Here is a 72,089-nt window from a genome sequence, read left to right on the forward strand (position 1 = left end):
ATTCTATACGCTTCATTTGTCACCCCACCCTGGGTCTGATTGTGCGTGCTTTCGCCACGCGGAAGTCACTTTGATGCCTCACACACCATTGTCAATAACCTGAACGAAGTTCAAAGGTTTTTGCTCCAACTAACTCTTGCAACTCGTGATTTTATATCAGTTTGAGTATACCTATTATATTTGACAGTAACTAAACTTGTGCGAAATGGTTGAATGGAGGATAACACGTGTTATCTGTATCGCATTGATGCATACTTTTCTTTATTTATTCTCACAGATCTTATTCATATGAATTTACTTATCATCTTGAGATACGTAACACCCGCTGGCGACGAAGGAAATCATCATCATTAATTTAAGAGCCCAGCTCTTGTCGGTGCAGCTCCTTCCATTTACACCTATCTAGCGCCAACTCCTTCCTTCCTTGACGAAGGAAATATCGATTCGAAATTGTTTTTATTACTCATACAACTGTTATACCGTAAAACTTAAAGCATTTCTTCTTTCTTTTCAGATACCACCTCTAAACATGCCATTACCATTCAGCTCAAGACATTTCACTCAGAAGTCAGTTAACAACTCAAGCTCGAACCAGCCCGTGACGGTCCAAGCCATGTGACGCTTGTGAACTATCCCCAAGACTTTAATGACGTAATGTATAAGTGTGTATAAGTGGACTAAGGTTAGGACGATGCATTTATCGAGTGAAGTGAGTTCCACGACCAATGGACTGGGCCATGAGGCACCTTCGTCGAGCTATGGGAGTTCGCTGCCGAGTCAGCCACTGACGGCTGAGTTGCTTGCGGAAAGGACCTTGGAAGGTCTGCTAGCTGATCATCCTGGAGAGCTGGTGAAGACTGGTTGTCCTCATGTGGTAAGTCACGACACATTATAGCTTTTTCTGCACGTTAGACCAATTTACTAGTAGCAAACAGTTAAAAGTTTCAGTATACTGGTCAAGTATTTTCTGTTGAATATGGTGAACGAAAGATCTTTATTTATAAAAATGAAAATAAGAACAGATCAAGAGCATAAGCTGAAAAAGTATTGTTTTAAGCATCCATTCCCTAAATCATAATCTTATTTCTAATACCTATATAATTATTATTTCTTTCTAGGTGTGCACAGTACTACCTCCCCACTGGCGGTCAAACAAGACCCTACCAGTGGCGTTCAAGGTGGTGGCATTAGGAGAAGTGGGAGACGGCACCTTGGTAACCGTCAGAGCTGGTAACGACGAGAACTGTTCTGCAGAGCTGAGGAATTGCACCGCCGTCATGAAGAACCAGGTCGCCAAGTTTAATGATCTTCGATTCGTTGGAAGAAGTGGAAGAGGTGAGTTCCTGAAAATATTTTGGATCCCTTTATGTTGGGTGTGGAAGATTTTTTTTATATATTATGATACCTACGATAACAACCTCGAATCTGTCAATTGTTGGCCGTTAGTAAAAAGTTACATTGGAAAAAGAATCAGCGTTTTGTGGTAGAGCAGTAAGATTGATTGTGGTTCAGTTTTGTGTTCAAAGTTAAATTTTGTAATTATTGTCATATGTCTTGTAGGCAGACTTACGCGTACTTGCCATCTTCTCGGCTAAAGATCATTACTCTCAATAAGTTTTGCACAATTTTCACCACCTGAAATCTTCCGCAGATTATTCCGCGTTATTAATTTAAGAGGTTATCTTCCTCTGAACATACCCACCTAACCTATTTAAAGATTTATGGCATAGATTTTCGTAGCAGGGCCTTTACAGATCAATTACCCCCATTGACTTAATATTCCAACAAAGCGAAGACCTGTTGAAATATTCAGAAGGCAAGGCGCCCCGGGCTTTGTTTTTGAGTGCTCACTCAGGGGAGAGGGGGATTTTTTATGAGTAGATGTCTGCATTATCGTAAACATTCATATATGCTCGCAGTTTTATAGCTAGAAAGATGAAAATTTTAAAATAATAAAGTTTTTTCTTTATTTCTGACGGCATACCTATACACTATGCAATTATGTAGTAACTGTCCCTGTTGTAGATTAAGAGAAACTCAAAATAACAAATCTAAATCTTATTTCATTTATATTGTCTGATATGCGTATACAGCTGTAGACTCACTGAAAAATCCGTATAAAAAGTAGCTGTATTTATATTTCAACCTTGAAAAGCGCGTAGGTCCTAAAACACCCATAAAAAATCTTTCTCTTTACACACAAGTTAAGTATTTCTTAAATCTTCTTTACCAATACATCATATACTTGAATTGTATGTTGTAGTACTTTTATGTGCCGCCAGTGTAATTGCGCGGTCAACCGCCTCTGCGTTGTCGCGCCGTCTACACTTGTGGTGTTTCAGACAAACGACTAGTGGCCGATTACTTGCGTGAATAGCGTCTTGGATTATAATATTTGCATATAGACTTTTTATAGAAGCTTTAGTATTGTTCGGTATCATTGATCCTCTTGTTCGGATTCTTGGTATGTAATAAACCTATGGTTGAGAAAAAGACTGTCGGAACATGTTTGGAGGGCTATTTATTAAGTGATATTGGGAAAACTTTTGCTGTTATTTTACATTTCACAAACGCTATATGTTTTCCTTTATTTATTTTTAAATAATTTGGGAAAATGATGAGGAAAATTAACTGCTCTGTTGTCATATTGTCAATCATCAGATGGCGATTGGCAATCTGTTCTTTTGGAAATCACCTGGGGGATTATGGGCAAAACGACAACAAAGATTTATTTTTTCCTCAGAAAAGCCCAAGTTATTGAGGTCTTTGGGATAAGTATCAAGTTTTCTGTGGGATAATCTTAATCGTTTGCGCACTTCTAGCACTTCTTTTGCGGATCTCTTTACAACTAAACTGATACTTTGGTGTTTAACCCTTATTAGCGCACGCAACTTCGAGCTTCGGTGGGAATATACCTACGTGTACGGGGTCCTACATGTCCTGCGTTAAACGATTAACTAATCTTTATTGTTGTGTAGTCTTGTGAATATGAGGTTCTCGGTTAAACCTTTTTTCAGAAAGAGAAAATGGAATTTATTCTATATAGCCATACAGAAGTCGGAAAATCTTATTTCTAGAGTTTTTATAAAACCAAATAAGCTTTACATAAACTCTGGCACACGTATAACTTTAAAATCCTATTACATATTGCGAAATCCAGTTACTTCCAGCATAATGCAAACTAGGATTAACGTAAACAGTTGAGATCGATGTAAATGAACAACGGAGCGGAAACAAACTTAAAGTTAGGGTCGCAAACAGGAGCATACGAACTGTAAACTTGCTTCGCGTCTCATATTCAAATAGTGCAGGGGAGCTAACGAACGCGGAGGATGGGGTCGCTTCCATCTAAGAAATAAACGAAATATCACTGAATATGTCATGCATGTCACAGCTTGCCGTGTCGATGTCGGATAAACAAGCGAACACGGGATAAACTGTTTGTTTTGTATAATGTCTTATTAGATATCATACTTGTTTACGTTGGGAAAACACTGTCATGTTGCAAAGTTATGTATGATACGGAGGTTATACGTGTTTGGTACTGATTGACTTTATCAGATTAATAATTCAGTATAGATTTGAGATGTTAGAAGATAAGCTTAGGATAGGATCTCCAATTGAAATTATCCTAGAATAGACATTGTAGACACAACAGCGCAGAACAGAGTCAAAGTTAATTGTTCGAAAGTTGATAGACACATTGAAAATTAAAGTAGATTTAGCCCCTGTTGTACAAATATAACCCTCATTAAAAATTCCTTAAACAAACAAAAGCTTTCGGCTAGCGTGTACACGAAAAAAACCAATATAGCCCAGAGCGGCGGGAAAGTGGAAAAGAAGTTAAGAGGTGTCTATTTGTCACGTTCCTTCCTGAATAACGCTCTGCTTTCCAATTAAGGGTAAGCGTTCTCTTTGTTTATCTTAAATTGCGAGAAAATCTCACTCAAATTATCGGGTAAAAAAGACAAAGGGGGGATCGCTGCGGAACATAACTTTTGCTTCGTTCCGGGATAAAAAGTTGCGTATCTAACACGGAGGGAAGGGCGCGGGGAATTTTTAATAAGCGAAAAATTTAATGAGGGCCCCCAACCACTTTTTTGCCACGGTTTGCCGTGTCAGCTAGCCGGGTAGCGAATAGCCTTATTCGTATCGGACAAGAATTATTAATAAGTTGTAAGAGCTTTTTCTTTGTTACCAATTATGTTAAAGCTTGCGTAATATCCAATTACTTGTAGCGGAATATGATAATACGAGGTAAAATAATTCATTTTTTTATTTTCTGTAACCGTAGTAAAACTAGCTATAAGTAATGCATTCTTTTAAGATTCATTAGGTTTATCCTTCAAAAGATTTACTCATACCTTACTTTGGGATTTTAGTACCCAAAACATCTAAGCAGCGAGATTAAAAGAATCGACTGCACAATTTCCATTGATGGCTGATTTAAATTTAAACTTACCTTATTATACCCCCGAGTGGTGTAGTAAGAGGGCAATTTACCGCGCGACTAGTCAAGGAGCGACATCTGCTAATCGATTGATTGACCCCCACCTTGCTAGGCACGATAAAAAATACGACCCAGCCTCATTTGTCCCCGACCTTCTAACGTACTTTAATTGATCATTTTATATTGCAAGCTGTAAGATTTTATGAGAATGTAAAAAACTTTTTAGACCATTTTTCGTAGTTTGGATTTTTTACGTAGACCTAGCAGTCATTATTGGAATATAAAATACTTATTTGTAATTTATTTAGGACAGTCTATTGTTACCCTATTTGAACGAAAAAGTAATTATGAGATATCCAAAAAAGAATCTAAAATAAACGTCATAAAAGATTTTAGTAGTTAGCCATTAAAGTACTAGTTATTGCATTGTGGTTATGTTTTGACATTTTTCCATATTATTTGGGACAGAATAGTGCTCGTAGCAATTTTTCCGCTTTCAAATCAAAAATAACAATCCTTTGTCTCCATTCTAGACCGAAGTTACCTTTTGCTTTGTTCGACAAAAACTAAACAAACCTACATAGGCATTCCTAATCTTTGAGCTGAAACAAAGGTCCACTGTGCAGTTAACCAAACAGTGTCGGTAGAACACAATGGGCTCTCTCGGCCTCAGTCGCGCCCTATCTGCACCTTGTTTCCCCCCAGGAAAATTATTTTTGTATAGAGAGCGGCGAAAAAGATCCCGGCCTCACCTTTCCTTATTAACTCGAGAACCCCCTTTGATGCACTGCCCCTTTACGAACTAATGATTTCAATTTCACCCTGTTATTTTGAAAACCTCCCGCTATATGTTATGGGATGATTGAGGATGTAAATTAGCGTTTCAAGGGTATGTTATTTGAATAGAAGGATCTTTAATATTCTAAATGGGGATTTAGGGTAAGTGTGGTTTTGTAAGGAGGTCCTATGTTTTTCTCTGTATGGAATTTATTTATGTGTAGTTTTTGTTGACCGCTTGCAAAAATGGTTTACCTTGTAAACTAATTGTTGCATCTAAATGAGCGTGTAGCCTATTGATATAACCGTTAAAAGTAACGCTAACTGCCGTCAGAGCTTAAGATGAACATCCATTTGAATTTATATTAATTTAAAAAAGTAATATTGAGTGGGTGCAAAAAATCATAAGCGAAATTGAGACAGGCGCGCAACAGGGATGCGAAATACGCTTTTCTTCAGGTCAAAGTGGGACGGCACAAGTTTCTTTTAATTTTGGTCCGTCTTTTTGGAGTTGTTCTCTTTCCGTTTTTAATTATTGAACCACTCATTCCTAATTATTGTTATTAGCGTTGGGGAGAGTGGTGAAAATTGAGGGTCTCGTCTCGCAATATTGACCGCTTGGCTCGTTCGCTAGGTGCTTCCTGGGGGACTGTTTTTAATTGTGCACGCTTTTGACTTTTCCTCTTGTTCTTTTGAGACGCCTCAATAAACTTGGATTTTACGGTGTCTCGCTTGTATTAGTTATTTTATTTGTTGGGGAAGAAGTTTTATATTACGTTCGCTACACGGGTATAAAATCTACCTACCGGTGTGTGTTTACGCGATGCAGATAGTTATAGCTATTACACGTGTATGCGAGGAGTCAATTCGCTAATGTCCCTAATATGTATGGGTCGGCTTTAGGTATTTTATACCCAAATTGCCAAAGTAAGCCGAAAATCCCCAGTAAGCCATGAAACCGAGATCAAAGGAGCTCTCTGCCATTACCATTGTGGCTCATTTTTTATTTAGCTGGCGAACGGAGAACTCTTATCTTAACGTTCCTCCCGCCTACTTTATGACGTTATAAAGCTGATTTTTAATCCGACGTGAACGGGAAATTGCCGAATTTGAATTTCGAACCGAATTTAAATTTTGAATATATTTTAACTGCTATCACTTTTACGGGCGTATTTTCGGCTAGTTATTTATGAGATTCAATAATTTTAGATCTAATCTATATGGTCAGCTATAACAAACCTAGAGGTATTTGAAATGATTTTTAAGCAATCTTTATTAATTAAAGATTGAACACCTTATACCTTATCCAGACAAACCGGATGCTCGTTCCTTGGCATCTTTTTACATCGTCCACATAAAAATGCAGCATTGATTCAATAGATGGCGCAGTGAGTACAAAAATTGCAACGCCTGTAGGTACAGATATTTAATTACCAATTCTTTTTTTACTTTTTTGTAATTCGGGTATTGAGATATATTCTGTAAATTATTAAATATGCCTAGTTATTTAATCTAAGGACATAAAAAAGTCCCAGTAAAATCCGTCAAAAAAAATCACTATCACCCCTTTCAAATGGTTTCAATAACTGGAACTAAACACGATACTTTTATGAAGAAGCTGTGCCCCCTCTCGGGATCAATACACAGTTTATAAAGTGTGTAGCACGTGCAAGTGCAATATGTTAGCACGCCGCCGCCGGGGGTGGCCAGAAAGGCTTTTTATGAATAACTAAATGATTTATGGACTTAGAAAAATGGATTTATTTTTGCTTTCTCGAGGTTGCTGTTGTGTGTTGAGTTTTTCATGTTGGAATCTGTGTAGTGTAGATGCTTGTAAACTTGATGATTAAGTAGTGTTTGTAAAATCAATGAGAAAAAAGTAATTTTATAAAATAATGGAGACTAATTACCATCGTATGTATTCTATAACAAAACCCAATATGTTTCAAGTAAAATAATAAGAAAATAGTCTTAAAGATAGGTAGCATATTGTCTTGCTTCGCAGAAAATATAAGCTTCAACTGCGTAAGTACGCAATTATTTACCCTTCGTTATTCAGTTAGCAATAACTTGATATTCTATGAATACTAACTGATGTACTGCCATAGAAAATTGCGCGTCTCATGCAGATTCCGTGCCTCCACTCCATCCATATTACATAAGTAGTAGGAATGGGTAATTCGTATCTCCGTCCCGGAGACAATAAAACTTTTCTTTTCTGCGTGTATTTGCGCAAAAACAATTTCTTGGTCTCTCTCTTAAGTTCATGCCGAGTTTATGCGGGTTTTATGAAAATAAGCGGGTGGCCGCTCATTTCGGGTTCAGGGGGGTGCGGTGGAGTCTGAGCCGCGGGGGGAGGGTGTTTATGTCGTTTTCATGGCTCGGAGGACCACCGCCGCGGCTTTTGGCTTCAAGCCAGACGCTGGGAATACTAGTCTCTCTTTTGTTTCGCACGTAATGTTATCTCGGTACGTTTCTTTTATTCAGAATATAGGACGTGGCACATTACAGCAGCACCGCAACAGCACGGCTCCACACCAGCATTTAAGTTGTCATTCAATTTAGAGCATTAAATCGTGTATATTATAATATATTTTGTAATGTCAATACGAAAAAGCCAACGGCGAGCAGTCAGCGTGCTTGCCGCTTCCACACAACTCGGCTCGCCGCCCGCGTGCTGCAAGCGAGCGGACCTCACGCGTACAGCGCGCCGACGGCGTGCTAATTGCGCGCCGACTCCGAGCCGGCAGCGAAACAACGTCATTACGTATTGTTCAATCATAACATCAATCATAATCGTCTTAAAATAATATTGAGTTTGCGGTGACAGCAAGCTTACACCTCGCGGCCGGCGCGCGGCCGGCGCGCCGACGGCGAGCGGACGGCGCGCCGACGGCGAGCGGACGGCGCGTGGTTGGCGCGCTGTCCGCTCGCCGTAGTCTTAATTCGAGGCGACGCCGTGCTGCAGCCGTGCTGTTGCCGTGCTGCTATAATGTGCCACAAGCTTATCATTTGGGATCTAAATATGAAATCTTTCGTTGTTTGTGGAAATACTGCTGGCTTCGTGTTGTCTGTTGAGCTTCCACTTTTATGCAAGAAGATAAAATATACAAATTACATAATTTTACCTAAAAAACCTTGATGTCTACTTGATGTCTTTGAGTCTGACACTGTCAAACACAAAACAAAGGACTTACTTAATTGTTTGTTTGCCACTTTGTTACGACATATCCAGCATAAATCATCCCACAATTCGTTCCGAAAAACACAACGGGCATTTTGTGGCACATACAATTATTCAATTAGCACCTATGATCATTCATTATAGCGAGGGTGTAGAATGTCAACCGATGAACTTTACCAGAATTACCATTCGGTATGTGTGTCGATACTTCCGTGATTGTTCAAACGCTTGACGCCGTGTTTGTGGTCGCTCTGCGGTGGATATGTTACGATGGCATTTCAACTACACCATTCCTCGATTTTCGTCCCTATATAGCACACTAATACGCGATTGTTAAGTATACATTGCTTTCATTACCCGCGGCGTACATAGCCGAATGGTACGTTAGCGGGAATGGTCGTCGTTTAGGATATTGCATCGTTACATGACGTCATTGTCGCGACTCCCAGCACTTATTAAGTGATAGGATGGACTAGTACTGCGTTAACATTATGCTTAAACACTTTGTAGGGTAAGTTGTGTGAGGTGTATTTTTTAAAGCGAGCACAATAGGTACTTACAACACTGCATTTTAACCAAAATCTACCTCTTTAGTCACTACCATTAACACTAATAATATATTAGCAATACTAGCATATAATGTAAGTTTATTTCAAATACATTCAATACATAAAGTAAGGAGATACAGACCAAACAGCCTCTTCGTAAAAATAACGAGCATAGGTTTATCATGCTTACCCAATGGTAGTTTTAAACTATAATTGTAGATATTAACATGTACCTATAAAAATTGACGATGATAGATATTTGATACATTTCCATACTCCCCCACAACCTTACTCCAAAACAAAACAAATGCCAGCCATACACAAACACAGAAATATTCAAACATCTTAGTAAATTCTTGTAATCCCCGCGTTCGTGACGGCACGCCGACTACGATTGCACGGCCGTCGGGTTACACAAATCAACCGCTGCCGCCGCTCCCGCCGACGGCAACCGAACGGGTGACGACTTCGCCGCGAATACTTTATACATTCCACGGTTGCTGCTAGATGGTTTTTGAACGTGATCGTGGCCTCTGTTTTTGTAGTCGGTAATGGTTCTCGCGACGGGTTGGAAGATTAGGTGCAAGAATATAAAAACACTATTAGATTTTTATTTTGGTTCCAGGTCAGCTTTTCTAAGTGTTAGGTAGGTAGGTAGTTTTTCAGAGTGTTTCGGACGCTGAAATCTGAAATCGCCAATCCTCCTTGAGCAAGCTTGGTGATTAACGCTCGTTCCTGCTCTGCATAAGAAGAGGCCTGTGCCCTGTAATGGAACAAGAACAACCTTTTGGATTCACGTGAATTTTCTGTTAGCTATAAAGATGACACAAGGATAATTTCTGCTAATGTTTTTGCTATGTTTATATTGATTAGTGTGGCGTGGTTATTAAACGATTAGGATATAGCAAACAAAACTCAATTTTCATAACAGTTCTTCATATCGCACCCTTAGAATGAAAGTGACCGAATCCAAAAAATGCAATTTGTGGGAAATGAGCAAAATCGTCATCAAAAAAATATATTACTTAATACATCTTAATATATCTCTTCCGTTTTTAATGGCTTACTATTGATTTTTACCAGATTTGTGGATTAGCCTTTTGAGATCACAATGACAATGCAAATTTATGTTTATAGTATTTTTTTATATATATTTTAACATAAAATATAAAGTAGTTTCAAATTAAGTCACTTTATTTCAAAATTATGTTTTCCATTCTATGTTTTTTTAAGAATTAAGTCTGTTTATGACACATATTGGTAATAATTCCGTAGACACAATAAATAATAAGACACTGTCATACTGAAAGTTATTTGGACATAGGGTATTAAATTAAAATGCAATGTTATAAAAATCTGAATGTATTTATTTATTTCAGTCTTAATAACATTTATTCAAGTAACTGATTCGTTATCAGTAATTGAGAAAACAAAATCTACGGGACCTTTGCTTGTGTTTGTGAATAAAATAACAGAATGTATCCAAATGAGCAGGCAATGTCTATTAACCTCCTGCTTCTATTGTGGAGCCTTATGTTGGCTATAAGTAGAACAGAGGATCAAATTCCTACTTAAGTCTGCACAAAATAACAAATCACTTCTGCAATGAAACCTTTAGTGGCAGAAAAGTGATAAATATATCTTTTAAACAGTTCCGTTAAAAAGTCTACAATTAGCGTCTTTATGCAGTTCTAACGCGTACATCAGCGGCAATAGAAACTTTTTAGCAGCTTTAACCTTTAACATAATTGTTTGAACTCTCTTTTAAAGATGTAGGCTGCAAATGGGTTGTAGAATGATCTCTTGTAAAACCCAGAGTGACATTTGGTTCAGTTTCTGCTGCCTTTAGTGATATTTACAGCTATGAGCAGCTATGAGCAGCTACGGAAGCAATAATAGAACTTAAAGATACTTTCGGAACCCCTAAAGCACTCCTGTACAGCTAACAGTTGCCAAATAGGCTGCTATTTCCACTAGTGTGCTAGTTGAGATGGTTCTACTAGTTGGTTAGACCACTGCGTAGTGACAGACGCGGCGTGGAACACTGTTAGAGACGCTAGTGTGCTCTATGACGTGTCTTGGTCGGACCATTTGCCTCTAATTATAAAGTGTGATCTTAAGTTATTAAGGCCAAAAGTTGCACTTCCAAAATGTAACAAAGTAACATGGGGTGACAGAGCTTTGCAGCAGACTGAGTTATATAGCAATTATTGTAATGATCTCTTGAAAAATGTAAACTTTCCCTTAGAATTTACTGAATGTAGTAAAACTAGATGTAGAATTAAGGAACATTTTCCATAGTTTTGACTGCAGTAATGGTATAAATAAGTATAACTCTGTAACTTATTGTAAATGGTGTGCACACCTGTAAGTGACATATTCACACAGTAAATACTTACGTAAGAAATTTTGTAACTATACTTGTTTTTGTGTATATGTTGTTGGTTTGCCTTAATAAATAAAATAAAATAAAAATAAATAAAACATGAAACTATTTTAGACAATATTTATGCGGAAATTGTGCGTATACTCTATGAAGGTGCAATCGCAAGTAACTGTAAGAACGGATTACAGCGCAAAAAGAGTTACATAACGGGCTGGAATAAGCATGTGAAGGACGCACACAGACAGGCTCGGATTTTCAAACCTGGACGTTGTTTGGTAGACCGAAAAATGGTGATTTATATGAAAAACTGCTGGAAAGTAGAAAGGTTTTTAAAAGTAAATTGAAATGGTGCCAAAATAATAAGGACCAAATAAAAATGGACATCATTGCAAGTCATCATGACGCAAAGAATTTTGGTAGTTTTTGGAAAGCCACGAACAGGTTGAATCAAAGGTCGGGTCTGCCTGTGAGTATTGATGGCCTTAGTGATCCTGGTGATATCGCCAACCTATTTAGTAGAACCTTTAGGGTTGGGTCTCCGCTGGGTACGTCGTCTGGTGGGCTTGAGGTGGTGGGGGGGTCTGAAGACATGCCTATTAGGTTTACGGCCAGGGAGGTAGCTACTGTCATACGCAACTTAAAGAGAGGCAAGTCGCTGGGTCATGACAGCCTAAGTATAGAGCATTTGCTGCATGCTGGTAAGCACTTACCGCGAGTGCTGGCAATTATTTTTAGCTTGTGCCTGAGTCACTCGTATCTTCCAGCGGATTTACTTAAAACTATTGTTGTGCCTATTGTTAAGAATAAAACTGGAGATGCGAGTGAAAAGAGCAACTAGAGGCCTATATCCCTGGCTACCATCATTGCAAAGGTGTTGGACAGTCTGATTGACCAGCAGCTGGATAAGTACTTAATACTTAACGATGCCCAGTTTGGTTTTAAGCCAATCTTATCCACGGAAACAGCTATACTATGCCTCAAACAGACTGTTCAATACTATACAAGTAGGAAAAGACCTGTATATGCATGTTTTCTGGACCTCTCCAAGGCTTTCGACCTCGTATCTTAAGACTGCCTATGGAGAAAATTGTGGTGAAAATGGAGAAAATATCAAGAACTTCCCAAGCGATATCATTAGGATGCTAAAGTATTGGTATAAAAACCAATACAATTATGTTAAGTGGGCGGGTGTCCTGTCGGATGCATACGGGTTGGAGTGCGGTAAAACGGTGTAGGAAAAAAGCCACATCAGGTTAATAAAATCTTATCATAACGTGTTGGAAAAGTTTAAGGTGAGCATCGATCAATAAATTGTAGAAATTCACAGATCTGAATACACTGATGTGTGGCTCTGTGTACCTAAATATCTTAACATACCACACAACTTTAATATTATAGGGGCATATTCCAAAAAAGTTACAACTTAAACTTTTTAATTTTAGTAATAAACAGGTTCAATACTAAGAATAACAAAAATAATGAATATGCCTTTAGTCATAGACAGACCTATTATTATAAGTGTCGTTTGTCTTTTATAATTATTTTTTACTAAATAGACCTAATCCTTAAAAGGTCACTGAATACTACCGACATATTTTGTTTTATAAAGACGTATTAATCAAAATGTCACTTTATGGAAAAAAATATTGTGTAACTTACCGTGGCAGTATTCGCAATAAACGGACACTTTTTGAGATTCGCCGATGTTTTACATGTTCACTCGCAAGCGCATCTGACGTAATACTAGTTCTGGCTCTTTCACACAATATGCGTAAACGAATAGCGGAACGAGTGAAAGAGACCGAAATAAGCGTAGTCTCTGTTATAGTTAGAAATAGGTCTCTTTTTATTTACAGGGTTGTAGATTATGCTTTTTAAGGTCAGTTTATTGTAAAAACGATTATTACAGGAATTTTGAATTAAGTCACTTTCATTCTAAGGGTGCGATATCTTCTTATTTTTTTTCTTATTAACATTACCACTTTCTTTCTGCAGGTAAATCGTTTACCCTAACGATAATGCTGGCAACGTCCCCCCCTCAAGTGGCGACGTACCAGAAAGCCATCAAGGTGACGGTGGACGGTCCTCGGGAGCCGAGGTCCAAGACCAGGCACCATGGCTTCCATCCCTTCCACTTCGGACCACGATTCCCGCCTGACCCTCTGATGGGGTCGCTACCTTTTAAGTTATCAGGTAAACTACACAAGTTATACATATAAGTTGGTTTCTGATTTTCAAAGGTATTCTCGAAATAAGACTGCTGTAACGTCCGTATGTGAATTTGTTACACAGAAGCTTGTGAAAGCATATTTTAGATAGTCTGGTTGTTTACTATTCGGTGATGATAAATGTACACATTCAAATCTTTGAATTAATTTATCTGTCTGAAAGTATGTCTCTATGACAGCAAGACGGCGCTATGCTATATTGAACTAGCGCGTGTTTTAGACATTATAATCATAAAACAGTCGCTCGCTTATTGCTATCCATTATGACGCGTCTTCAAAGTTGAGTTCTGACCTATCCCCTGTCTCATAGCGATGTTTCTATCCGAAAGATATTAAATTGTCAGCCGGGACCGTTGTCACTCCTCGTCGGCGCCTCAAAAGGGGATTTAATTCGGTCGAGAAGTTTTGCGTGACAATTAATTATCAATTTGGGGGCCTCAGTTTGACACCTGCGAGCTACAAGAGCTGTGTTTTAATATTCTAGAAACATTAACAATTTTGAAGTTTCTTAAGTTTGTTAGTGACGAGTTGGGAGATAATTTTCTGGTAATTGTGAAAGGACTTTGTCTCCTTCACTATTTTGGAATACGGAAGACTTTAGGAGAGATCTGTAGAATAGATAACGGTTTCAATAAGTACTTTTTCAATTGCAAAATTGTAACTACAGAAAGAAATTTCACATCTACATAGGTACAACAGTTAATACTGGCGAAAAATTGAAAATATTACATCCGAATTTCTAGCAGAGTGGAAGCGCGGCAGGTGAATGAGATTTCCCCAATATTGTGAGACGCGTCGCGACGCCCCGCTTAGCAGGGTGTCGCCGTCGCTAGGCACCGCGCCCTTGCCTTCACTTGCACCTAATAAACACCGTTGTAATTGTGTGCCACATTATTAAGAACTGCCAGAACAATTAGTTTCAATATTTTCCTACTTTTTTGTTGACATCAGATTTGGATAATCGTCATTAGAATTATAGATCCAAAACGTGGACTACTTTCAGTCTATCCAATTATTCGAAACCAAAATGATTACGGAATCCATTCTGTTCATTGTAGCTGTAGGTACTTCAAAGCGGAAAACACATTAACAAACTTATTTATATACTTCAAAAAGTCTGGCATTCCATCTTACATTTCTGTCAGCGCAACAAAAGATTATCGCGTATCTTACATTACCGTCACAAGTCACCTTAACTCAGTAGTAGGCGGCGTACTACGCTCTCTAGTACGCAAGTGTCGCAAACCTCGTTACGTCGGGTGTCAAAGGGCTGTAACTCAATTACACAGCACGTAGGTACGACACGGCGCGTGCCAAGACGCCCGAATTAATTCATGCTAATTTACTTACGATTTTATATCGGATCTCTAATGAGGGATCGGCGTTTGATTCGTTACGTGTTACTCTTAGAGAGTTGACTGGACGTGATGACTTTTTACGGTCTTTAAAAAACTTTTATATATTTTATTAATGACACAATATTGCCGCCATAAATTATGTGGGTTAGTCATAGTCTTATCAGAAGCTAATAAAGATTTCTTACTGACTATCTCCATTGTATTCTAGACCCGCGGTTATTCTTTCCAAGAATTCCTTAGTCAGCCTATGATCTTGACTCTTATTACTGTAACATAACCTACCTGCGCATTTTCAAATATGTATGTGCCTAACATATTTTAACGTAGAAGGCGAGCGAGCTTAATGTCTTTAATTCCTACTTTGACTTAGGTATCTCAGAATAGGTAACTTAAGGATAAAGAGCACTAGTCTCTCCAGATTCTCATTAAGCCGCGCACACACACATTACAAGATTACTTCAACAGCGGCTTCTTTCATCGGAGGTCGTCGACTTTGTTTCTCTTTAGAAACAATTTAGCGCACTTCAATATGTAAATTCCAGGCTTCGCGGCTGTTCTGACGAGCGGAGGCAAGACTCTACTGCCCTCTTAGCGGCACCAATAACCCTTGTGAAATCATGATAAATTATCTACACTCACGTTCGCGCTTGCCTCTTATAGACGCAAAATTGCAACAGAAATATTGAAATATGGAAGCGACAGTGGAGCTCGGTTTCCGCGCTGTTTTATAGTTACATGCTATGCTTTTGTATAGGTTATGCTGCATGTTTTCCTGAATTACGTAAAGATTAGAATTGTGGAAATTTTGATTTATAAATTAGTTTTGTGGATCCGTAATTATCCAAAAATATAGTTTACTGTATAAATAGTGTTGTGGAAACTATTTAACTCACAATTTAATTCCATACCAAACAGCATATTGAATTCCAAAAACTTGAATCGGGATAACTTTAATGTGTGTCTAAATATACTGCATACAACAGTCGAAGCGTAACAGGAAAAGTCGGTCGACATTCCTAATTGGTCCAGACATCCAGTTGCGATCCATTTTCGTACATCTGTGTATCTCACGTCGCCGTGTGAGCGCCACTTAAAGTCGCAGCCTTCGCATTATTAATGAGGGAGTCTTAGAGAAAATTAAATATAGCATTAGGCCCGGAAGCCCGGGATTGTGAGGGCCGGGGGAAGAAACGGGGGCCACATAACCCTTCAGTGCTCGCGACAATGCGGGTGCATAATTACGCATTTGTAAATTTTAAATGTCCCACCCACCTCATACAGCCTTTTGTATGACGTGATTCGCGCTTTCACTGTACATTTTAAACGGTTTCAAATGGATTCGTATGATGATTACTCGCGCGCGATTAACTCTAAATGTGACGTCATTTTTATTGACATGACGTATTGCTCAGTATTTAATGGCGGCGTGGTTGTTATGAATTAAGGATGAATTTAATGAAGATGACTGATGTGTACGAATGCAGTGTGCTGTTACTATAGAAGGTTAAAAGTTACAAAACTGAACTTTGACTCTGCACACAAAATAGGGTCAAAGCTACAGAAGAATAGTTAATTAATCGTATCTATCAGATAACCCAAGCAACCTTTAACCGTTTACTCCCTTGTCACAGCTACTTTTCTACACCGAAAGGTTAATTAAGCAAAACAAAAAGGGGTTAAACAAAATCAATAGACGCAAATTCATTAAACGCTAAGCAGATTGAAATCCAACATGGCAGCCAAGATGGCGTCGGCGGGTTAAGGCGCGTTGACAAAGCGGCGTCGTTAGTTCACGAGCCCTCTTATTAACCTTATGATGTACGGAGGGCATCCGTCTTGCTAACTCCCGGCTGTGACGTCAGCCCTTAGCACTAACTAGAAGCTTATGGTGTCATAAGTTACGATGTGGAGCAACCTGCTCCAAGACAGAGTTATGCATCACTGGCACCGGTTCCTACCAACGCTGGAACTAATTCCTTAACATTTCAATTATACAAAAATACGAGGTAACTTTATTCTAAAACATGAAGATGACAGAGTCTAGCATGAAAGATGGTTATTGTAAGCCAAAATACAACACAAATAAAAAAAAATCGGCATGTAGAATAATTGTTGTAGAATAAATATAATAAGTAACTTATCACTCAACAATAATTTTACAGGTAAATAACCTACAATTTTAAATTAATATTATTCCCAACCCCAAAACACCTCGAATAGAGATGAATATCCTTTGAAGTCTTGAGACTTTAATAGACATACGTTGCTCGTCATCTTATGAAGCAAAGTAGTGAAACTTTTGGGCAGACACGTGACAGAGAAACGTTCGCGAAAATTAATTTAAGTTGTTTGTTTCAGAGAGAAATAATGAAATATCAACACACCGTAGGTTCTGCATCATACCCTAATCTCTCTAAGCAATAAATGCTACACATAAGTATCTTCTTGAAACTATAAGCTCACAAAGGCGATATTGCCCACATTGAGAAAGTCATTTAAATAGAAGTTGTTACAACACAAAACAAAAGGGAAGTCACTCAACTAAGTGTTCTATAAATGATGTTCGAAGAAATGTAAAATAATTACTAGAAAGTGCTTCCAACCCTTTCTCTAATCACCGAGGGTCTCAAAGAGTCGTTAAAAAATTCCGCCCTAATCCCGGCACATTGGAATCACACTAAAAACGTAAATACTTTTATCCGTGTAATCCCGGTCGTCTTCGCGGATTAGCGCTGTAGTATTGGGTGGAGGCAGGAAAAATGCAAGACGCAATCTAGCAAATGGCATTAAAATGTTTGGGTTCAACCCTCTCGCGGCGCGGCGCGATTTTTCAAAGTCGAAGAAAAAACCCCTTCGTCCGGGGCAATGTAGCGGAGTGGCACGACTTCAGATGCGGCCAATCCACTAGTAGCGTGCGCTCGCAATCTTGATATTTTGTGTTTTTCTACTAGTACGATAAATTGTGAACGTGCTTTGTCTAAATGTTTTATTACACTCGTATTAATAAAAAAGTGAATCGGTAAATGTGTTCTAAACGCAAAAGTTGGATATGACTGAATGTATTAGTCCGGCAGGAAGTTAGTAAGGACCATGGAGATAGCAAACCTTAATTTGCCATAATCACATCAACATATGTTGTTCTAAAGATTAGGTACATATCTATACATATAATAAAATGATAGGAAACTCAAAACCGTACATTGCATATTTTTTTTAAAGAATACTTTGGGGGTGACCCATAATCGAATCTGAACCCAAATATGTAGTTTTTAGAATTTTTGTCTGTATGTCTGTTTGTCTGTATGTTTGTCCCGGATAAACTCAAAAGTACTGCATGGATTTAAATCAAATTTTGCATGAATATTACCTGGGGGCCGGTTCAACACATAGGCTATATAAAATTCTATATTGCCCACGCAGACGAAGTCGCGGGCAACAGCTAGTTATTTAATAATAGTAAAATAGAATGATAGTCATCATAGAATTTATTGTATTGCAGGATCAAGACTTGTTAAACGCGCTAAAGAACAAATACGCATCGTGCACACAACAAGGAATTCCAAATTTTTTAACGAATGCAAATCGTCTAGGACTGCCCTTTCTTTTGAATCTTTCAACAGAGAATACATAATGAAACAATGCCGGGCCATTTTTCATGTCGCGGAAAAGCGTTTTATTTTAACGTAGGTAGCAAGTTATTTGGCTGCGGTAAATCAATATGTGAGCTGTGACCAATTTGATTACAATATTGTTTTCAGAATAATTCACAAAGGATATGAAAATACGTACGAAGTTATTGAACTTTTATGAATAACGATAAAATGAATATTTACGCATTGCAGTGTAGTAAGCACCATAATGTATAGAAAAGCTTTTACTCAACAATGGCAGGTCTATTCCGCAAGCTTTCTTTTAGTCTGTGAAGAATAATCCGAGTTCGCGAGCCAGCGAGTAATCTTGAGCTTCAATGTTATTTTTTGCTCTAGGAGAGCGATGCGGATATTGTCTGAGCTACGGATGCTCTTAGTTGGAAGAAAGCTTTGAATACCGAGTGCCCGGCTACTCGCCTTGCGTCCACTTACTGCACTTATTAAATACTTTTTAAATTTCTCTTTCAGAGACCACGCGATTTTATCGTAACCATAATGTTATCCGAATACAACCAAATTATGAAAATGAAAAAGAAGTGTAAGATAAGGGGTCATCTACTCGTACTTGAGAGGTCATCATGACAGATTATGTTTCAATCAGCTCAAAACTTTAGGATGGAACTTTAGGACCCTTCGGCAGATAATAGTCCACTTAACCCGTTATCCGCGATTCGATATCTCAAATCATTATCGTAAAAGCCGTGAGGCGCTCAGAGGCAAGATTAAGCCCGGCTTAATCCTAAAAAGCAGCTCTTGTCTAATTGCAACGAACTCATAAAGCACTACACCTATAAAGGCTAAGCGGTCGGATTCAAAATAATGTGTTTTACATTTTCGTACCGTCGGTATCTGCGACATAAAACGGCCTGTAATTTATTCTATTGCTGAAAGGGTTGGGTTGGTTCGGGGTGGGAATTACCCAAGGTGGGTGCTAAAGGGTTAAGCCGAATATACGGGGTCGCGGCGCCGGCAAACTTTGTTAATTTATGCGCTTAAAAATGTCAACTGAAAATTATGACGCCAAAACACATTTCCTATTTGTATGATTGTGATTTTTGTGATAATGGCTTATTTGTAATATTGCATTGTTTTGTATTGTTTTCTAAGGGGATAAGAGAAAGTCGGAGTAAGCACATATAAAGATTTGACAATATGTTGGATGTATGCAAATTACCAGTTGTGAAAGGGTCTGAATTTCTACGTCACAATATGCACCTAAAAGTAATGAGTGTCGTTGGAGATTCTTGTACTTAACTTAAACTCTGGCCTTATCCAGATAAAGCATTTGTTTACCAAAACACTAAATAGATTCAGAGAGGTTTTAAAACAAACTTGAAGCTCAGTTTCCACAATATGAGCAATCGGGACAAGTCGGCAACAATTGAGGAGTGTCGGCGGAGATAAGGCGCGAAGTGTACAAGCCGCGAGGGGGGCGCGTCTCACTCATTATTTAAATATTCTGATGAGTGCGTTAAGTAGCGCGTTAGCGTTAGTGGAGCGTTTCACGCGATAACTCTAAATGCTATTGTTCTGTTGATTGAATTTTGAGCAGTTGTAGGGTGCAAACTAGGCGTAGCGACGCTGTTTTGGTGAACCAGTTGAGGATTAATTAAAAATTGTTGAGGAACATAAAATTATACATATATTCCACAGCACACACAAGTTCCTGACACCATCAGGCTATAAATATTTTTTTTTACAAATGAGACCTATTATAGTTCGGCCATTCAGAGAATGCGTTCCTGACACGTCGCGATTGAACTGACGACGTAACTTTGCAATGGCGTTGCAGTTACGATAAAAATATTTTTGCTGGTTGTTTACCGTTTTAACAATTGAGGAGCATTAAAACAACATTATTATATCAATAATCAATGAATGTTATAATTTTGTGCCAAACTGAGTGTCAAATAACTTGGCAAACAATATTTTTCTAAATCTATACTGCGCTATTACAAGGTTATGTCAGCGGTTTATATTTTGTAGTGCTGTGCTAAAAATAACAGGCAAGTATCGTAATCTGTTCTTATACAGTTATAATATAAAATAATACGTTTTGATTTTCTTTTTAAGAATTGGAAAATAATGGACTATAAGACTTAATTATAACGTTTATGAAATATAAAAATAAAACTATGACCAAACCGCATTTTTATACTTAGATTAAAAATGGTAACCCCAAATGGCGTTATGGGCCGCCATTTTGTGACGCTAAAACAGTCGTCCGTTGTCGTTTCGTGCGCATAGACCACGTTTTGCAAGTGTTTTCGATCTGTTTTTATTTGATTACCCGGCTTTTGTTAGACCGAGATATCAGGATTGATTCTGTTATTGATAATAATATAATTATACATGTAGGCGAAGATGATGATGAAGACACCACCTCCTCAAGCAAATCGGAGTCTGATTAATATTCTGTTCGCACATTCAATTCAATGTACTTGTAACAAAGAATAAATAAAACAATTTTATTATATGAATATTACCTTTTTTTGGTTTCCACTTAAATAACTAAAATATAAAACAAATGATTCCGCCAATTTAAAACGAAAATAATCTTAAAATAATGCGGCGGTTCATTTTGAAGGAACGGTAACGAACTCAGTGTTATGTTGTGCCCATCACTAGTCGTGACTAACTGATAGGTGTCAGGAACGCATTCTCTGAACGGCCGAAGTATAGTGAGAAATTAAGTAATGTTTGACGGCACTATGGGATCTTGGTCCTTGTAAATGATCAATCCTTAATTTTTCGTTTCAATTTGTCCAGGAATAGCTCACCAGCTGGCAGGTCTACCTGGTGGTGAATGGGGTGCATTGGCGCGACACTATCCCCCTCCCTTACTGCCCACTCCTGCGCACTTCACGCCACATGTTTTACCACCACATGCGCAGCCTCAGCATGTAGCACCACCACCACATGAGACTGGTAAATATAACTGAAAATCAACTGGTCTTTTTCATAACTTGGAGCCCAACTCTCATTTTGTATTCCATTTCCAGATATAACATCAGATAATCCAATTACAATGCACGCGCACAGCACGACAAGTCCGGCAAACTCGCGTCCAAGCTCGCCGCAAGACGACGACATCTCCGTCACGGCATCGAGCTCCCCACCGCCCGACGACCGTCCAGGAGCCTTCACATCAGTCACCAGGTCGAGAAAACCGATGCAGCCGTTACCAGCACCTTCCACCCTCTTCCATAGCGCATTAGCAGCTCAATTATTCCTCAATTCCCCTCTACTTCCAACACCCCCCGCGTGGTTATATTCTCAACTATATGGAGGCTACGATTGGTGGCTCAGACCGCCTCCACCTCAAGAAGACTCCAACCATTCTAGCCCAGAAAGAGAAGACGAGAGTTCAACCACATCGGGGACTGGAAAAAAACGCCCCGCTTCTCCAGAGTGGTCAGAACAAGGGATGAGGACTCGAAGTAAGTCGCTGATCACGGCGGAAAGACGGCCTGTTGATGTGTGGCGTCCTTATTAGTGCAGTGTTAGTGACAAAAACTGGAAAACCTCACAGTTCATGTGTCGGTCTTGCATTGTTAGCCACGTTCGTTTATCGGAGTCTAGTCAATCTAGTCAGTCAGTTAGAGAGGATGGTATGAAGACAAGCTTATTTGTTTGAAAATGGACACAGTTAAATTATTGTAATGTGGCAGGTGAAGCTTATTTCAGTGAGGTAATACGTGTAGTGTGTTTTGACTCTATACAATCACGTTCGGCGTCGAACCCGTCCTGTGTGTGAGACATTAGACACTTCAAAAATTGTGCTCGTCTTAAAAATACGGTAAAATAGTGATTATTGTCGATAGGTGTTTTTACGTTAGAAATGAATGTGAATTTCAAATCGTAACGTTTAATGAATTGTTGACTGTATTATAAGATAATGCAAAATCTGTAAATAAAGTTATCGAAATTTTTACATTGTGTTGTTTTCTTTTAAGTATTGAATCACCAGAATATAAACAATGTGACCATGATAAATTGGTCCAAAATATATTTTTATGCAAACTGAAATCTAAAACAGCATATAAAATTAATAACAATGAAACATGCATGCCCACCTATACCATCAATTCATTACTTATTAAAAACATTGCCCACAAAAATAAATATTTTATAAAGCTGCGCGATTAAAAAGTTTTGGATTGTGTCCATTATAGTCGTAACCACAGCGCGAGCTATTTGGCACAGGTCATTGCGTCCCGGCATTATCAATGTATGGAAATGAAATGTTTTATCGCTGTGTATTTACCTACTGAGCATTTCATTAATTCCTGCACATCAAATATTTACTTTAATGCACCAAGCTCTATACATTTACATTGCTTACGTCATGTCTCGTTTTGAAAGACTGGTTGCAAAGTTACAACTTTGTTGCTAATTGTACCCGGCCAGATTATTTAGACGTGGTTAGAATTAGTTAAGCCGTTGAATAATTTGAGTAGCTTAAAAGTTTCCAGACTTGATAGACGGCAAATATATTTTTATCCACCGAGGCTGAAAATATCTTTGCTTTGGCTTTGAGTCGTTTTGAGTTTTAGCAATGTGCAGAGATGTTTTAGATGTGTGAAGTTGGAGTGGGTACAACCTATCCACACTTTGTTGTCTAAGCATAACAATAATTTGTTTAATTACATTGTATCTTTAAGCCGAAAAGTTTGTACGTTTGTTTGTTTGAACGCGCTAATCTCAGGAACTACTGGTCGGATTTAAAAAAATCCTTCAGTGCTTATTTAATTCAATTCAATTCAATGTATTTATTTGTGAGCATAGGTATACAGAAAGGTCTTAAAATTAAACATGTTAGAGCTCTATGTTCTACCAAATGCAATTGGTGTACAAATAATTTCAATCCTATTGAGTTTATATAAAATCATAGTGTTTCTATTTTATCATTTAGAAATATTTCAACTGAGTAATATGCCTTATCTATTAGAAATGTAATTAATCTACGTTTAAAAATACTAATATTCTGTTCAGTTCTTATACTTTTTGGAAGTTTGTTATAAATTTTTGGAGCCATTGCAAAAATACTGTTTTTATAAAATGTAGTCTTAGACCTTATTACATGTAACTGATCACAACGACGTTGACTGGTTACTTGGTCAAATTTATTTAAATTATTTTTTACAAACATGCTTGTATGCTTGTTTCGGCAATAGTGAGGGCATTGTTAATATTTTTAAATTCTTAAAATGCATGTAGCAACTGTCGGTAGATTTTAGATTGCAGATAGCTCTAATGCACCTTTTTTGACACTTGAACACCATTTCTTTACCCGTTGCGTTTCCCCAAAACATAATTCCGTACCTCAACGTCGACGCTACTAAACCATGATACGCCATTAATACTGTTTTTCGGTTTGCCGTTTTATTTAAAATATGCAGAGCATAAGAGTATTGGTTTAGTTCATTGCATACTTTGTCTATATGTATATTCCATTTTAGCGTATTTTCTATATTTAGTCCTAAAAACTTAGTAACATTAGTCTCATTCATAATTTTGTCGTTGTATTTATCAACGGAGGAGTGTTGATCGAGTACGTAAAGCAGTTGGAGTGATTCATGAAATAAAACGCATCAATGTTGGTATAAATTAGTGTATATAATTGAGACAATAACTTAAAAATACGTTGCAAAACTTGAAGGGAAAAATCACTGCTGTATCACAATTGTAATGCAAGAAGTGGCCTAGTCCATATCATAACTTTTAGATAGAAATTTTACATATTTTTAAGATCAAACAAGTCAATTTTCCCTAATAAAAGTCAAGTGGTATTCACTTTTAACGATACCACATTTCAATTCTTTAACGCATTGATTTTTGATTGTTGGGTAAGGTCACTTCTTGTATGAAGGCATGGAACTTTCTCGAGTATTTGGTTATGTATCATTTTGGACAGGCGCATGACTGGGTTCCTGCACATCGCCTGTCCACAAAGTCCATAAGCCTCAACACTCCATTTAGGACTTCTGTGGCAGTGGAAACGATTTCTTCTTTGGGGAGAAGGAACCTGTGGGTTTTGGATCGGAGTTCCACCATGTAGGAGTATGGTATGTTGTTGACGGCGTAACTCCAGTCGATGCTGGTGCCGGCTGCGTAATACATCAGGTCTTTGGTGCTGCCGACCTTGTATGTGTGGCCGTTCGTGCTGTGGATAGCCTGGTGGAAGAAGCATATTTCATGAGGACATAACTTCTTTACCAATAGTCTAATTATTTGAATAAGTTCGTTGTAATAAAGAGCAATCATTGTTTAATGAATAGTCTTCGCTAGTATCTATATCACTGTTTAAGCTGAAAATTTGTGGGGAGGTAGCTCAGGCCCGGGAGAAAACATAGGAGTTTTTGTCACCATCCGGCTACGGGAATCAGTTATCTCGGGACGCGGGTGAAACCGTGAGCAAAGCTAGTTGTATCATAGAAACATTAAAACAACAGTCATGGAAGTTAACAATAAATGGAGTCTGTATGAGTCTGCAAACTCACTTTAGCCATAGCAGTTCCTCCCTCCAGGAGCTCAACATAGTCGGGGCAAGGATCACTGGTGTAACCCCAGGGGAAGATGATGACTTCGCCGTAGCTGTGGAAAGACAGGAACACCTTGAAGCTGCACGGCGCATCCAGTATCGCGCGCTGAGGAACAAGAACAAATTGGAATGCTTACGTATTTTAAATAATTTAGATCCTGTAATAGTCATAGATGTTTGAAACTACTACATAGTACGAAACAAAATCGCTTTTTCCGTCATAGGGACGGATCCCTATGTATGCTTAAATCTTTAAAACTAAGCAGCGGATTTTGATGCGGTTTTTTCAATAGATAGAGTGATTAAAGAGGAAGATTTATGTATTATCTCAATGCGGGTTGGTGATTTCAGACTATGTAGTCCAGGTTTCCTCAAGTTTTTTTTTGCTCGGGTCGCTAGCCAACAATAAATTAAATGATTGATTAATTTTAAATCAGTAATTGCAAGCCATAAGCTCAGTAAATATCAGGCTAGAATAGCTTTGTAACTTACCCTGACCGCGGCAGTTTCGGGTTCCGAGAAGGCACTTGGCCCTCTGTAGAACACGTTACCAGGATCATCCGATGAACCTTCTTCTCCTTTCTCGCCAAAACCGTAGCTACAAATTGATATATTTTTATTAAGAGAAATAAGTTGGGTATAAGAAGATATAGAAGATATTTTAAATAAGCTAGTTCTAAGAATGAAGACGAGACAGATCATTAATTAACAGGTACGGTTACTATATGAAAATAATCCTAAATATGTACTGTAATAGTAATAATTAATCCTATGTTATAGGTACCGAGTATTCAAATGTATACGACGTACATACCTGAAATTCCTATTGAGATCGACACCAATGCATTCTCCATATCGCGCGCGGTTCTTCCTCCACATCCTGTCATGTGTGTGAGTATATTCATAGCCGTCTGGATTCATCACTGGTAGAATATACCTAAAGAAATAAAATTGCATTCAAAGTACACGCTTGAAAAAACGTTCAAATTTTTTTTCCTAAATTTATTTCAAAACTACATGAATTTGTCTAAATTAAAGACTATGTAGGTACTTTGTCTTATTCGGCAAAACGAAAATACCTACCTCACAACTACGTCATGCTGTCTTCACCCTACAAAAATAATTCAGAATGCTCGATTCCAATGACAAGATTTGATTTTTAAAATAAAGAAATAGCCACAAAATTCCTTACTGAACTACTCTGAATTATGTAATTGACTTTTAAAGTTGTGTAAATCAAGCAAATAAATAAATTACCAGTCTTTATTGGTGACGCTTTCCGGCATTTCATTGAATGTCCTGACGATCTTGTCAGCGATGAACGTGACCACAGCCGGGCTGATCCACTCGCGAGGATGGATGGCTCCATCCAGCCACACGCCGGCGTTGTTTGACTTGCCATTCGATATCTTCAGCACCTGGTAGATGAGAATGTTTATGAGTACCTATGCTTAGTACATCTTGGAGCTCTTTAGTTTGTGATACAGATACATCTATCTCACGAAATAACGCGGGTCATTCTTGCTTGTGTGTTTATAATGTACATGCACTTTGTCTTTCCGTGATTTGGTGACTCGGACGCCAGTGAACACTCCTGAGCTTATGCTTACAAAGAAAATGTACATGTACCTACACACAAGCATGGCTCGCCCACTTTTACGAGACAAAACATCTATACTACAATTATGTTTCTATAAGGTTAGATACCTTTAAATCTCTGCCTTCCACAGACTTCCCAATCACACTGATTGTACACAAATACGGATATTGTGCTGCCAAGTTGTCCATGAACGCGTAGATAGTTTCAAGTCGGTGATAGTTCATCCAGTCCATTGTCTTATCTGTAACATTACTGCACATGGTCAATGTCCTTAAATTCTAGTTTTTAACTGACACTAAATTATTTGAGCAGCTTTGACAAACTACTTCTAGTAAATACTGTAAAATAATGATAATTTCCGTCTATATGTTTAGTTTTTAAAGGCACACAGATTATACGAATCATTAATTGATTAACTTATCACGTGATTTAATTGCGCTAATCGATCTATTATAGCAAATAGTTTTATTTGTGGTCGCGCGTTGGTCAGACTATGATATTATCGGGTGCATTACATTTTAATTTGTTAATATCGCTAATGAATGTAACATTGTTGCAGATAACTCAATTACTTAATAGATGGTCTATGATAGAGTGAGCTACGAATTTGTATTGTTTTCGAAATAGGTTTATATGAACATTATTATGATATAGGCATGTAAAAGATAAGTAAGTATGTAAAATAATACGGTTCATTTTCCTAAATACACATTTGAGTGACTTTTAACAAATCAATTTTGACTTGAATGACTCCGCAAAAATGCAGATTTGTATTTTTTTTTACTTTCAATTTTCAGCCACTGATTGATAAGGCTATCCAAGGATGGTTTTCAATTGTCTTATTTTTTGTGTAAAATAATACGGATTATACGAATTATTTCTTACTCGGTCCAGAGTTTTTTCTGATAGTTCTTGTGATACTGTTACCCTGTTCCCTTTCAACCAGTGAAGCTACATCTGGTACGGCTATTGAAAATGGGATATCTCTCTCGTGTAGTATCCCGGCCACTTGAGCGGCTCGGGGGCCGTCAACCATAATATCCATTGTACTACGTTCCTCTTTCCATATGTTTATCGCTGTAAACATTTCATATTGAGCCAAAAAGTACTAAAATACACTGAAGGAGTCCTTAAAAAAAACTAAAAAATAAAAAAAAGTTACTGACGGCCTGGCGCCGCGTCCACAAAGTGTAGAATGAAAGATACTATCCCAGCGAAGATGTCTTCAATCGATACGATTTGTTGGTCTCGTTGGCTAGCTTTACTTTCGGATGTCATTACAAATGTTTTTATACTACATTCATGATATTCTTAGGGATCGGCCGGTGTGCTGGCGTACGAACCTCCGATAGTATCCAAAGTTTTCACGAAGTGCCTCTGACCCTCCCTAAGAAATCTTACTTCCCATACTTGTGTTTTAGGAACCGTTGGTGCCACTTTGACTGGTTTACTTTCACTGTTGTCTCAAAAACCGTTTTGTAGATATTACAATGAAGAAGCTAAAAAATTTTGAATTGTTGTTTTTGTAGATTACTGAAAATTTTGATATGCAATGATAATGAGCCAAGACTGGAGTGACATTGTCATTTACAGTTTTTTTACTAGTAGAGTTTATAGTTTTTATATTGACAGATAGTTTTGGTTTAAAAGAAGGTTTAAATACTCAATACGCATTGTACTGCCAAAGGAACAAATTGTTCATTTAAGTGCGTTTTCAGACTCTTTATTTTTCTGCGTACGTGATCGGCTTGCATTACACACGCGCTACGAATTGAACTTCAAAAACCAGTCTAACCGGATGCGACTGAATACCAGTGTTTTACAAGGAGCGACTGCCTATCTGACCTCAACCCAGTTACCCGGGATAAATAGCTAAAACAAATACCTATATATTTAACATTTCGACGGACATACTTTATAAAATTAATGTATAAAGTACATGAAACCTCAAACATAATACTCCATACACATGGTAATTTTCAAATGTGGGCCAAGTCACCTATTAAAGAAAATGGTGTCAAAATTAGAGTTACAGTTGTACCATTTCAAGCGGCTAGTGTCTTAGAAGCTTATAATGAAATTACCTATGATAAGGATAATTAGTACGAATATTGGAATATAATAAGATAAAAATATTGATTACCTTTGTACATCGGTCTTCGCTACACTATCAGTGGTACTCTTTAACAGTTTGTTTCTCGTCTCGTGAAAGTCTTTACTGTGTTCGTAAAACTTGTCGTAGTAATTCGCCCTCTTTATGTACGAGTCCGTTTCTCTCATGTATGCATCAGTTTTAGCTATATAAGAATCAGCTTTCTTCATGTATTCATTAGCTTTGTCCATGTAAGAATCGGTCTCTTTTAAACAACTATTGGGATTATCTAGAAATGAGTCACCAGTCACCAAGTCCTTATAACATTCAGTGGTTTTCATAAACGAGTCGTTCAAATCTAGAAAGGAATCACTTCTATCACCTTCATAACTTTTATCACTATCGTCATTTTTGTCGCTTTTGTCACAGTTGTCACTTTTATCACCGTTGTCGCTTTTATGACCGTTGTCACTTTTATCACCGTTTTCACTTTTGTCACCGTTTTCACTTTTGTCACCGTTTTCACTTTTGTCACCGTTTTCACTTTTGTCACCGTTTTCACTTTTGTCACCGTTTTCACTTTTGTCACCGTTGTCACTTTTGTCACCGTTGTCACTCTTATCGCTTTTATCCTTGAAATCTTCAGGTTCTGATGGCAGTTCAAAGTTATCGTGTGTAGTTTCTGTACTTTGTGATGAGGTTTCGTTGGTTTTTGTGTTAGAACTGTTTGTTGTGCTTGCGAAATAATCAGATTTTCTGGTGTCAGTTTTCGAACTATTTTTCGAACCTTTTACATTCAACTTTGTCCATCTGACGAATGAATCTTTAATTGTCATGGAAGAATTGCTCGCATTAGCGTAAGAATAGTGTCTTTTGTCGTAAGATTCTCGTCTCCTGATGTGAGAACTGCCAGTGCGCACGGTAGAGTCGCTCCTTTTCAAAATTACACTTTCGTCATCATAGTCTGTTACGTCGATTTTCTCGTCATCCTCTGCATATTTGTATGTATTAGAATCTACAAATTCCATCAACGCTTTAACACAACTTAATATTTCGTTGCCGGTTTCTTCTATTTCCTCTTTGGGCAGCCTGAATTTGTGTTGTTTGCTCCTTAGTTCGATGAGGTAACAGTAAGGGATACCGGCGCCTCCATGTGCAAAGTCGTTGCTGGTGCCCGAAGCTCCGTACATGACGTCCCTTGAAATGCCCACTTTATATATGCGACCGCTGTTGTCATAGATAGCCTGGCAGAAAAAAATTGTTCTGTTATCAGGTATAAAAAAAAAATACGATAACGAACTTTAACTCTATGTGCATGGTGATTTGAATGGGGTACAAAAAGTTTTGACTTTAAACGATAGATAAGATACCAGATAAAAGGACACAGCCAGCCTCCTGATACATGAAATATTTCATCACATTGATTATTGTAAAATAAAAAGCTACACATAGCAGTAAAGTTCTTACCTTAGACATGACAGTAGCTCCTTCAAGGAGCCGCACATAGTCCGGGGCTAGTTCGGAGCTGCAGGCGTATGGAAATATTATTATTTGCCCATAGCTATGCAGTGTGATGTACACTTTAAACCTTATTCCTGACTTTAAAAACATGTCCTGAAATGCGACAGTAACATGAGTTTTTCTATAGTGAAATTGCAACTTTGAGTTCCCGTTTCTGTAAGTTACTGCAAACAAATTCATAAATAGTGTTGCAGTGAAAGCTTTAAAGCTCAAAAAGTGTATTCATTTAATGTAATAGAATGATATAAAATCGTTTCGTAATTGGTTTATGGCTAAACCCTGTTTGCAGTTTAATCTCTGCCTGCAATGGCGATGACACGAATTCGGCATCAACGGCATATTACAGCTAAATGATCGCGGGTACAACTGCAATGATCATTTGAACCATCTAAATGTATTATGTAGAGGCATTTGACCGATCCTTTGTGTAGTGGTCGATTAGATTGTCTCAAAGACGATTAATTGTGTTATATTTACTGAACAAATGAATGCTCTTGGTCTGGTCATAGATTTAGATAACGTTCAGCGTCACATAAATGGAAAAACATGCCCCAAAAGCATTTGTACGAAATAAGTTCATTCGCCTGTAAAGAATTTAAAGAGATGAAGCCTTGCAATTAAATACACATATTATACCATACATACCCTTATGGATTTTGTTTCCGGCTCCGAAAACGGCGCGGGACCTCTGTAGAATGCGTTGGTGGGACGATCTGAAGACCCTTTGCCACCCCAGCCAACGCTAGAAAAAGGGATATATGTAAATAAATTTTGGTAGTTTCATAGAACGCTCAATCTCTCTGCGCCCAGCAGTGGGTCGATATAAAGGTATTTAAGTTTCAAAAACACTCACATTGATAATTTTCAAACTGTTAAGACGTTAAGTACTGTAAGACCTACAGTATTATATTATGAAGATTGTTAAGAAAAAATAATTATATTACCTGAAGTTCCTGTTGAGATCGACTCCGACGCAGTGTCCGCCATACCACGCTCGATTCTTACGCCACATGCGATCCACAGTGTGTGAGTACTGGTATCCGTCTGGATTCACAACGGGTAAGAAATACCTGTATTTAGTAAAACCAAGTAAATTTTAGAGCTAAATAATTGTGAAGGTGGACTTGTTAGAAGAGAGAACTTTTAGAAAATATCAAGTTTTGCAGTAACTCTTCAACTTTTTAGATCAACTGTCTTGTCTTGAAAGCATAATTAGTATTGGTCCACATCTGGCAGCATGGAATCGCATTTGTTCCGCCTGTGCTACCACGTGCTGCAGTATGCTGCCGCATACTGCGACGGAAAAGGCGATTCTGTGCTGACAGATGTGGTCCAACTCTTAATGGACATGAAAGAAATCCTATTTCAAATTTGAAAAGATTCAGCAAAGGTGTAATATTAACCAGAATAGTTACCAATCCTTATTGGTGATACTTTCAGGAAGGTCCTCAAAGTTCCTGGTGATGTGATCTGCTATGTACGTGTTGACTGCAGGCGCGATCCACTCCCGCGCATGTATTCCCGCGTCCAACCACACTGCTGCATTACCTACGTTGCTGTTTGAGATCTTCAGGATCTGGTATAAGGAAAGGGCCGATTTGTTTAAGGGATTTTTTTGTTTTCATACCAAGAAAAAGATTAACACGATGAATAGCCTATTGTTCGTCACTTACTTTTAGGTTACGACCTTGAGCTGATGTGCCAATAGTGGTGGTGGTGCACAGAGACGGGTAGGCAGACTCCAAGTCATCCAAAAACTGATGTATGACTTTAAGATCATGGTAGTCTTGCCAGTCCATGTGTTCCTCTTTAGCAAATTTTTCATCTTCTAAAAACATTGCATTTACAATAGAAAATGAATAAGTATACAATATAAAGTGAAAAACCAAAGAGATCATTTGCTATGTTTTGAACAATTTATACTTATATGTATCGTATCTTCTATCTTTAATTTAGTGTATAACTGTCCAATCAAATCGTACTAACCGTCTGGCAGTTGAAAGTTAAGTTTCTTAATAGGAGCGACCGATGAGTTAGTTGCTGATTTAACATCAAAATTAAGGAGGGTACTGTCGACATAGTTATTGTCGAAGTAACTTTCTATGAGGGGTTCTACGATTGCTTCTTCTTCGGAGAGGTCCGCATTAATCTCAGTTTTATTTTTCTTATCAGTTTTGGTTTTCACTGTGTTTTCTGGTATGCAGAGTTTCTTCCGGGTATACGCCTCTAGTTCATTGTCATCGCTGATCTCGATGTACTGTTCGTATCGCATGTTCTGGGGGCCTTGAGGCTTGGCCACCCTCACCGCCCGCGGTATGCGTGAAACGAAGCATTTTCGGTGGTAATCGCTTGCAGGTGAGATGTTAGGTTTTCTTGTTGATTTCCGCATGGCGACTAACAACAAAAGAAACACAAAAGCTTGTCGAACATGCACGTGTCGGGAACTGGCGTTGGAGAAGGCTTGGGTTTAGTCGGCGTATGAAGCATGTCTGCTGAGAGGTCCATTATACTAAATGGCATAATGTTAATTTGAAATGGATATGTTTTTTTTTACGGATTCTATGAATGAATCATGATATTATTGTCGCCAGATATGTCTCGTTTGACGTTGTCATGAATATTTCGTGGAAGTATTTTTGTTTTTTTTTTTGGGTTGCCGGAATTCTATGAACATTGAATAAAACAGTTTAGATTACATTCGGCTTCTTTTGTAATTTAATCATTGATGAAGTCTCACATGCGCTAGTTTACATAAATGCATACAACTTAATATTAAGCCGTGTTAATACTTTTGATCACCAATACATACATGCAGGATTCTAGCAGCAATTTTTTTTAGGTATATAATTTTTCTTTGCAGTCTAAAGGCATAACTTATTCTCCTCACAATACAGATAGGCTAAAAACAAAAGATTCATCTGATTTCAAAGAGATCGTTAAAACGTTTTTCTCATTGAATACTAAGTCAGGGCTGGCAGTTAAGTGCTTAGCGACGCGACGCCACGGTGGCCCATAAGCAGCGTCTAATGAAAAACAAAGCAGAGACAACATGTAGATTACATACAAAAGTACAGGTCGGTCTAATATAAACTTGTTGTTTACACCAATACACCTCCAGGTTATCTAATGAGTAAAATAATGAATGTTGTTGACAAAAAAAAAATGGCAAAAAGTATAGTATTTTTAGGGTATCGGAAAATTACGTACTAAGGTTAACAAAAATGTATATGTATAGCCAGAATGCTATTTTCAGCAATAAATCTGTTTTGATTACGTACTGTTAAACTTGTTATATTTCTTCGGTTCTCACCTGCATCGTGGCAGGGTCCACCGATTTACCACCCCTGAACACCCACTAAGCGTTGGTGCGTACATTTTGCGACTAATTGTTAATCCTTGTTTATTTCGCTTAAATCACAGCAAAGTGCACCTTATGTCCAAGACATAGTGACGCAATTAGCCGCAATAGTGATGTTGTTTCAACGCCAGTCTTACGATTGACTCGAAAAATGCTACTTTTTAGAGAAATATTTATAAGTTACAAATCTGTCTGGTGTATCTAACAAAACAAACAAAAGTTGCAATTTTATGACTAATCTATTTAGGAACGAAAAGTAAGTTTAGCCATTCCAATTAATTTAATTAAACATGTTGCAACAATTTACAACGAGCAGATTACAATTTACAACTATGTTGTCTTAAAGAGTGTAAGATACCTACCTGGCTGTAATTATAACTTGCATCTTAAAAACCCGTTACATTTTTGATGTTCACTTGGTAAAACTTCCATAAACCACAGAAAAAAAGAGCAAAAATACAAAAGAAAGCTCCTAAGAAGAAGCAAAGCTAATCCCTCCTAAGTACTAAATAAGAAGACGTATGAGTGATTCGCTAAATCTAACGAGGTAGTAACAAGGACTGGTGTGAGGCTGTCTGCGAGGGGGTCTCTGGGGGTGAAAGGGGGTGTACAATTAAAAAGATAAACGCGCGTAAGACCGAGCCGAGGTGACAGTTGGGCGGGTCACAGTTTGGGGTCCGCCGTCTGGTTAGCGGCCTACCAACTGATCTTGTTCCCTACTTATTGTTGATATTTCACTTTTCTAAGATTTTGTCGCTTAATTGGTGTGTCATGGTCGTTTAATAAGTATTTTTAAGGTGACCTCAAAATTCTACAAGTTACCTTTAGTATTATAGCAATCAGAAAGCGTCGTATCTTACCATATCGCACTGTGAAGTTTCATCAAAAACTTTTGGATGCAAAACGTAGTGTCTCAGTGTATAACATCCAAGGAATTATTTACCTTAGTCTAGGTACCTTTACGAAGTACTAAAATTAATTCTGGATATGTAACAGATATTTTAAACGAGATAGAAATTAATGTTTTGGCATCATTGGTTTTGCAGGCTTGCTAATACTGATTACTAATACTCTCTGGGGCAACAGCTTCCAAAGGTACTCTTATGGCACTGAACAAAATGGATTGACTGGCCGGCTGCACACAAGTAACCCAGTTTGCTGATACAACTTGCTATGAACAGGTAGCAGCTACTAATGTTTCTAATTTTGTTATTTATCGGTGTTAATATGGGACTGTTATAGTAATATTAAGCATGTATGTTTATTTATCAACTCACTAATGGTCGGTCATAATACTCTATGATCCGCCATTATTCAAAAAACTTAATGTAATTTTCTGTAGCTTGCTATCCCTGATATGAATTTGGGATGCAAGATTGGCGAAGACGAGTATTGCGCAAAGTTATATTAAATAAGGTAACGTTTGAAAAGTAAATCATGATCATCAAGAAAGGAAGAAAGATTTTTTTTTTCACGATCTGCTGAGCCTTTTCCTAACTACATCAGGTACAGTTTCTAGTCTAACTAGATTTGAAAATTCTAAAACGAATATAAAGTGAGAATTCACACGTCAGGAACAATTGGTAGGGGAGGCTGTTTCATTAGTGGGGAGTGCATAGGCGAGACGAGGGCGAGCGGAGCGCTTACAGAAAATATCTGATTACATGTAATTATCGAGCCAGCCCGCCCGGCATAGCTAGCGATCGCACTCAGCCACAATTCTTAGCTACAATAACATTGTAGAAGGTGGTTTGTGACTATCGTGGTAATCTATAAGGTGAAAAAGAGTTGATAGAAAGTTTAAAGAGAGACCCGAAAAATACAATCTTAATTTCTAATCGATTCAGGAATTCGATTGATAACGAGAAAAAAGGAGTTCTCTAAACATGTCAACATTATGTCAATCGGTTCTAAAATGTCAAGTGTTAGTTAAAATTTTCATTTTATATCAAAAATCATTAAGATAAAAATTCAAGGTTTAACCGTGAACAACATTATTCAAAGTGGCACGCAAGGACGCTAGGTATCAAATATGGGATGTACACTGCGCGAAAGAGGGCCAAAAGCTATTCCTAAAAACATTGGACTGCAAAGGCGGTAAGTGGCCGTAGGAATTTTTTTGCGCTCTGATGATTCTAGGGGAAAAATCGTACAGTCGACTTTTATGAGACCGTTTGCATACATCTTCATTGATGAGCCATACTTTAGGCAAATATATAAAACTGGATGTGATAAATTTGGAATTACAAAATACATAAATGCTTAGTTAACAGGTCTTATACTTTTGTCAGTGTCCAATCCAGAGACATATCCCCATTGCAACTAATTCCAGCTACTTAGATATTTTCACGTCTGATTTCCTTCTCCCTAGCTATCATCATCAACAAAGAGACTCGAAGTGTTATGGAAGTGCTGGTGGAGGGCACCCGCGCCATGCAGATGGCGAAGCTGTTCCAGGGCAGAGACATCGGCTTCGATGTGCTGGTCAACGATGCCAACGCCTACAGTGGAGGCCCGCGCCGTGTCCGAAGCCCCATATTGGCCAACCGTCTACGATCGCCTTCGAGTAGTTAACCATAATTTCCTGTTTTATTACAGCTAACCTTTAATAATATTTTAGAGGATTTTTTAAGTTCATTATAAATGAAAACAACGAGTAAACTGATACGTCTTTCAATGGTTTCAGTGCTTCCTAATACTGATGGTTCGTTATCCCAAAAAAAGTCGTATCGTCTAGGAAATATCTCAGCTTTAAGCTGATCTTTTCTTGGCTCTTCAAGGAATTTCTTTGTGTAGCTTTTTCATTAATCAAGGGACAGTGAAACATTAATATATATAACGATATTTACTAATGAGCTCTGATACCCAGTTAAGAATTATGTTTCGTTTCCAGAACGCCAACTAGATTGGAAAGACTTTTATCCTCTTAACACCGTATACCAATTTCTAGACGAATTAGAAGCTAGTTTTCCGTCGACTTGTACGGTGTCCATCATCGGAAGGTCTGTGGAAGGACGAGATATAAAGGTTTGAGAACCATACCTTTTGTGTACATACCTTTTTTTATGAAATCCTCATGGACTACCTCCGCCTGGGGAGAGGCGGAGAGGCGTGCCGGTTAAAAGTTAAAACCCCCGGTGTCTTCCTTGCACGTGGGCGCGGGGCTCCGGGAATCCTGGAATCAGATTCTTCCGCAGCCCCACACTTGTGCTGGCCCCCGCTCGGGCATCTTCTCTTGCTTGAGTACATACTGCTTGAATAGTAGCAAGACGTCTGACTTCATTCAAACAAAAAGATCTGCTAAATTGTCCTAACAATTATTAAAACTTCCAGATGTTAAAAATTTCGAACAGTGACGCAAATAACACGGGAGTCTGGTTGGATGCCGCGACTCATGCTCGAGAGTGGATCAGCACATCAGTCGTCACCTACATTGCTGATTATCTAGCCAGAAACTTCGACACCATGGGTGCTAGTTACACTAATAAAGACTGGTACAGTATACTTGATAATGGTACACTTAGAAAAGGTACAGTTTCTTGAAACTTATTATAAACATTTTATGGTATTTAAAAATGTACACTTAATTTTCAGGTATTTTGTGCCCGTAGTAAATCCAGACGGATATCTTTATTCCCATACATCGGATCGGATGTGGCGAAAAAATAGATCGCGATTTGGAAATACCATCACAGGAGTTGATCTCAATAGAAACTTTGGGTAAATGCAAACTTTTGAAGACGCTAATAATGGAATGCCAGAATTATTATTTATGATTACAGTTATGGTTACATCTTGCAGGTATTTTTGGGGACGTGGTGGTCCGGAACACTCATCAGCTGATCCGAGTCACTTAAATTTTCGTGGACCAGAACCGTTCTCAGAACCAGAAACCACGGCAGTTAAGGTTGGAAGGTTTTTGTGTGATTATTTAATAAAATTCTATTGTATTAAGTAAAGATTATAATGCTCTTATAGGATATTATTCTGTACTCGGGGACACCGTTTAAGATATTCCTAACGTTTCACGCTTGCAGTGAAGCTATCTCGTTTCCTTGGTGTCACACAGCGGAACCTTGTCCTGATTACGTCAATTTACTCGAAGGTGGAACTGCAATGGCAAAGGTAACATTTCAACTGATGATTAAAAATACGATAATTGTTGTTCATTCCAAGTAATTTATTTTGCTATTTTTTCAGGCCATCTACGAGACGACTGGGCGCATGTACAAAGTAGGGAACTTCAAAGATATAATGTACTATGCTTCTGGAACAAGTATTGACTGGAGTTATGGAACAGCTCGCATACCATTCTCCTATCTTATTGAACTGAGAAGCAAACAGGAGCGATTCCTCATGCCCAGAGACGAAATCTTCGACTGTTGTAAAGAAATCCTAAACGGCGTCAAAGCACTCGTGGAATTTGTTGATAAGAGAAAATGTTTGAACTGTTCTGTTAATGCAAAAAAGCTGCGTCAGTAAATTTTTAGTCATGTTTGTAGTAAATTTTTGTGTAAGTATCATATCAATAAAAAAACGTAATATAATAAGAATTGATTTAATAATCACAGACTTACATTACTGGTTACAGTTTTCAAAAGCGTATATACGACTAGAACTGCCCCAGGGTCATTGACATCACATTGTTTCGGGTTAGGAGTTAGCTCTTTTTAATGTTGATCCACATAATCCATCAAATCCTTAACAGCACTCCAGATTTCTATGCAATTTTCAAGGATTTCTTCTTTTGGTAGCCTGAATTTGTGTTTTTTACTCCTCAACTCGATCATATAGGAATATGGTATTTTTGCTATTGAGTAGCTCCAGTCTATGCTGGTCCCGCAGGCATAATACGTGAGATCTTTAGTGCTTCCAACTCTATAAGTCTTGCCGGTTGCTTCATGTATTGCCTGGAAGGGGCAGAATGCTGATCACTGATCCAAAGGTTTTGTTTGCTATATCATGACGTTTACCCGACTACAGTACAACTAGTCTACTAGTCTCTTACGTGGAGTTACCCTTGCCATGATTGAGCCACCCTCCAGCAGGTGTAGGTAATCTGGACATGGATCCTTTTTGTTGCCCCATGGAAAGATGATCAGCTCGAAGTAGCTATGAAAGGACAGGAACACCTTGAAGGGAGTTATTGATCCCAATATTGTATCCTGTAAAAAATATATTAAAATGGACATCTTGGATAAAAGGACGACACTTTAAGAGACACCTACAGCAATAGAATTTGATGTTCATAACTATTAGATATAAGTGAATAGTGTTATCTTACTCTCACTGCGATCGTTTCTGGCTCCGAAAATGGTGCTGGGCCTCTATAGAACACATGAGATGGTTCATCAGAAGATCCTTCTTCGCCGTTGCTCTGTCCCCATGCATAACTGATAAAACATTTTTCATATCATGTATCAAGTTCGTGTTCGTTCTTAAATAAGTAGAAAGATAAATTCTTATAGATACTAACCTAAAATTTCTGTTGAGATCTACACCCACACATTCACCTCCATATCTCGCACGATTTTTTCTCCACATGCGTTCGTGTGTGTGCGTGTATTCGTAGCCATCCGGATTCAAAACTGGTATGATGTGCCTGAAAATAATAGTCTTTTGTCACTTACGCAAAGCATGATATGCTTCGAAACATCAGAAGTATTTGTTTTCCACCTCAACATTCACAATGGCCTCTTGGCTAATTTATAATGATAAAAAACAATGCATTACCAATCCTTATTAGTGATAGATGAAGAAAGAGTGAAGAAGTTTTTGACAAGCATGTCCGCAATGTAGGTGACGACTGCGGTACTGATCCACTCCCGAGGATGTATACAGGCGTCCAACCATACTCCAGAATTGCTTGCATTGCTATTTGAAATCTTTAACATCTGAAAATCATCAACCCGAAATGAGCAAGCGCTAAGCGTGGTGATTAACGCTCAATCCTTTACTGCGAAAGAGGCGGCCTGTGCTCAGCGGCGATAAAAAGGCTGATAAAAAAGAATGATAAAAAAACAACAGGAGGTTTTGGAGATACTAATCGGTTGATGAATTGAGAATAACTAACTAGTTAGGTAAATTATTGAGGATATATAAAGTACCTTCTGCTTTATAAACATGATATTTGTGGTAATAATTGACGGTTACCTTGATATCTCGTCCTTCCACGGATTTTCCAATAACTGACACGGTACAAATTGCTGGGTAATCTTTTTCTAAATCATCTATAAATGAATATATTACGCCGAGTCTGTGGTATTTCTTCCAATCCATTAGTTTCACTGAAATTGTAAGAGTACACTATTGATACTCAATTTGCCTTCGGAACATTCTCCTTTATGGAACGGTCCATGTGGGATCCTACATAGAATCTGGATTTGTGTTTAGTTGTTGAGAATATTGCTTACCTCTCACTACAAGAAACTAACATTCATTTCAACATACCTAGTTGAGAAGACATTTGTGAAGTATAATCTTACCTCTTCGTCTTCTCGGTTTCCGATTCGGCATTACACATTTTTGTAGTGGCGAGCGTAGCCCTACAAAATTATATTTGTTAGTGAAAAAACTTGAGTTCCGTGATTTAAAAATAAGGTTAATGCCGAATTCTCCTGGCAGACATCTGATAATTCTCGAGGGCCTTGCAAGTATGAATGTACCGATAACATTAACTTATGATCCTATATTGTTCCACCAAGCATAAATGCAGCATTAACCACTAAAGTGACGAAAGATTAGTATAAATCTTACTCCAGCCACCCCTAGTTTGAGTGCTATTGTCGGCGCATTCAGTAAGCTCAGCATTTTCCCAATCCGATGTCTCGTCTTCATCATTATAGATGTAGAAGAAATCAGGGCTCAGTGTAGGTTTCACTCGTTGCGGCTCATCATTCTTCAAGGCCACGCTCATTTTGGGCGATGTTCGTTTAGTTTAACCTTAAGAGAAAATTAATTCAACTTATTCAATTTAACAAATAAAAGCAATAATTGCAGGTGGAATAAAACAATATTTTGATGACAAAAATGCAAGAATCACTGAAAAATGAATTAGGAGATGTCTGCTATTTTGAAGCGCAATATCATACGGCATACCTACATAACACATCCGATCAGACTTGTGGTTTAGCAGAAAATAGCATACCTACTTCCAAAGGCAAGTTCGTTTCAATATTCAAGAATTTTATAAAGCTAATTGTCATAGCCCAGCCATTGTTTGCTTAAAATGGTAACAATACGTTGGTGAATTACATTGATATTCCCCGGCGGGTGGTACAAATCGAATGCCAGTCATTGCGGTCGCTGTATGGCAATCGATGTCCGATGTATCGGCGTTTGTTACTTAATTGTGGCCAGGATGTTTTACAGGCGTCATAGGATAGGTGCCACTATTATTATATTTACCACATGTAGACAAAATATACCTATCCAGTGGATGAAGTCTGATTAGAAAAGATGCGAATTGAATCGTCCAACTTATAATATCATAGGTCGAAACAGGTCCTGTACCAGATAATGTGTGGGTGAGGTGAGGTTTTCCTAAAAATGATCACTTCAATTTGTTGGTGATGAGAATTCAGGGTGTAACTACTGCCTACTTACTGTCTATACGTTCCTATAACACTTAAATATTTTTTTTAACTTATTTATAGCAATGTAAACTTGTACATTTAATTTTAGTATTCATTTACCGTTTTTTTCTTCCATAATTTTAAATAAGTAAAACTTTACAAAATTTGTTACAAATATAAAATAAATTTTCTTTTAAACAATGTTGTTGATGTGTTATCTTTTTTGACAGGTGATATTAAACTATAGACAAACTTTGTTTTTATTTTACGAATAAAAACATAAACCTCTTTTCACGTTTCAAAATCGTGTTGCAACAACATTGATCAACATGCAAATTAATATGAATTTATAATATATAGGAGATGTTTTATCAAACAGAAGCCAATCTTACAACTAATTCCATCTCCATAAATATTACAAAAAGCCATTACAAACAATAGTTACGAAATGCAGCCAAAACATTTCAATGGAACTGTCGAAAACGCGAACGAATTTCGTGCTCAGATTAGAAAACCGCGGGCAGAAAACTCGGCGCGCGCCGCCATGTTGTGGTGGCCAGCCAATCACACGGGCACAATGTCACGCGACGCACGACTATCGTGGATCGGGAAAACTATGCTGTTTCGATATCGTTAAGATTAACAAGCGACATGGTATGTTAGTACTTACCTAAATTATTACGGCAATAATGATTTTGGTCTTAAGACAAACTATGATTTTGATCTTGTGTGATTATGTCCCGTGTCCGTAAAAAAATTAGTTTTTATTAAGGTTAAAGGCACTTACTTACCTGGTCCATCAGTAAGGCTACGGTCCGCTCAAGTATTAATAAGTATTGCAAAGCTTGTAAGCATAAGTAGAAAACCCGTAATGCTATGAAGTCAGTAAATTTTTCAAAGAATATAGGCACGGTCCTACTTCGTATCTCAATATTTTACAGCCTTTACATGCATGTTTTTTTTTTTATCTTAATAATCAAGGTAGCAAAAATACGAGACCCAGATACCATATTATATTCCATTGAAAAAAATCAAAATACCCCGCCAAACATTAGACTCTACAAATGAACACTGCAAAACTATATCGGAGCGCCATCGCTCGAACCTATTCGCTACAAACTTCAACTGTTCAACTTTGACACGGCCGGACACGGTCGCAGACACAGCTTGCTAATTGCAACAAATGAGATTGATTGTAACGGACACTCGACTCGGACGACCTTACCTCGACGTCCATTCCACGTCTCTAATTCTACGCTTAATTTGACAAGTGGTGTTGGTGCTAATTTATGAAAAAAATAAGTCTTGGTTGGTCTAGCCAGATAACTTAATTGGGATGGCAGTTTCTATTTAAAATACAAATAACTTTTTCGACGAACGTGATAGATTGCCTTTTCACAATAGTGCGGGTTCAAATTTGTGTAAAAATGGGCGAAAATTAATGTAGCTACAGGCTATGGTTGGAACGATATAGTACATAATAATTATTAGATGTTGATAAAATTTTCGTACATATTAATTTGATCAGTCAGTTTTCGTAGCGTAAATATAGTCATTGTATGAATAAGATCCTGCCAAAGATTTAATATAATTCTCACCCAGAGACAAACAATCCAATTAAACACAAACAAAATCAGTTCAAAACTTATGCCTTGTACACAAGATCGTGAAGAGCACAATTCGATAGGTAATCTAGTTAAGATGCAAGTATACCGGGGCGATAAGTTGGCTACCGTCTGGCCGATAATTAACGCGATCGCCGCCGTGAAGATAGTGGCGCGAACGTCTGCACCCCGCCTAATTGATACACACGACCAACAATGAAATTAGCTTTAGGAAAAAAAACGTGGTAAATAAAGCTTGTGACGGTGACGTATTTATTATGTTTAGGATTATTTTTCAAACACAAAAAGCAGCAAATAGTTTCTTTTTTTAACACATATCTAAAGTATGCGGCAATCTAAAGTATGCGGCAAATAGCTTGATCAGCTATGACACTCTGTATCCGTCATCGACACCCGTCCGGAAAAAGCTTCACTCTTTCTTTCACCTTATCGGTCGGTAATATAATGTGTTGTGGCCGATTACGAATGTACGTACATGGTAATTTACCTATAGTGTAATAAAATAAAAATATATAAAGGTAAATACGCAGTTACATAATCTTACTAATAGTAGCTAGACATGGTCATAATTACATACCCCGAAATAATCTAATTTCTTCAAACATGTTTCTATACATACATGGCATTTAATGTCCTCCCATTGTTCTACTTTCTGGAGATTGCTGTAACTAATCTTACGTCCAATAAAGTTAATCTGTCGATGTTTATTGGTATACTTTACGGGTATTTGTACGTTATTTAGGCCATACCAAAGAGGGTAAGGCAAGCCATCATGGTTTAAGTTATTAGGTTCGGGATAGTAGCCAAATCAATTAAGTGACGTCATTCTATGGCCTGTTTTTTATAATACATTAATTTAGTACGTTTAATTTCATAATTTTATAGAGGTTTCTGTACTATTGAAAGGTCTCTAAACCAACAATAATTCATAAATTACCTATAGAAAAAACTGATGATTAACTTTGACGGTTGAAGGAAGGTGATAGTGTAGATGAATGAAGTCTCAGGATTGAAGCATAGGTAGACATTTTTTTTGAAAAAAAAATGTAATGAAATACAAGTTATTAACTATCTATATAACAAACTACCAAAAAAAAAAATCTACGCACCAGAAAAAAAACCCACCCAAAAACCCCAATTCTAAAAGCATTCGCCAACAAGATAGCTAGGAGTACTAATGAAGGGTATTTTGACACAGGCTCATTGGCTAATCCGGGGTCAGCGCGACACTGAATATCTAGTGCCTTCAATTAATTGGCTCGCAGGTGATGCGATCACTCGATACTATTGCGTGTTCGCTACGTCATTTTGGCTATCGTAATTGGTCAAAGAGATAGCTGACTTTAACATTAGGTGCGAGCTGATAGTGGTTTCTGTGGTTGTTAATTATGCCTCTTTGATTTTTAGTGTTAGTTATTGAATTTATGGGGACAAAGTATTTGTGTTAATGCACAAATTTAAGTTCATATGATTCCCTTTATTTGAACTGAGTAGGTGACTTTACTTGGACAAGATTAACGAGTCGTTGCGTTGATCGCGATTTTAAGATGAAGAAGTAAGTACATAACTTTCACCACTAAACAAAGATAAAGGAAAAGATTTATACGTTGCTTACACGCATGTCCATGCCCGATATATGAAATATAAAATCATATCTATATAAAATGTTTTGACATGAACATGAGTTTACATCAAAGAGGCTTATATGAGAATTGGGTGAACCAAAGTACCAGCGTGTTAACAAATCGAAATTGCAACATCCCCTTTTGACAATATAATACACTAAACCCTGACAGATCCGAATAATGCCTTAAAGCGACTGGGGTATGCTTTTAATGTGGACCCAGATCGTGTAAACAAGGATTTTGTTGGCTTCCTTCGCCTACGGCAATTGTTCTCAGTCAGGAGCCTATAGAATCGACAACACACGACACTTACCCACAATTTTGTATCCATTGCGTCTTATGTGCGAAGATTTGGAAGATCGATCTAAGTGAGTCAGCAATGTATCTTGAATAAAAGAAAGATGATAAAGTGTCGTGTTTTGGTGGGGGATGAAATCAAAAAATGGTGGCTCCAATAAAGGACATCATTAATTCCCGCCGGTCGCGATGTCGGGGACGCTGGGATTCGCTGCATTACTGTAATAGCGTCTGAGAAAAATATCCGATCGATTGCCGACACCTTGTTTGTTGTGGCTGCTTTGCTTTATTGTGATTGCGAGGAGATTAATTGAATATTTTCGATAATAGAAGACTAAAGAAAGATACTGTTATGGCAATGCAGTTTTACTTGAATCTTTCAAGGATGAACTTCTACTTAATAGAACCAAACATATCTAAGAATCCCTTTGTGGGTAACCTACCTGTTTCAAAATGTTTCTTCTGTACTGCCATTATAAACGTAATACATAAGTACATACCTACCTTTTGACAGCCAGAAAAGACTGCCCTTCCAATTAATTATTAAATTGTTTGCTTATATCTTCTCGTCTAATATTTAAAAAATAATATATAATAAACTCTATATACCGATCACATACATACCTGCACATGTATACAACAAACCTACACAAGTGAAACTTCGACATTTTTCTCCGCTGTTTGCAAAGCGTCGAAAACAATTTCCCAAGTGGACGGAGGCTTGCTCCTAAGTATTTCTTTCAAATAATTATCCGACAAAAACATCCCAAGATTCTTGTGGAGTTCGTTAGGATGTTACGGGATCCCTCCCTAAGCAGAATTAATGATTCCCTTTATTGAAAGTTCAATTTTTTGATTAGCAGTCGGAGGGCGACGCCCTACACTGTTTAAACACCGGATAACACGGCATTTATTTACATTCGGCCGGTATTGATTTGATTTAAGCATTTTTTAATCTTGCTCTTTTTGAGATTGTGTTTTTGTGCAGTAATTTGGTGGGTTGTAGACAATGTTGGAACAAAACGGCAGAATATCTGATTGATTACAAAGTTCTCGTTGTAAAATAGTGACTTGAATGAAATCTTAGTAAAATTGTTATAATAGTATGTTAAACGTTACTTAATTAAATTGATGTTATTTAAACCTACTATCTTTGTATATTTTATCAATGTCCTGTTGGAGTTAGGATGAGTTGCCATAATTTTAGGATTTTAACTAAACCAAGTAGAAAATAATATAAAATCGATGTCCATAACTACCCCACAGCAACCTAATCCGATTCCAAAAAGGCATAAGATCTATTTATCGCGACGATACAAATTGCACTAGCTCCGGACCCAAGTGCCGTAATCTGTTGGCGAGTGAAGGAGTCCGGCGACCGTCCGGCGTCCGACGCCGACCGGCGGTCGACCGGCCACCGGCGAGAATCTAATTTGGTTCGGTAGCCGTCGCTCATTTGTTCAAATTACACCCCACGCCACCCGGCGAGACGTGTTCGAGAAACTGGGAAATTCTGCCAAATTTATAAGTATGTGTTGTGTTCATGGTGTATATTGGGGAGTAGGTAGAGTTGTAGGTGGGTAACTATGCGGAATATGGTTCCTTGATATTCAAGTTATAGTTTGATAGATGTTTGCGGTAGAATCTTCTTGTAGAATATTGTGTGTAAAAGTAACTGTGATTTTTTTTGCGACATTACTGATTTTTCTTATTTCAGCCTTTAGCGGAGCGGCTACGAACAGGTTTCCAAGACAGGATGACTTCACCTAAGAAGCAATTTCACCTATAAACAAATTGAACAACAGTTGACCTATTTATACATTCGGAAGAGATGTAACGTCTCGTCGCCCTCCCTCTCTCCGCGACCTCGGAGGTCGGAGGACTCAAACTATTCAACCCTCAGGCGCTTCCGGGTCCTCTCTTTGTTGTTCACGATCTTTCCTTCCTTTATCAATTGGAATATTCTTTGAAGCGACACATTCTACATGATCGCGGTGATCTTAATTTTGTTGAACTGTTGGCCACTTTGCAGACGTTATTAAAAAGTCCCTTTTAGTACCTAAATGATTAATGTTTTTCTAGGTATAGGGGTTTTGAACCAGCGATAGTATATCATAGTAGTTTTAATCCTTCTTATAATTATTCCGTACCGCAGGTAGCGTTCGTAGCATTTTGGTAGTAATTCTGTCGAGGTTTAACTTTGATCTCATTACTACAATTAAATGAGCCTATTAAAAGTCCAGTCTAAGTTAATCTTGCTGGACCTTATCAAACAAAATTATAGGTAAGTCAAACTATCAATTGTTCAATTAATGCCAAACCATCCAAAAGACTACATTCTAAATTCAAATATCTGAATCTCACACGAATCTTACGCTAAAATAAGTCTGCGTACACACGGTAGCGCAGTGGTCGATGAGGCTCAGGTAGCTTGCAGGTGTCGTTCACGCTTCGCGCCTCGGTACACAGCGCTGGCGTTACTATGCGACGCAAGCTCCGACAATTACGTTACTAGTGCCGCTCTTGTGTAACTCCCCTTATGTACGCCACGTTTCGGGGCAAGTTCGAGTTTTCCGATACTGGGTATTTTATGGTTTTGTGTCTACTTTTGCAACTAAGAATTAAAATGACTACCTACTTTTAAGAAATCAAGTGTCTTGTGAGGGTTAAATGAAAAAATCAATTTAATCTAAGAATAGAAGGGATATAATGTCTGCTGTCGTAATTATGCCCGTTTGTCCCGTTTGTTTATGTACTTTCACTATTTACAACAGAACACAATACATAACATAAAGTCCATCTAATATACAGTCACAGTACATAAATACTTTAAGCTTCAAACAAATAGTCCGTTTTCATAGTTTGACTGGACATTTAATTGTTGAGATCAGTCCGTAGAACAGAAGCTTAATTTTGTGACTTGTTAGTGGCAGAACTTCCACTATGTAGGTCACTCGTATTTAGTTGTGAAATTTCACTGATTAGCTCATTAGCTTTGTTAACGAATAGACAGAGAATTGGATAGTTATCTTAGTACTTAGAAATGGTATAAAAAGTCTATGACGGAAAATAATTAGGTATTAGTCGATAATAACAACCCCTACAACTATAATAACAAGCTTATTAGGGACTGTTCGGAATTATACGATGATATTATATCATGACTGATGTTTATTAGATGAAATAACTTGTGCAATATCTTTTAAAATTACTTTAATATTAAACTAAAACAATATAATTTTAATCAATTCTTTAATTTCGTTTGTAAACCTCATTAGAAACGCCACTTGAAATCTAAGTAAGTGCCTACCTTTTCCACAATATTTGTGCAATCATCATCGTAAACACTCTTTACTTTATCAGACAGATTATACGAAAGGGTGCTTTCTCAGAAATATTCAATCAGATAATAATTACTAATTATTCTCTCTCTTCTCTGTTTTCAGAAGTCTGCTTAAAACAGCAACCGTTTCATTTTTATAACAAAAAAAAACTCCATAACAATGTTTTCAACTCCCACCACGATTTTCTCAAGATATTCGATAAGCTATCGAGTTAGTATCCAGTAGTAGTGGTAGTAAAGTGCGTGCTGGTGCGAACGTTCACGGTGATTGCGTTATACTAATGAAGACAGACGGTCCACTGTGTCAGGAGCACGGGGATACCTAAGTCATGGTAGCTGATCATATGTATATATGTATATGACTCTAGTTTAATATGTATAGGTGTTTGTGGAGATTGGTTAAGTATGAGATGCCTGAAAATCTTTCGAGTTTAAATATTATAAACGTATTATTATGTATATTTTAGTTAGTTTAGTTACCATGTGTATCTGATATCCATCATACAAAACTTTTAGCTAGGTGGTCTCCAATGATATAAGGACCACGCTGTAAAACATACCTAATTTGTGTCTTGATTTGACTATACAAAAATAGCTACCTAATAGTGGGAAATGAATCCGTAAATTGTATTGTTTATGTGTTATTAGTTTTCATTCTAACACATGTTTATTGTATTTTCTTTTGGCTCAAGAGCACTAGTTTCTTCATTTTCAGATCCAGCCACTATTCTGAGATGTAGGTAGTCTTAAGAAAACAAGATACCCTTTTATTGTCTTCAAAAAACAACATGTACAATTATGAAAGTCCTTGCTATTAATTTACTTACCGAAAGTACACAAATCCTTATAATTGTAGAGAGTGAGCGGGGCGCTCCGCTAATCAATATGATGTAGCTCCAGCATCAATATTTGACTGATACAACTCCGTCTTATTACCGACTAACGAGCGCAAACGTTAAAATTCTACAAGATTAACTACCGCCGCCCACATGCCTTGATACTGTAGAATATTTTGACTAGTGGACTGTCTAACGCATATAATTTGTATCTCTATCTTTAGGATTTTAATACTTTAAGAAACAATTCACCTACTGTTTAATTTCTGCACCACATAAAGATTGATTGGTAAGAATGCGTACGACATTAAGTCATCCATGTGCACATTTACGCCTATATTAACAGTTAAATCTTATTGCCGTTTCTGGACCTAATAATTGATTGGTGTAAATTGTATGATTAAAATGCAGTGTAAACCAAACAACCGGTCTTTTTAATCAACCCGCATTGAGAAAGTGTGGTGATTAACCCTCAATCCTTCTATGTGTGAGAGAATGCCTGTGCCTAAAAGTGGGACCATAAAAAGGCTGATGAAGAACCGATCTTCTTACTAAGCATTTAACGATGATAATTTAATAATGATTTAATGAATGTATTAAATAAAATAAGTACATATTAATCATTTGATGAGAAAAAAAAATTTATGTCCACATTTTAATTCAAGTATCAAGATTGAATGTCGCAAGTAATCCAACAAGTCTGGTGTACCTCTGGAGGCGAATATTGATTGACTTATTTTTACCAACTTTTATACTTGAGTTACGTTTATTTTATTCATTAACTGAAGGGTCGTTGTTTGTTTACCTATCGTATTTATTCTACTTTTCTTATTTTCTGTCCGCATCAAATTATTTTGTTTGAATGATGGGTACAATACCTTATTGGAGTGATTTAGCAGAAGTCAAATGGTAAATGGAATATGCTAAAATAGAGTCAGCAGTTCTTTTGGCCTTTTTGTGGTGATCTTGTAGATAAGCCATATCTTCGAATCTATAACTCATCAGCATGTATATCACCCCGAATGTATCGCGTATCAAAACAAACAAACATGGTGTTCATTAAACCAAACGTGAACTGTTATAGTTCTACTTTTCATAGTTGTTATCTTAACATCCGACTAAAGTTCCTCGATTTCCGCACTACCATAACAAGATGTGTTTTATGTACCAAATAACTTGACCTCCTTTCCTCTCCTGGCGTCTTAATAACTCGCGTGTTTTAGGGGACTGTCTACCAGAATTGGTGGGTCACGCTAATATGGCCGTTAGATATAACAGTGGTAATGCGTTGGGGTGTGTTTTTGCTTTATGTCGCGTGAAATTTTATTGTCGCGGCTCGGCGTCGCGCCAACATCGCTATACGACAGGATATATACAGAAAATATGTAAAAAATACTATAAAACATGACTACTAATGTCTAGGGTCGAGCCACTCCCGTGTGCGGCGCCCACAGCCGCTAAGGAAACACATTGCGATTTTGCGATAGTAGTGGCTTTTGGTCTAAATAGTGTCAAAAAGTTACAAATTTACATACATGCACACATGGGTTGACAAATATATTTTCCTCCTTTGCATTGCCCAGTCGATTAAAAAAGAGGCGCTTCATAGTTTTCGCACACAGGCGCTTCGGTGGGTCGGCTCGACCCTGCTAATGTCTCTAAAGAGGGAGTAATAAAATCCCTATTTTTTTAGTCAAACAACTATAATATATATACGCATAAATCTGTACGTATCAAAAAGGGTGACTCAACTTTATGCATTTTTAACGTTGTCAAAAACTGGTGGGGCATATAATGCTTGCAAATCTACATATTTGCTTAGCATTATCCAAATAAGACAGGCGAGGTTCCGTTGGACGTCTAACTTGGTAAATGAGAGAGATACTGAGTAAACAGCGGACGACCGGAGGGTAAATAAACGTAACCTCGCGAGTCCGGACCGGACCCGGCCGCTTGTTACACGACAATGCTTCAAGACTTCATACTGAAGTGGGGCCAGTTTGTCTTACTAATTGTATCATTATAGCCGAAAAATAAGAACTGTTGATAAAGTATTTAGCACAAAGGTTTTTTCATTTGTTTCGTTAGGTATTGTAGTTAATTACCTAAGCAGATCTTATTAATATCCTTAAAATACTGATAGTAACAAACTACCAACATACAAAAATATCGTAAATACACCAACAAAAATAATATCCCTTTACTTGTACTGTAGCTTTTCCCGTTGAAGCTCGCACGTTACGCCCAAGGGACGTTCGATCACCGTCATCGCAGATCGGTAAACACATGACACGCCGTCCGCGTTGTCGGCTAAATTAAATCTTATTGTCGCTTAACTCGAAGCGAATGAGTCGGGAAATTCTTTTGGGATTTCTGCTTTTTGGTGATCGGTTCTATTAAGAATTCCTTTATCGTGATCTTTTGATATTGACATTAATACATTACGCGTATGGTGAGCATGAATTGACAGAAAAGACCGAATGAAAAACCTGATTAGATTGGGTGAAAATGTAAACGCTAGCATATACATATATACGTACCTAGCGGGACGCCATATAATCTCGTAAGTACTTGTCCAGCTTAATTATTTTGAAAATGTATGTAAATCACATAATACACAGCTTACTGGGTTCTGGACTATGTCTAAACAGGAATGTGGCATTTTTTTAATAATTATGTTACTATAGTTTTCCATTAACTTCGTAGCATTTTATACTTACTTACTCATCAACAAATCAATCGATTTTCTATGCAACAAATTAATCGATTTTCTATGCATAATAATTATTATAGTTTTGCTCCAACTCAATAGTAGCCCACAATTCGACTGTTTTATTCATGCCATTTGTTTCTTAACTTAAGGGTCATGTTACTGAAGATGATGTAGATGAAATCTGAAAATATAACGTGATACGGAAGACCATGGTCAAAATATATTCACAAAGCTAATTAGAAGCCCACACTTCATTAACTTAACAATTACGATTACTGAACATTTCGTCACATGCATTAAACACATTACAAATTATAGTGGGCGTTTAATTCAAACAAATGGCCTGTCAACTAATTACCGACTGACACCGAGGTGTTTACTCAGCATTAGAGGAGATTACTAGCTGTCACTGATAATTACACGAACTTGCATTAGCCGTATTATGACGTGTCACGAGATGAAGATGTCATACATTGTAATGGGCAATCACGTATATCTAGATTTCACGTATGTCTGTTTGATCGCAGCATTGAGGTAAAATATGATAGATGTATATAGAGGCTTTAAAGTAAATTAAGGTAGTACATACTAAAATAGTGGTGGTGTCTGTTTTTTCACAGTACGGTGGTGTGTCGGGAAAACCTACTTAAATAATGTCGTATCTTTCAAAGAGTTTAGTTTTTATAAGACCATTCAGTCTACGGTTTGCAAATGCAAATGTGATCTTTGGAATATATTGACAAACAATCATGACATTGGTTTCCCCGAGTTTGTGATTTCGTACTGTTGGTATTAATATCTACAAGTAAATACCTAATCAAGACAACAACGAGAGTATTGACGCAAAAAATGTCGCCAAAGTCCTTGTCCGTTTGCCACTTGTAATTACCTACAGTAACAAGTTATGAGTATAACATAAAAGCTCGTAAAGTATGGCAGCCAATCAGAATGGCTGGCTAATTTCATACTAGAGTGAGCGTGGCCTGCTTCTTATGGGAGAACTTGTTCAATCAGCGTAAGTAGCGATTTTCCGACCGGACCCCAAGCAACGGGGCTTGTAATTTTTTTTGGAGGAGGTATATTTGTTTTTTTTTTTTATTTGTAAAAGAAAAGTTCTTACCTACATAGGAAAATAGTATGTTAGTACTCATTTATGTATCCATTTACCTAATTCAACTAAACATAACCAACCGCGTGCCAAACCTATCCCATAGTAAGCACCTATAGTTCGGCCATTCAGAGAATGCGTTCCTGACACGTCGCGATTGAACTGACGACGTAACTTTGCAATGGCGTTGCAGTTACGATAAAAATATTTTTGCTGGTTGTTTACCGTTTTAACAATTGAGGAGCATTAAAACAACATTATTATATCAATAATCAATGAATGTAGTTACGTCGTCAGTTCAATCGCGACGTGTCAGGAACGCATTCTCTGAATGGCCGAACTATAATTATGTTGACAAGAGAACAACGTAAAATACCTATATTCAACGAGGTAAGTGTACTCAAATCAACTATTTGAAGTTTATAATTATTGGACTTACAATCTTCTACTTAGGTATAAAATAATAATTATCATTTTTGGTTTGCATAAATATTAATTCTGTCACATCACCACTTTTGTAGCTCTAGAAAACTTATTGAATTAAATGCCTGTCTGGTCTCAAGACATAAACAGGCTAGAGCAAGAGATATTCCTCCTACAGAGCTCGATGACGCGGAATATAAGTTGACATTTGATTGCGCGTTACACATATTATTGTTCCGATATATTTGTATGAAACTTAACGATTTTCATACACCTATGTATGTACATATATGCATTACATTTCTGCTCAGTTTAGATCCTAAACAATGTAAGGTGCATTGTAATAAAATCAATGGAGAAAATAAATTGTTAATTTGGTAACACTTATGATGTTTTCTGGAGTATTTCCATGTTAGGTATCTACAGTTTAAATGTGTGTATTCTGTTGAGCCTCAATTAGCGTTGTAATGGGAGCAATTATATTTTTTGTGGATCATTTCTCATACTTAATCATACCTTAATTGCTCATAATTTTGGTCATAAAACCCATTTTTTTCCTTACATTAAACTTTTAAAGATTAAACTCAAATAAATCTTTCAGTACTACTAAATTAAACTGGACAGCGAAAAGGCTATTCCTTTAAAAGGTACTGACAACCCATCAATGAAGTTTGCAAACTCTGCACCAGTTCCCATGGGTACAAATGTCGCATACATCTGAGGGTCAGGGTACGGATGTCTTAAGTGCGCGGAAAGGGCTCGGGGCGGTATATTTATATTCCCGGTACATTCGAAACATCCGAGAGGTTGAGTTACGAACTAGTTGGTGAAGGGTTATGACTGCTGTTCAGTTTGCTGGCTCTTCAAGTTTCAAGTTGGTGTTAAGTTTAGTTTTTGATTGATTGAATGTTTCGGTGTTTTGTTGTGAAAGGCGTAAAGGTTTAGATCATCTCGTATAAAAGTGTTTACAATAGAAAATTAGATTCTGAAACTGAAGCAGGATATTCATTTTACACTTTTGTGTACTTTGAGAAATATCCTAAGTTCATATGTCATTCTCAGAGTGGTAGATTGTTGACTTTTTTCAACATTTAAATCTTATCACATTTTATGACCTTGTAGTGGGACCTACACTAATTGTTGACGCATCAATATTGTTCATACTGTACTTGCATTGTGTTCGCCTCCTCAGTTGTCCCGTATATCGCACTACCAACGCACGCTACTAAATATTGTGACCGTACCAAATCCTATGTAACCTAATTGGAGTCAGAAAATAAAAGTGTATTAATTAGTATTCGGTTTATTTACTTATCTCTGAACACGACACCCCACCATCTAAATTGGTGACCCCGTGTGGAGAAAGTGTGAACTGTAACCAGTGAATTTGGACTTGTAATTCAGTGAATCGGACGACCGGGGCAACTCACACAAGTGTACGTAGTGTCGGCTTAATATTAGTGCGCGTCAAATTAAGAAATTATAATGTCGTCTGAAGACAAGAAGGTCGTTATTGAAGAACATCAACTGTCGTCCATCTCCATCACAGCTAAAATTCCGGAATTTTGGAAGAAGTCGCCTAGAACATGGTTTATCCAAGCAGAAGCAGTTCTAAATCCTCAGAAGATGTCCGACGAATCAAAGTACCAGGTCCTTATTTCAAAATTACCCCCGGACGCAGTTGAGCAAGTTACACAGATCCTTGTGGATCCCCCTGAGAAAAATAAATATGAGACCTTGAAGAATAAGTTGATATTTATATATCAAGAATCCGAAGAGCGGCAAGTAAAAAAACTCATTGGCGAAATGGAATTAGGCGACCAGAAACCATCACAATTACTAAGAAAAATGCAAGACCTAGCCAGGGGACGAGTAAATAACGAAACACTCATAGTTATGTGGCAGAATCATTTACCAAATTCGGTGCGAGGAGTTTTAGCTGTAACGGAAGAAAAAGATTTAGAGAAATTAGCATCAATAGCGGATAAAATAATGGAAACGACGACTCCCATACACAGTGTTGCGACTGTCAAACAGGAACCAGGCCCATCCGGTTCTCAGGACCAAATTATTTCGGCAATAAACAAATTGAGTGATAGATTACAAAATTTAGAGTCAAGATCACGAGGCCGTTCAAATAACTGGCGAAGGAATAACTTTAGACGCAACAGATCCAGGTCAGGGTCAAGAAGTCGCACAAGGAAATTTGAAGATCCAAATTGGTTATGTTTTTACCATTATAAGTATCGCAGCAAGGCAACTAAATGTGCGGATCCATGTAACTGGAAGAAAAAACACGACAAGGACAAGCCAGCGGAAAACTAGAGTCGGTGCAGTCTGCGACGGGAGGCTGTGACCGTGCCTTCGGGAATCACCGTCTGTGTGTCAGAGACAGGAAATCGGGCTTAAACTTCTTAGTGGATAGTGGTGCAAACGTGTCAGTGTTACCGCGGAAAGTAGCCTACATGAAAGGTAATACAAGTGAGTGCTGTTATAAACTCTTTGCCGCAAATGGAACTCAGATTAACACGTATGGTACATTGTACTTAGAATTAGATTTAAATCTAAGACGAGCATTCCGTTGGTTATTTACATTAGCGGACGTACAGCAACCAATATTAGGTGCTGACTTCTTAGCTAATTTTCAGTTGTTAATTGACTTGAACGGACGAAGGTTAATCGATCAAGTAACTAATTTAAGCACCAAAGGCAATCTTTCTAATTCTAGTGAGCCCACTTTGAAAACTATCGTAAATAATTGCCCTTATTATGATTTATTATGTGAATTTCCAGAACTAACTAAACCAGTTTCGTACAAAGAAACGCCTAAACATAATGTTTGTCATCACATTGAGACCACAGGACCTCCAGTGCACGCACGAGCCAGGCAGTTACCACCAGACAGGTACGTAAAAGCTAAAAATGAGTTTAAGATTATGCAAGAGCTTGGGATTTGTAGGCCGAGTAAAAGCGCTTGGGCAAGTCCCTTGCATGTTGTTCCTAAGAAGGACGGGAATATTAGACCTTGTGGAGATTATAGACGTTTAAATGCGATTACCAAGCCTGATCGATATCCAGTTCCCCGTCTTCATGATTTTACGTATATGTTAGATAATAAAAAGGTTTTCTCAAAGCTAGATATAAATAGAGCCTATTATTGTGTGCCAGTTTCGGAAAATGACATTGAGAAAACTGCCGTCATAACACCGTTTGGTTTATTCGAATTCGTGCGTATGCCATTTGGATTAAGAAATGCTGCACAAACTTTTCAACGTTTTATGCATCATACCGTTTTACAAGACTTAGATTTTCTTTTCAATTACGTAGATGACGTCATCATTGCATCGGAAAATGAAGAGCAGCATAGAGAACATTTACGAAAAGTTTTTGAACGTTTTAATGAATTTGGTATAACGATTAATTTTTCAAAGTGTAGTTTTGGTAAAGATAAATTAGAGTTTTTGGGTTTTGAAGTCTCTACAGAAGGAATTAAACCATTAGAAGATAAAGTTAAAGCGATTATTGATTTTCCAAAGCCAGATACTATAGAGGAACTTAGAAGATTTTTAGGCATGTTAAATTTTTATAGAGCTCATATACCTCATTCAGCTGATCATCAGGCAGCGTTAAATAAATATTTAGGGAATTCAAAGCGTAAGGATAAAAGTAAAATCAATTGGACACCTGAAGCTACGGAAAATTTTGAAAAATGTAAAGATGATCTTAAAAATGCTACCTTATTGTATTTCCCATCGGCACATACACCTTTGTCATTGATGACGGACGCATCAGACACAAGTGTAGGTGCAGTATTGCAACAAAAAGTTGATGGCAATTGGAAACCTTTAGGATATTTTTCGAAAAAATTAACTGAAGCACAAAAGAAATATAGTACATATGATAGAGAACTTTTAGCAATTTATTTAGCAATCATACATTTTCGTAATTTAGTTGAAGGGCAAGAATTAATAATTTTTACAGATCATAAACCATTAACTTTCGCGTTTACTAAATTAGGTACCAATAGAGAAACTTCTAGGCGAACTAGGCAAATTATGTTTATTAGTGAATTTAGTACTGACATACGACACATTAGTGGAAATAATAATATAGTTGCTGACACATTATCTAGAGTTGAAACAATAACATGTCCCACGACGTTAGATTTCGCAGAACTCGCCACTGCGCAGGAAGTTGACGAACAGCTTGCAAAATTATTGAGAGCACCAAACAACAACAGTAAAGTAATATTAAAACGCGTAACGTTACTCGATACTGATAAACATGTTTATTGCGAAATGTCTACTAATAGTGCAAGACCATATTTACCTGAAAAATTTCGTCGTTTAGCTTTTGATTCTATTCATAATTTAAGTCATCCTGGTATTAAGACAAGTAAAAAGTTAGTAAAAGATAGATATTTTTGGCCTGAAATGAATAGAGATATTGGTAATTGGGCTAAAACATGTGTAAAATGTCAAAGAGCGAAAGTTCAAAAACATACGGTTTCCGATTTAGAGTCCTTTAAAAGTACTAAACGTTTTGAGCATATACATATTGATATTATAGGACCGTTACCAACCTCGCCAGAAGGTTATAGATATTGTTTAACGATTATCGATAGATTCACTCGTTGGCCAGAGGCATTTCCACTAAAAGAGATAACTGCAGAAATCGTAGCGAAAACATTATATGAAGGTTGGATTAGTCGTTTTGGTTGTCCCATAAAGCTCACTAGTGACCAGGGTCGTCAGTTCGAAAGTAACTTATTCAAAGAATTAATGATTTTAATGGGAATTATAAAGACACGTACAACTCCGTATCATCCTCAATGTAATGGTTTAGTAGAACGTTGGCATAGATCTTTAAAAGCCGCGTTAATGGCTCGCTTAAATAATAAATGCTGGGTTGACGAATTGGCAACTGTAATGTTGGGGTTACGCACAACGATAAAATTAGATACAGGCGTAACCGCTGCACAAATGTTGTATGGCAGTAATATTAGAGTACCCGGTGACTTTTATGATACAACTGATTTGAAAATTAGCGATTCTGAAAATTTCGTAAATAAGTTAAAAGGTGTAATTGACGGGTTAAAGCCATCTAATAGGAAAAATAAGTCACCAAATAAGATTTTTGTGCATAAAGACTTGTATGATTGTGAATATATTTTTATCCGTAATGACGCAGTACGGAAACCGTTACAACCACCTTACGACGGACCATATCGCGTCATAAGTAGAGATAATAAAGTATTTTGTATTCAGTTGCCCGACCGACAAGTTAAAGTTTCTATAGATCGTCTGAAACCAGCGTACATGTTAAAAGAGGATGAATCGCAATCTAAAGCAGTTGATAATAGTAATAGGGATGCCGTTTGTCGAAAAGTTACGAAAAAAGTAACAATTCAAACGGACGAACCCGATAGTAAAGTTTATACTACGCGAACTGGTCGAGTAAGCAAGAAGCCATTGAAATACCGATAAATTATTTTATTGTTAAAATGTCAATTTTGCAGATTTATTTAGGACATTAGTTTCAAATTGTGGTATCGCGATCTTTAATTTCATTTACGTTGAGACGATACATCAATATAGTGGACTAAATTAGCAAAATGGGCTCTAATCAAACGAAAGAGAACGTAATTGTAAACGAAAATGTATCTAATGTAGCCCATATGCATAATAAGCTAAATATTATTGGCATAGTGATGATAGTTATTATAATAATGTTAATCATGGTATTTGCGTACGCACTGAAACGAAGATTTATTAGAGGCGTGAGGAAATGGTTAAGAAAAGAAATGGTAGCCAGTTCTGTAGCCTTACCTAGTATTAAGGTCGAAACTGTGCAACCTCAACATACAATGAGTCCGCCGTCAACAGCCAAAGTTGTGCTGTGATGATAATATGCTGATCAAAAACCCTCGTTCTCTCAAGTGATATTATATTTGTGTGAATGTGTAGTGAATGTTAAACAGTAGTGAATGTATATTTTTTATGGCGTCATCATGTCGGATACTGGAGACTCTTGGTCATTCGTACGAGTAGGCCAAGCGTGTAATTTTATTTTTTAATATGTATAGCAGAGTAACCCGGCATGATAACTACCTTTAACGTATTTCGTATATATATACTTAGATTATGTATATTTCATGTTACCTATTATGTATGTAATCACATTAAATGTCAAGACGGACTCTCTAGAAGTGTTCCGCAACTGTAATAGACGTATATGAGTAGTGTATTACATAGATTTAAGGCAGTTACAGGACGTATTGTGTTATATTTTGTTTTTCGATCGTAGGACATTCTGCATAGTTTGTATTGTTGGTACCGGCCGGCCACAATGACTCCAAGAGAGGAGAACAGAGTATAACACAAAGGTTAAGAACATTTTGTACTTAGTTTAAGATTTTTTTTTAGAAAGTTTTATCCTTTTTGAAGATAGATTTTTTTACTCTGTATTTGATATTCAATTTGTAATAATGAACATAAGTTTGAACCCGCACTCTCAGGCACGAGAGGTGTATCTTTTAATCACTAAGCCATTAGGTACAAAGCCAGTAGTACTGAGACAAACATGCGCTTATCGCACAACCCGTCAAGCATCTTGTTTCAAAGTTGTTATTGTATAAATGTATACTGTAAGCAAATTTTTGTCGAGACTGTAATTTAATAATATTGTTTGTGAACATTGTAAGCACTTCTTGGATTATATAGCAACTGGATAAGAATATTTTTTTTTTGTAAAAAAAATCTTTTGTCAAAAATTTTTTTTTAAAAAAGGGGAGGAATGATGTAGTGGGACCTACACTAATTGTTGACGCATCAATATTGTTCATACTGTACTTGCATTGTGTTCGCCTCCTCAGTTGTCCCGTATATCGCACTACCAACGCACGCTACTAAATATTGTGACCGTACCAAATCCTATGTAACCTAATTGGAGTCAGAAAATAAAAGTGTATTAATTAGTATTCGGTTTATTTACTTATCTCTGAACACGACACCCCACCATCTAAAACCTTATACATACTTTTCCTGTGGTGATTCCTGTGGCTAAATCATTGAATGGATTAGGTTTTTTTTGTTACAATCGCCATAGAATATCATAAAGTATGTAGGTACATTTGATAGGATTTAATGTGATTATAGTCTGTTTTTTAATCTCGTAGACTAAATTGACACTTGCAAAATGTCAAACTTTCTAATAATTTTGCTAGCTCTGTGGTGCAGTGTTGTACTTACGATACCGGTTCGTTGAATCGTAACTTTTTATCTATAATAGACGAATTTAATATTCATTCAAAGTTTTATATTTAAAATTCACGTACGTACACATGGCTGTACGACGTGCTACAAACTGCCAGGGATATCTGACCACGCAAAGCCATGCGTAATCATCAAGGATAAGCCCATTATTTCAGGATGACTTATTGTAAAAAGTTACGATTCAACGAACCGGTATCGTAAGTACAACACTGCACCACAGAGCTAGCAAAATTATTAGAAAGTTTGACATTTTGCAAGTGTCAATTTAGTCTACGAGATTAAAAAACAGACTATAGGTACGACACACCCGATATGACTACGCCAACATATTATAAAGTGATTGATATATTCGTTGTTTGGCAGTGTTTTGGCCATAAAATGGCTTAGACATAACAACTTACTTATGTAATTGAGACATGTATAAACCATTAGCCTACGGTGATGTTACGCCACCATTTACTTTTTGTGTTAGTCTAGATTTCTTTCAAATTAAACATTTTATGTGCGTACTTTGTGGTATTTCGAAGAGAAAACCAAGAAATAGAGTTTACACAATATTTTATAATAAACACCAGTAATCAGTCTCAGAAACGATTTATTTGAAAACGTGAAAGGCATATTAGTTATTAGTATTACTTACGAATTATGCCTTTAAGGTTTTCAAATATAAATGTTACATTAAAGTATTGGTTGTAAGCACTGGTACTCAGCTACATCCGGTTAGACTGGAAGCCGACCCCAACATAGTTGGGAAAAAGGCTCGGAAGATGATAAAGTATTGGTTGTAGAACACCTATCTAAACAAATTTACCTGTAGGTTCGTATGTACGTATGTAGAGCAACAACATGCGTTACATATTTATTGACAGTTACCCCTTACTTGAGGTGCGATGGTAAATTCATGCTAGTGGGGTGCGTGCCAAAACGTGGCGTGTTTACCCTCACATATTTATGTGAAATATTTGTGTTTCACCTGTCGATCAAATAACCGTAGGCTCAACTTATACCTGAAAACATTAACGTCACTTTCCTAAAACAAATGTTTGTACTTTCAATTAAACAAGTGTTTCTCTCACTTTCAATTTTCGTGGGGGTATTGTGGGTAAAAATGGGCTTTATCATGATTCAGTGCCAGCTAAGTGTACCGTAGAGTAAAGAAGACTGGTGCTTATCTCTCCTTAAAATTAGATTAACAATTTAGTCAGTTTTATAGCCAAATAAAAGTGCTGTTAAGATGAGTTTCAAACTTTCCTTTCAGCTTTGATGAACATTATTTACTACAACGATTATTACATTATTACAACGATTATTTACTAAATGACCCGCTGCGTACATTCCCTTATGATCACTTAATTGCAGCTAATTATTACCGTGAATTCCTCAATTGTACCTACAATCTGTAATGTACTAGTTACCTACTGATATTTATGTGCATTATGAAACTAATTAATTGACACTACAGTTGCCTACATACTACATACTCACCCTCTTTAGTACATACAGAAGTTTCTGAGGATAGTACTCAATAACATGTATCGATATTTCACATGAATACAATTTACAAATAACCGGACTGATACGTGGAACTCGGATCTTCGGAAGCAGACGTCGGCAAAGTTTGCTGAAGTCTTCGTGTCAACTTACTGATCACGCCAATATGGAATCACTTACCACAATACACTCAATCATGCCAAAATACACCTTAAGTCTTTACGCTAAGGTTCAACACGACTGCAAAATATAAACTGTTCGAAATAGCACGATGCAGAGATTTCACTTATGAACCACGTGGGGTGTTAAACGATTTTCGTTCTTATGTCGTCGTGTTAAGGTGCAAGAGTGTATTAATATGTAAGTTGAAGAATACGCTGAGTTTTACGTGGATGGACAGCGGATTGTAGTGCGATGCTTTCTGTTAAATTCTATGAGTAGATAATATATGGTTTTTTGCTAAAGAAAATGAAATACACTCCAGTGAATACTCTATAATAAGAGACACCAATAATTAATTTTCCAGTATCTCGGAAATATTGTTAGTCAGAAATCGGCAAATAGGTACGCAGAAATCAGTCGAAGGCAGAGAGCGCTGTAACCATAAATTTTATTTATAAAGCTTCTTAGAACTTATTTCATTATTTTCGTTCACAATAAATCATTATTGATTTCATGAAACTCATACTTATGTGAAAATAGAGTTATAAACCACATTGAAAAAACATGCGACCATTTTCCAAAAAGCTTATTTATTTGCGGCCGTTGGTAAACCTGGTAGTCAGGCTGGCCGACAGATAGGAAGGTAGGGGTCCAAATAAAGTACACAATTTGGTAGAAATTGATACTTTATTTAAGCCAACTTCTGTTGCCCTAACCACGAATAGATCTTGAGGTAGAATGTACACTGGGAACACTGGCCTGAACCGTGGTGCAGCTCCGACGGCGGCCTGGCTCCTTTCCAGGTTGCACTCCCAGGTCTCCAGCAGGACCCAGGTAGTCTGCCGGGGCTGCGGGTTGTTCGAAAGAGATACCGCGGCCCTGGCACATAAAAGGCCTATGACGGAACACGACGCTTTTTAGTCAGTAAGAGTCTGACACTCCCTCACCGCTGCTAACCCACAGCGGGAGGGGTCATTTCATGATTTTTGACGTCGTTAAAAAAAAAAGAAGGACCCAGGTAGTTCCAGACAGGATCAGGTCTAGTCTTTCACTCGCCGCCAGGTAGAACGTTGCGTAGCGAGGGTTTAAAGTGGAACGTAAAAAATCCTGGAAGCGCAGAGACAAGGCTAGCATTAGCAGAACTTGGGCCACGTTGCCGGGTCCAAAGGTCACAGTGTCCCAGCAAACAAAGTAAACTAAGAACAGCTGCTTTAGACAGAAATTTAGCAAGAAGAACACCTTACAATAGTATTTAAGCAATGCAAGGAAACTTACCCCAGCGGGATTTCCGATTACAATTTGTCTAGCACAAAAAAGTAGGAATTAGGCAGGTACGCAATAATTGAAGGTCAACAAAAAAACGTGTGACACAGCCGTCACGTCTGATGCAATTTGGTCGTCTGCCTGCGTCTCCGGCCCGAATGCACTCGAGGCACCACCGTCGCGCGTGGCGAAACCAGTTCACCCGTTTAGAGATGCGTAGGCGCAATAGTTACGAGGACCTTTGTGTAAATAATTAATATTGGGTTCCGTATACGAATTATGTAAATTTGAATATATTATAATGAAGTTTGAATTTATAAGTGATTAGTTGTATTTATTTTAGTTTAATTTAGGTGTTTTATTTTAATTTTTGAATAAATCAATTGTAATTATTTGTATTTTTTTAATTTCTAATCTATTCTTAGAGCTAGCAAAGTACAACGTTCCATATTCCCCAAATTCTTTATATCCCAATAAATATTAAGGTTGATTATTTTAAATTCCCTTTAAGTTAATTGTGTAGTGATTGGAATGCGCCAATAATATGGCTGGTTCGCGTCAGAATCCGGATGCCGCGCGCGCCGAGCACTGCTATGCAAGATATGCACCTGCCTGCTGGAATGTGTTCCAACGTATTTGGTAATGCCATTTCATTGTTCTAGATCCTGGCAGGTGGAGATGTTTTTGATGTTGGCGATGAGGGTGTGTTCCAGTGACAGGTTGTGGACGAATTACCTCCTTATTTAATTGGATAGACATTGATTTCGAAAAAAATAATCATCAGTATCTCGAATCCAGACAAAAGGTAGATTGTTTAGCTAGGTCAACAAAAAATTAAATTGCAACATATGATTGCAAATAATACAATTAAAACCAGATTTTCAAATAGTTCAAATAAAAACAAAAGCCCCTCTTTCAGATCCGAAACCAGACACGTGTTGTCTGCATATTTTCATATCAAACTTTACTTTGGCAGCGCCGACATTTCGCAGAACGCCGTGAATATTTAAAGACTGCTGTATTTGGCTGAATATTATAGACATGTTAGTCCTTTACATGAATATGTAGATGGCCAGTGTGTTCAGTTGTACTGAATTAATAATTAAAAGCGAAAGCAGGCTTAAGAGCTCACAGCTGGTACACTTACGTGCAGACGAACCGGGGCTTTTTAATTAGCAATCAGCTGACGAGATTTGGACACTGCTATACTAATTCTATTGCTGAAGAGCATCCTACTTTGATACCTTTTTATATAGGTACATGACATACCTATAAGTGGAGCCTTTTCAAGTTGAAAAGCACGAAAATATTTTTTGCGGTCTGAATTTGGTTTTGATGGGTTGAATTCCGTAGTGATGTATCACATTATGTACAGAAATGTTTTAGGTAGTAAGCACATTCTGTCTTTAAGAAAAACAAAGTCAAAGTGAGAACCAGTCACTTTAACAAAAAACCTATATAGCATACTCCACACACTCTTAAAGCGTTCCTCAGCACACAATCCGTTAAGAAGAAAAAAAAAAACACGAAACGAAAATCTTTCGCTTCCTTCTTTATCCTTTAAGAACTTAGTGAAAGCAAAAAACCTAAGCTCTAAAGCTATGCAAATGTGCGAAGGTCTTGAGGGTCTCTAGAAGGGCAAGGGGGTGTGAGGGGCGGGGAGTGGAGGGGGGCAGGGGTGGCTGGACAAGGGGCAAGGAGAACAAAATGCCATCGCTTTGTACCACGTTAATCCTTTAATAGCAATCGAGCCGGCGATGCAGCCATAGCTATGTAGTCGAGATGTTTTACACTGCTTAGATTTTTCTTGAAAGTCTTTGTTTTGATTTGACGATCCAATACAAGAACATTGAAATGTTGTTATCGATGGATTATCATTTATTATTCAATAGTGCAAGTTGTATTTTAGTTTGTTTTAGGTGCTTCATACTAATGAATTTTGTTTTGTATAAATATCCAATGCTGCCCTATGCATTTCATCAATGTTTGATGTGGGTATTTGGTTTGACTCTATAATCACTTAGATATTTATTATTTTGTTATGTAACTTACATGGCGCACATATGGAAAACCTTATATACTTCCCACATATTTTTTCTTACCTAAAACACTAGTTTATCTCTTCTGCGTAGGTGTGACTATAATATTTCAATTTGTCATCCAATCAACGTTATCTACAAGATACGAAGCAAATAAATAACATTTTACTTCAGATATCGCGTAGGGCTGTTCCCAAGGGCTAAGGGTTCAGGGTCGTCTCACATCGCTTCGATAAATCTCCAGGGTGGACAAAGAAATGATATACACTCTTGTGCGTATGATATATGGAGGCTATAAGATATATTGCGCGGCCACCCTATAGGGTCTGTATGTTGGCTAATATTTTGAGCCTGTCATACACTGATTGCTTTCTAGGTAGGAACTAGATATCATCTAAGCTATAAAGGACGCTTGAGTTACTATTTGAAGAGCTGCTCATTTTTTTTTTTTTATAAGCAGTAACGAAAGTTTCCCTGACTACAAAGACTATTAAAATTTTTAATAAGAAATAATAAAACGATGGAATAAAAATATTTAGCTACTAATGAGTTTAAAGTAATAAATCTGAGAATAAAATAAAATATGGGCTCAAATACTCTTTTCATCATAGAGTATTTTTCAAAGCGGTTTATCTATTCGGAGCAGTCTATTTAAAATGCCGCTCTAAATTATTTATGTCACTTGTTTAAATACTACCTATTTCTATATAATTAACAAACCAATTGACATGTTTTTTATTCCGAAATAAATTGCGTTGAAATAGTGTGTAGTGAGGCTACTCCAACTATGTCCATTAAACATTTAAGGGTATTTCCCGAAATATCTACCGGTAACAATGAAATTGTCTAAAATCAATCCCAAATACTCGTTGAGGTCCCAAAAGTTTTCTATTAATTAACGTTATTAGAACATTTCCGAGTTGTAATTTAATACTTTGTTGTTGTATTCCGGATAGCTGATTAATTAGTAGGGCTGATATGAAAAGTAGCTGACTTGTCGAGTTTGTTTGACTTAATAAGGGAAGTTCTACAAAACGTCTTTTTGAGTCAAACTTGGACGCTTTGACGAGACGAGGGGTTGACGTAGATGTGATTAGAACATCTTCGTGTCTTCTTCATAAATAAGTTTCTTTGCCAGTATTTTTAAGTAGGTAAACGTGTTTGTTATTTTCCTCTGCTCTAAGCTTGTTAGGAAATACAATTGTAATGACTTGAATTTAGAGAAAGGCCTTGTTTGAGTTCTTAGAAAAATTCTTACAAAAAAGTTTCTTTTACCGAAAAAACAACTTAGACAGTAAAGTAAAAATCCACAGATATTTGTTAAATAGAAAAAAATAAAAGTACTGGATAAATTGGTAAGATAAGCCATGTTCACATTGTTGAACTGTCAGGTTGTGTACGAGTGACATAAAGCGCGATATCCCGGGAAGAACTATCTCTAGTTGATAACAATATGTATTTGTGTATCTCTATTTTAATCATACTATAGTAAGTTAAGATTAATATTAATATTATAAAAAAAATATAATCTTAAGCTTTCTTAAGAGTATATTTACTTTTCAAGTCTTCACCTGCCTGACACTGGCACGCTAGTCGACAGAACACGGTCCGACACAAAAGCCAAATAAAAAAGAAAAAAAGACCTGTCAACGTGTATTAAGTTATTTGTATGTTTTATATAAAATCAAGGCAAATATAGTGGCGAGTGTAGTACCGGATAAATTGCTAAGATAGGGTGTTCACATTGATGCGTATCGCCTTATCGCGTGAACTGTCAGCTTGTGTCCGAGTGACGTATCGCGCGTTGCCCCCGTAAGGCTGCGCTTACACGGCAAAATTACATGCCGGCCGTCTTAGATATATTACTTTGAGTAATTTCATTGGGGTTTTTTCATAAACATTGCATAGAGGTGTTCTGAAAGTCGCTAAGAATGGCACCGACTATATTTAGACTCTCTCACTTCAAAAGAATGATATTGCGAAGCGAGGAAGTCGAAGATTTCAGTTATCTTGCATCAGTTATCAGTTTTTGGTTAACGAATACTAGGTAGGTACTGTTGTTTGTTGTGTGTTGTATTTGTTCACTTGTGGAAACAATAAAAAAACATAACAACAAAATTAATCACCCAAAATTGCCACTACAATACAACCACAATCTCCTAAAACGCCCAATTAATAAATAGCAAACTACGTTCCCTCCTCGCAACTACCTCACACGGTAAATATGACAAATGGCAACCCTGGGACGCGTCACCGGCCGGCATAAATCATACGCGCCCTCGCCGTCTGATCCCGCCTTAATATACTTCGAGAAAAAGTAACCCGACCCCGCCGGACATAGGAATACACTTATATAACACCATGTACTCGTAAGTTTTGGACTTCTTTTGTAAAAGGTGCCTTCAGCGTTTTTGGGTTTGAAAGGATTTTGGTGGAAGCGGCGGTTTAAAATGTGTGCATTTTTCTACAACATGCGGAGAAGATATTTAAAAAAGAGAATTTGGAATCTTCGAAATTCAAGGCAACCTGCTTATATTCCTAATGATTTTCAGCATCTGTCTAGAATGTTCCTAATAATGTTGCGTTTGCCTTCCAACTTAACCTGATGTAAGACTGGTTGCCAGACATTCTGGTATCGGCATGGGTTCCCCTAAAGACTGATAAAATTTTCCAAATGACAGCCGGGACCTACCAATTTGTTTTTCAAAACATGGACTTCCTGATGATTTGACAGAGTAGAAATAGCTAATTCAGTGTTTTGATTAATCTTCCATTTCTCATAAGTTAATTAAAAGCAAAACAAAACCTATTCACAAATGCACACGCCATACATACATGGCAACAAGGACCCTATGACAAGCCATATATCACACACCTAATCTATATGTTTACAGTAGAGATTTCAAGCAACGTAGATGTATCACCCAATCCTTTACCGTAGGCCTGGAGCCACCTCGCGGCCATAGGCGACAATAAATCAAGCCCCGAGGAAATTGCCGACGACGCGACCGGGGGTGAGGCGGCCGGGGAGGGGACCAGCTTGGGAGGGGGCGATTTAATTAAATCTTGCATCGAACTCTTGAGGCCGGCCTAACGAACGACCATTGTGTTTAAATAATGTGTATGCTGACTTTTTGCGTGATCGACTCATGGATGAATGGTCTCTGAAGAGTAAAAATAGAAATAGAAGAGTAGAGATTAGGGGGATAGGTGAGGATGTAAAAACTGGATGGTAACTAATTGTTTTTGAGGAATTTGGAGAATTTGTCGTCTTTGATCTTTATGGTCAGGACAGGGACGGTCATGAATGCTATTGAAGTTGCTCTGTATCCTGGATGAAATGTTTCGGGTTTCGTATTTTATATGGTAGGTACACATAAAGAGTTAATTCCATATTCAGAAATTATTATTTATTCGTAGGGCCATTGCAGACCTTAACGTATCTATAAACTATATAGTAGTAAGTATTTAAGACGCTGTAAGAAAATGTGGATTCGGAATTTACACAGGATTTTTATGAAATATATATCAAAAAGCGCAAGTTGATTTTCACTTTCTTTGGTTTCAACATAGTTTTACCACACAATACAAATAATTGTTAATTAAAATTATGACTACATTTCCACGAAACTCCCCCCAGCTCCCAATGACTCGAGTACAAACGACCGTGCTAAGTACTTATTCTCCTCAATTGCTCATATTTTATCTAGGGGGCTCTAAATTAGGCTTTATTACGTAAATAATATCCCCCAAAATATTCTGCTAATTAATATAAGGGCTCGCCTGTTGAATTGGGTTTATCTCGTATTAAAGATAATTTACAGCGGCTTGAATTCTGAAGCCCTTGGTGGTAAATTCGTTGGTGAAGGATTGTTATGCGGTTCATGTAAGAAACTTTCAAGACTGAAAAGTTGGGAGGTCAGTTAGATTCAAGTCAAATCTAATGTTATGAAAGATTGACATTTAAAATGTTAGAAAACAATTTGGCACTTGACTTAGCAAATAATTTCACAGTTCCAGGTTCGAATCCAATCAGTTTAATGTACTGTTTTTGGTATCAATGACGATGTACCGACAACCAGTTATAGTTTTCTGTCCCATTGCATGACCGTTACGAACACGTTGTTTAAGTACTTAATTAGCTAGTTAATAGGTACAAGTACCTACTTAATTAACTTCGCTGTGTGTATTTACCTACTTTTAAAATAAAAAAACTACCTGTACGGATCGAGATTGAATTTAATCAGATGAGGGTGTCAAGAGAGTGAGGTTACATCCAAATTCATGAATTTTCATGGTATTCAGCAACAAACACCCACATTATTAACGTTAAAAGATTACTAAGCCTAATAGTATAGACAGAGAAGTACTTACAGAACATTGTATCGTAACCTACCGCCTACGTAACCGTTTATAAGCCATCTATCTTAGTAATCGCCCACACCTTGCGCGGCCGACGTCTTGGCACATTTCATTAATCTTTCGATTTCAGAACAACTTCTAAATTAATTAGTTTAAGTGTTTATCGGCTGTCATGAAATGTGGGACAAGGAATGAGTTAATATTTAGACCTTAAAACTTTTTTGAGACTTTCTTGTCTTGCCTTTTCCCAATTACTTACCTATAGGTATGTATACCTACCAATTTTTATATAGAGTCATCATCATCATCATCATCTCAGCCATAGGACGTCCACTGCTGAACATAGGCCTCCCCCTTAGATCTCCACAGGTACCGGCTGGAAGCGACCTGCATCCAGCAACCGTCTTCCGGCAACCTATACAAATAGAGTATCTAAGTATATATCGGTGTCCTACTTTGTGGTAAACTTAATTCACAAAATGCAGCTAGGTACTTAATAACACGATTCAATTAATACTTTTGACTCTAAAGATCTTTAAATACAGCTCGAAGTCTGGGCCAAGTTAAAAGTCGATGCCTACAAAATCCACATTTGCTACCCAAACCATCAATTCACAATCTACATTGAACTATTTAATACAGTATATGCCTAAATATAAATATTAAATAGACGAACACAACATGCTACCTTCCCTCCCAGCCAACATGTCCTCCAATGAATAGTTAATGTGCACTCAAATCACAATAAGAATTCCAATTTCAAAGGAAATACGACTGAATACTGTATAGGAATGTGTTCAAATAAAACTTAACTTGGGTAGTGTTGGCAACACTGGAGAGAGATAACGGGTCAGTTATTAAATGATTATTTGGCTAGGATTTTGAGTGACAACTTCTAGATGGAACGTAGTGACCCTATTGCAATCAGGTATATCTAATGCTTCTATGGATTGTGAAAGAATTTTTGTAGTCTGTTCAGTAGTTCAGAGTTTTTCCTCATATTTCTCCTACAAAATGTTCTCTGTACCTATGTATAAAAATCCTGAATGCAGTAGTTTAAGAGCAAAACATCAAAATTAAAGCTAAAATGAAGAAAGTATCCAATTAGAATCTTTAGAGTTATTACTTCAGTTGGTTTTCAGTATAAGTTTAGTGATGTGTGCATGTTTTGCTCGTGCTCCTAAATATAGCATGAAACTTACTTAGAAACCCTTTCTAAAGTTGACTCAAAGTTACATGGATGAACATTGTTAAGCATTTTTTTAATAAAAGGGAAAAAACAAAACCTTTGCAATGAAAGTCGCTTTAAAATAATGTGTTAGATTTATTTATTTCCAAATGTTTGTTATGGTTTATCAAATCTCAAACAAGCAGTTTGCTACCATTACCTGTTTTAAAGCGTAACTTTTTTTTACTGACCAAAGACTCTTTGGTCGTTCCAGTGCAGCCCTCCTGAGATGGACCTTAAAGAGAGTGAACTTGTTTTTAGTTTTGAATCTAAGTAAGTACTTACAAGGGACAAATACACAATGTCCTAAGACTTCCTACCTCTAGTAACCAGGATATGGACGGACACACATTTTTCAGGTGGCCAAGTTCCATCGATCCGCTGCGGTTTCAGGCGCGCCACTTAATGAAATAGAAATTGGCGACCTCTCGAAGACAAACTCCTAACTCTCACCCGTCCCTCTCCCGCGAGGGGGAACCGCTCGCTCAAGTGCCGTGCGACAGAGACAAAATATATTTATACAAAGTCAAAGACGACTGGCGAGTGGGATAGCTGTATTCATTATGAATATAATGCGGTCGCGCCTGTGTCTGTGCGTTTGTACGCTCACCACGCGTGTGTGCGGCGCGCCTTTCTACCACGCGGACCAATCAATATTTCATCTTTGTGGAGCAGCAACACCGATTTAATGTTATCATCTAACACCGCACCACTAATTAAAAAAACTACTCTAAACATACAGCAGTTTCCATTACTTCCTCAAGTCTCCGTTCTCCTTCATAAATCTTGCCCGCCAGTGTTTTACAAAATAAATCACGAGCCATCTCGCCGTAAATAACCAACCGCTGATCGTAATTCGAAAAAAGAATGTTCCCGTTACCACGATCGATGACGTGAAGTGAACGTCTCGCGTTGTGGTTGGTTTGCGGTTAAATGGGCGTGGCTTGTGGTTATATTTACAACCTGTGATTGGTCGATTACCTGACCTTTGCGGTTAGTCGTGTGGTTTCTAAGATTTTCACCCCTGGAA

At 37.4% G+C, this 72,089-nt stretch overlaps 5 protein-coding genes across 5 annotated transcripts; 3 read left to right on the forward strand and 2 right to left on the reverse strand.

Annotated features, from left to right (window-relative positions):
• Positions 1-691: 691 nt before the first annotated feature.
• LOC124639184 (runt-related transcription factor 1-like) lies at positions 692-22,361 on the forward strand. Its single transcript, XM_047176437.1, has 5 exons — positions 692-874; positions 1,119-1,335; positions 13,341-13,538; positions 21,351-21,509; positions 21,584-22,361. Exons 1-5 carry the CDS (start codon positions 692-694, stop codon positions 22,075-22,077), a joined length of 1,251 nt encoding a protein of 416 aa, XP_047032393.1. The 3' UTR covers positions 22,078-22,361.
• Positions 22,362-24,485: 2,124 nt separating this feature from the next.
• LOC124638901 (carboxypeptidase B-like) lies at positions 24,486-27,898 on the reverse strand. Its single transcript, XM_047176046.1, has 7 exons — positions 27,611-27,898; positions 26,833-26,966; positions 26,383-26,543; positions 25,940-26,062; positions 25,618-25,723; positions 25,085-25,231; positions 24,486-24,758 (listed from the first exon to the last, which is right to left on the reverse strand). The coding sequence occupies exons 1-7, from the start codon at positions 27,810-27,812 to the stop codon at positions 24,486-24,488; spliced, it is 1,146 nt and encodes a 381-aa protein (XP_047032002.1). The 5' UTR covers positions 27,813-27,898.
• A 7,804-nt stretch (positions 27,899-35,702) lies between these two features.
• Positions 35,703-38,178, forward strand: LOC124638903 (carboxypeptidase B-like). The gene is made up of 8 exons (XM_047176048.1): positions 35,703-35,793; positions 36,068-36,262; positions 36,590-36,723; positions 37,030-37,190; positions 37,291-37,416; positions 37,498-37,603; positions 37,675-37,821; positions 37,897-38,178. Exons 2-8 carry the CDS (start codon positions 36,100-36,102, stop codon positions 38,176-38,178), a joined length of 1,119 nt encoding a protein of 372 aa, XP_047032004.1. The 5' UTR covers positions 35,703-35,793; positions 36,068-36,099.
• Positions 38,179-38,366: 188 nt separating this feature from the next.
• Positions 38,367-40,612, reverse strand: LOC124638902 (carboxypeptidase B-like). Its single transcript, XM_047176047.1, has 8 exons — positions 40,453-40,612; positions 40,182-40,241; positions 39,850-39,983; positions 39,430-39,590; positions 39,173-39,298; positions 38,981-39,089; positions 38,715-38,861; positions 38,367-38,606 (listed from the first exon to the last, which is right to left on the reverse strand). Exons 1-8 carry the CDS (start codon positions 40,610-40,612, stop codon positions 38,367-38,369), a joined length of 1,137 nt encoding a protein of 378 aa, XP_047032003.1.
• A 13,885-nt stretch (positions 40,613-54,497) lies between these two features.
• LOC124639138 lies at positions 54,498-55,565 on the forward strand. Its single transcript, XM_047176374.1, has one exon. It carries the CDS (start codon positions 54,726-54,728, stop codon positions 55,563-55,565), a length of 840 nt encoding a protein of 279 aa, XP_047032330.1. The 5' UTR covers positions 54,498-54,725.
• The last annotated feature ends 16,524 nt before the right edge of the window (positions 55,566-72,089 follow it).

The sequence above is a fragment of the Helicoverpa zea genome, chromosome 18 (genome assembly GCF_022581195.2).
Source record: "Helicoverpa zea isolate HzStark_Cry1AcR chromosome 18, ilHelZeax1.1, whole genome shotgun sequence".
Classification (NCBI taxonomy): domain Eukaryota; kingdom Metazoa; phylum Arthropoda; class Insecta; order Lepidoptera; family Noctuidae; genus Helicoverpa; species Helicoverpa zea.

What these genes read in the sequence shown, in the direction of transcription:
- LOC124638902 (XM_047176047.1), bottom strand. Translation starts at nt 40,612, where the DNA reads ATGAGCGTGGCCTTGAAGAATGATGAGCCGCAACGAGTGAAACCTACA. An exon ending in GATCTCAACAGAAATTTTAG is followed by an intron (nt 39,090 to 39,172) that starts GTTAGTATCTAT and finishes ATGTTTTATCAG; the next exon opens with TTATGCATGGGGACAGAGCA. An exon ending in CAGAAACGATCGCAGTGAGA is followed by an intron (nt 38,862 to 38,980) that starts GTAAGATAACAC and finishes TATTTTTTACAG; the next exon opens with GATACAATATTGGGATCAAT.
- LOC124638903 (XM_047176048.1), top strand. Translation starts at nt 36,100, where the DNA reads ATGGAAGTGCTGGTGGAGGGCACCCGCGCCATGCAGATGGCGAAGCTG. An exon ending in TGGAAGGACGAGATATAAAG is followed by an intron (nt 36,724 to 37,029) that starts GTTTGAGAACCA and finishes TAAAACTTCCAG; the next exon opens with ATGTTAAAAATTTCGAACAG. An exon ending in GTGGAACTGCAATGGCAAAG is followed by an intron (nt 37,822 to 37,896) that starts GTAACATTTCAA and finishes CTATTTTTTCAG; the next exon opens with GCCATCTACGAGACGACTGG.
- LOC124639138 (XM_047176374.1), top strand. Translation starts at nt 54,726, where the DNA reads ATGTCGTCTGAAGACAAGAAGGTCGTTATTGAAGAACATCAACTGTCG.
- LOC124638901 (XM_047176046.1), bottom strand. Translation starts at nt 27,812, where the DNA reads ATGTTTACAGCGATAAACATATGGAAAGAGGAACGTAGTACAATGGAT. An exon ending in CAGAAAAAACTCTGGACCGA is followed by an intron (nt 26,967 to 27,610) that starts GTAAGAAATAAT and finishes GTAATGTTACAG; the next exon opens with ATAAGACAATGGACTGGATG. An exon ending in GATCTCAATAGGAATTTCAG is followed by an intron (nt 25,724 to 25,939) that starts GTATGTACGTCG and finishes ATCAATTTGTAG; the next exon opens with CTACGGTTTTGGCGAGAAAG.
- LOC124639184 (XM_047176437.1), top strand. Translation starts at nt 692, where the DNA reads ATGCATTTATCGAGTGAAGTGAGTTCCACGACCAATGGACTGGGCCAT. An exon ending in AGACTGGTTGTCCTCATGTG is followed by an intron (nt 875 to 1,118) that starts GTAAGTCACGAC and finishes ATTTCTTTCTAG; the next exon opens with GTGTGCACAGTACTACCTCC. An exon ending in ACCACCACCACATGAGACTG is followed by an intron (nt 21,510 to 21,583) that starts GTAAATATAACT and finishes TTCCATTTCCAG; the next exon opens with ATATAACATCAGATAATCCA.